The sequence below is a fragment of the Lolium rigidum genome, chromosome 7, assembly GCF_022539505.1.
Source record: "Lolium rigidum isolate FL_2022 chromosome 7, APGP_CSIRO_Lrig_0.1, whole genome shotgun sequence".
Classification (NCBI taxonomy): domain Eukaryota; kingdom Viridiplantae; phylum Streptophyta; class Magnoliopsida; order Poales; family Poaceae; genus Lolium; species Lolium rigidum.
The window spans coordinates 235,196,151-235,267,831 of NC_061514.1; the positions used below are offsets into that span (position 1 = coordinate 235,196,151).

The window sequence follows — 71,681 nt, forward strand, 5'->3', positions numbered from 1 at the left end:
GTTTGCGTTACTTGGAGTAATATGGTGCTATACATTTGGTTGTGATAATAATCCATATGCTAGTATGGTTTTTAAATTTCCATAGTTTAACCCAGTAGGGAAAAAAACTTAATTTGTGATATTGTTCATCTAGTGACAATCTAGTTGGCCATGTTTACAAGATGTTATATTTTATTCTACTTCATGTCAAAGTTCTTAAGGAAACACTATGTTTAGTATTAAACTTGGTTCGATATATTTAACTTTCCAACGTAATATTAATGAGATGTGTTGCATCATCTCTATGCTAGGGTGTGATGCTCATACAAATGTGTATCAACTATATAATATTATTTGATATCATTTGTTGCTTGTTATTATGTGCTATTTTCATGTCACCATAAGTGAGACTGAGTGCATCCACATTGAGAGCATGAATGATACAACGAGTGAGTTGAGAGTGATAATTGATAGGTCAAGTGAGGCTATTATGATTTCTAACCACTTACCATCTACCTGTAGTATGTTATCTCATGATGTTCTAGGTTCCATGGATGACGAGATGTTGATCATGGTGGATGAACATGATGCCATCACTACTAAGAAAACGGTTGTAGACCCAGAGTTACCACCACCATACCAAATAAATTGTACACCAACGCTATTTACCGTCGGTGTACCACTTATTTGGTGCATCGCGCGGTATCCTACCATCGCCGGTGTACCTGCAGTTTTGTACGCCCGTGGTAAAGTAGGTTGTTGCCCAAGTTAATGTCTGAGGTTACACTGCTGGCGTACCAAAGGTGTGCCAGTGATATGAGGGTAGCTTTTAAAAAAGAAAAAACGCACCGCCTGGAAACCCACACCTAGCCCTCCTCTCTTCTCTTTTCGCATTAGCGTGGCACAACACCTACCACACACACACACAAGACACAACGCACACACGCACACCACTTCTCTCTCCTTCTCTCACGCATAGTACTTCTCTCATGCACCGCCGCGAACCTAACCCTCCCTCCCCTTTCTTCTCTCATCGGGCGCATCTCCCACCGCCAGCCTCGTGCCCCCGTGCCGTGATCTAGAAGCGGAGCCCCCATGGCAACGAGAGGCCTCGTCGTGCAACGAGGCAACGTCACGGGTGCCGCACAGGGCATGATCCGCATCGGCCCCGTCTTCACCTCCGGGTTCCTCTACGCCATCAACTTCCTTAAGAATCATTGGCGCCACTTGTGCCAGGACATCCTCACTCGGCGACCGTGTCGTGCACGCCGCCATCGGGTGTGTGCTCCATGTCGACGCGATTAAGAATGCGTCCGTGAGGCCATCCTAGTAGGGCCCAAGGGCGCATCGATCGGGTGCTTCCTCGTCAAGGCGAGTTCTATGGAGAAAAAACAACCGGAGGAGAAGCACAACGATGAAGCGAGAAAGCACCGATGGATCTGATTGCTTGTTTACTTCTTGTTAGGGTGTTCGTGCAAAATTCATAGCTAGGTTGTAATTTTATTTCTGCTGAGGTGCTCGTAAATGTAACTAATATGAGGCAATAATGGTTGGCACGTTGTGGGGCAGTGGTGTGGGGCGGGCCTTTTTTGTTGCCTAAACAAACTACCGCCATCATACCTTACCTTGCGCCGAGTGCTAAGTCCATACACCAGTTCGGTGCTCTAGCGGTAACCACATACCACCTGCGTGATACCGCTGGCGTACCCATGCGCTCCGGTGGTAGCTAAAATAGGTACGCTAGTGGTAGACTTTTTCCTAGTAGCGCATCCTCAGTGATGATAAAGAAGTCAGCCACACATTGGGTCTACTACCACCACAAAATATACATCACAGCAGCGTGACTACAAACCTAACAATAATATGAGTTCGATGATGCCATGCTTCCACTAGTGGACATGACAATTTGTGAATGCCTGCATAAATCTGATAATCTGCATGCCATCTCAGATGCTTCTATTTTACTCACATGCGATGCTTTGCTTGAAAACAATGTTGACCAAAACGGAGCGGATAATTTCCGACCGACCGACCAGAGGCTTACGGAGGGAAAAAACAAATTTGGTCGGATAGTCGGCGGATACGGTCACGGATGGCTAGTAGTTAATGGATACGGAAAATGATATGGTTTTGCTAATATCCGTCTGTATCCAAAAATATACCGTATTTCACGATTATATCCGACCAATATCCGGCAAAATATTCAACAACTAATACATCAAAATTCAAATATTTCACCACTAATATATATAACATTGCAGCCCATCCCACAATTAGCAGCCTCTTTATATATACCATAACATTGTAATCCTACCCTGTTTCAATTCCCCCTACACCATACCTGGTCGCCTACTCCATGTAACTTCGTACCCCTAGCTTCTAGGAGCTAGTAGCATCTATTCCCTATCTATAGAAGAATTTTTACAAGGTAATTTTACTCCACTAGTTGGTGCTATTTTTATTTTCAAAGATAGATCCGGCAAAAAAATTATCCGCAACTGAACCATAGGGCCGTATTCGTAATCGATAGCCTCCAATTCCGTATTTGTATCCGCACACTATCCGCTCCGATTCTGAATTCAAAAAATATGGATACGAATATGGTTTCACTACTATTCAACGGTATCCACTCCATTTTCACCCCTATTGACCATGTGGCCTATTCTTGATGATATCAGCTTATGCATGCTTTGCAATAAATGTTTGCTCCTTCCATTGCCTAGTTTGTAATTTTACTCCACTAGTTGCATCCACAATAAATGTTTGCCCCATAGCTTTCTCATTTTTTGGAGATTCTAAGTTGTCGGGTTTTGAAAATGAACCATCATGCCCATATGAACATTCACCATGGATTTCATACTAATTTGATTGATATTAATGGTGATGTGCAAATGAAGAGGCGCATCATGATGGATGACGTCTTAATCTACCATGCACACATGTTGTCTTATTTGATTAACATGTGAGTAGGCCTAAATGTCTACTTGTCAACTTTGATTGAGCACCAGTTTAGCAAAAGAACTCTTGAGAGCATAATAATACAAGTTAGTGCAATATCGACCCCGTCCCTAATACCTTTCCCATACTTTGCATTGAACATGTTGAATAATTTATTTCATGTGGTTTGTTGGCAAGCATGTTGGTGATGTTTTTACATCTTCTGATAATCATGTTCCCATGATCTTAAGTATTCATGTGTTATGTGTTGCAATAACTATAATGGAAATTTTCCCTTTCATATGTCTTGTTTGCAAGCATAATGCTATTTTGGACATATTTTGTCATGAGCGTTCCCACTTTATTCTGTTGGTGTTGCCTATAACAAGTTGAATGCTTGCTCTTTCATTTGGTTTGTTGGCAAGCATTATGCTGATATATTCCGATGAACTTTTTGATGAATATCTTTGTGTTGTAGGCCTGTAGCAAATACGATGAAAACTTGTTGTTTATGATGGTTTGTTTCCACACATGTTGATGATATTTTTGACACTCTTCCTCTTGTATTTTTTCCTAATTATCCTCTTTTTAAATCAAAGATGTTGAACAATTTCTCTTTTTGACGCTTCGAGTGCAATAATGCACATGTCTTTATACATGAAATGGACAAAATTGTCTTCTCACATTTTAGAGTTTTTGAGTTTCCACATTTGGAAGATGACCTAACCGAGTTCTTGCACATTTACCTTGAATTTTCATTATCCTTGATGTATTTGTGATGTGCTAACGGTGTTGTGAACAAAAACATACATGTCATTGCTGATGTGCTCCTCTATCACGCACAACTTTTTTGATTGGCTGTCGTTGTGTGAAGGTACATATGCACACTCGTCAACCTCTACGAAGCATGAGTTGATGAAACAAGCTTTAGAGATATACTTACGGATGACTGGTTTAAACCCCACACTTGGACTACACAAGATCTCTCAACAAGAGCACACCGACACTTTTGATAAGGTGAGCTCCTTATACTTGCGGTCTCGTGCTATAATATTTGAGTGTTGATTCGCTTTTGTTGTGACTTTGTAGTATTCATGGGGAGTGAAGGAACATTGAAGAAATTCCAAGCCATCCCGCTGAAGAACGATCACATGGTGATCCCAAGTTCAAGCAAGTCTATATCCAAGCTCTACATAATGATGATGATTTGTCGTCGATGACGACTCTCTTTCAACCGGCGGGGGGGGGGGGCAAAAAATTAAACACATTCAAGTCCGATATCATCAAAGCATGGAAGCCAATAAGGAAGAAGAAGCTCCGGGCGAAGGTACACTCGAGTCTCTAATCATTCAAGCACCAAAGTCCGCGACCTTATCAACTCAAGACCGAAGTCTCCAACCCATCCAATACCGGAGTCTCCGAACCCCAAGGACATTCCTTTGTGGAGACCAAGACTAGAATCTCCACCCCAATCGACCGGTAACTCCGGCCGGATTGATCCGCCCGCACCAGGTCAACTCGGGCCGCCCATGTACCCCCTAGGATATTTCCATTTATGCCTAAAATGCACCTAGCTCATGGCTGGCTATATATATGCCCCACCCCCACTTGAAAACCCTGGACTACTTGATGTTGTATTAGAATTATTCTTATGCATCTCTTCCCTATGGGAATTAGAAAACCCCCCTCCTATTTTAGACACTAAATCTTAGAGTTTTATCCAAGGCTCCTCCTTGTGATTGGATCTCTTTCACGAGTAAAATCTATGGCTATTGATCTCTTGCTTCGCAACTCTATCAATTGTAAATCTCTTTGCTCTTGGAACAATATCCTTTGCTTGGCAATATTTCAACTTGTAATTCTGCCTTTTGTGTCTTTTGCTTCTGGATACTATTGAGTTGGTGATTCGTGCCAACAAGGGCAACCGGTGTGTGTAGTGTCGAGTTTGTATCTTTGTTTCCCTCTCACGTTATTCCCCGTGTTGTTCGCGTTTCCTCAAGAATCCCCCTTGAATCCATAAAGATCGAGGCCACCCAAGAGGACAAGAGGCTTGGCCTTCATCATTCACATTTAACTGTGTGATGCTTCTTGGCATACGAGTGAATCACCGTGTACGGCTGGAAATATTTGACCCTTGATGCATGACTTCAATTCCAACAAGGTTTTTAACTTCACTCCTTAACAAATCCCAGACTTTTTGTGATTCATATCCGCTCCAAAGTTGGTCTTGGTCCGTCAACACCCGGATTTTTAAGTCCAGATGCCTATTATGCCATTCATCGCAATCCCAGGAATATTGTTTTTGCGAGACATAATAGATTGATATCACGGAACATCATTCATTACAACATCATAATAGTCTTACAAATAAAGGATCACATGATCCGGTCTCATTACAACAATAGTTGATCTATTGATCAAGTACAAACACATAGCGGAAGCGAAGTAGCGTAGTAGTAGTCCATGCTGTTCCACGAGCAGCCGTTGACGTCGGGAGTAGTCCTAGTTGTCTTAAACGTCCTGCTTGTCCCTCTTCCTCATCACTGCTGCCCTCCTTCATAGTCCGGCCATTTGAATAGCCGGGGACACAGCCGTGAGTACTTTTAAAGTACTCGCAAACTAATACTAAGGTAAGTAACTTTATTTCACTAAAGAGGGTTCTAAGCTCTAGGTTTATTTGCATAAAGCCAATTTTAGTTCATAAGCATTTAGTAAAAGACTCATCCTTGGCTAACTAGCTCAAGTGGGAACATTAGTGTCATTCCCACAACTCAGTTGTGATTCAAGTCAAGTCACCCTTCACCATTCACCAACATTTTCAAGAATCTGACACCGGAAACTGTATGGCCTTTCCAACCGTCCGTAACCGTGGACACGGCTATTCGAATAGGTTTACACTCTGCAGAGGTTGCACACTTGTGCCACAACATTTGATTACATCCGTCGGGGATAACCCCGAATCATCGTAACTCAGTACACGGATCATCAACCCTAACCTTTCACTTATACATCCTAGTATAGGCACCTCTCCCCATGAGCTTGGCCTCCCAGTGAAGACAAACCGTCGACTCGGGAAGCTGCACGAGGCTTGGCCGGACAATTCACCTCGGTTCACATCATTTCACTTTTAACGGAGGCAGCCTCGGCATAACCCCTATGATGCTTGTTCGAGAGGGAACCCATACTAAGACACATAAACTTCCGAGTTAAGCCCTACCCATAATCGGGTATTGTGGGGGTACTCAAAAATTGGAAAGGTATCGCATCCAAACTAATATCGAGTTTTAGTCAAAAATCACCATCTTCTCCAAGTCATATTCACCTTCAAAAATTCATTCAAGTCACTTCACTTCACCAAGTTCCCATCTAGAGTAGTCAATTTTATTTGTTAGCAATAGCTCTAATCATGAGTGGTGCTAACTTAGCTTTGCTTGTTCTAGGCTAAGTTTGGTACTCTTGTGCTAGTCTAAACCAAGTGAATCATGAATCAAAAAGTAACTTTGTAAATAAAATTTAGTAAAGCTTGTAAGGTAAAAATTTGGGATAGGACCATTAAGCATAAAGTAAAATATGGTGATGCATTGCTCTTGTAGAGATTTGCACTTTGCAAGTTTATTAGCTTGCCTTGGTTGGTGTACTGATCAAAGTGGTCTTCCTCTCCTTGGAAGTAGACCTCCTCCTCCTCTTGGTATTCTTCGGTACTAGCGTCAAAAAACGAATACGATACATACAATCACCACACCAATCTTAAACACTATACTAAGCACACACATAAGTCACACAACTTAGGCTAACATCACACATTACTATTAAGTTGGTGGACTTGTTTTCTTATTTAAGAAAAATATTTTCCTCTTATACTAATTAGGGTGTTTCTTTTCCTTCTTTAGAGAAAATAATTTCCTCTCATTATCTTATTAAGATTTAATTTCTTCCATGAATCACATATGACCTAGGTTGACCAAAGTCAACCTCTTCATACTCATCATTTAAGGAAATGATTTAAATGAGGTGAAGCACCTCATACAATTTAATCCTAACATGGTAATGATTTAATATCATCAAACAAATTCACATGAGACCTAATAGACCAGGGTCTCTACCTCATTTTGAAATGTTTGTGACAAGATTTAAATGAGAGAAAAGCTCCCATATGATTTATAAATAGTTTTGGACAATATCATTGACTAGAAATAGCCATATAGTCCTCTAATTAAACTAGGCCATGATCACCCAAAGTAACCATGCCATATTTTTGCAGAAACAATTAGTGTAAGTAAAATGTGATTTATAGGAGTTGGAATCAACTCAAAAGCACTTTTGGTTGATTTTTAAGAATTGTTTGAAGTCACAAAAGGCCCTGCCTTGTTTATTTTGCTACTTTAATTCTACAACAAAACTCCGGGTGAGACCAGAGGGGTTGGAAAGAACTTTTGACAAGCTTTCCAACAGTACCAAATTCATCAAATTTGGCCTAGTTGTTTTGAAACTATGCAATTTTGAAGTTAGCACCAGTATTGAATTTCACTGAAAGTATTTAAATTGAATTCAAACGAGATGGGCTAGGCGGGAAAATTAACGGGCCAGAACGGTGAGAGGGAAATGGGCCAGCCCAACTATGCGGGCGATGCTCGCGGGCCGCCTGATAGTGGGCTCCACTGTCAGCGCCACTTAACTCGCCGAAGCGGTACGAGTGAAGAGGACCGCCCGATTAGAGAGGGATCGGACGGTGCTGGTGCACCGTCGTCTCCGGCGAGGAGGAGCTTCGGTGCGGCGAGGCTAGGGGGTGGGCGAGCTAACCAGGGTCCGGCGAGCGGCGGCGTCGGCGCAGGGTGACGTTGCGGACGATGGCGAGGCGGGCTGGTACCGACGGCGGCGGCGTGGCCGAAATCAACGGCGCCCTTCCCGATAGCGGCTCGCGGGCTCGCTAGGCGAGGGCAATCGGAGAGGGGGAGTGATTGAGGAGGACTAGAAGTGAGAGGGGAGCAAGTTCGTGTGAAGAATGGAGGCCGGGGCTTGCTCCTTTTATAGCGGCGCGAGGTGGCCGTGGGGTGCGGGCAGGTCGACCATGGACGCGACGCTACGGTGGCGGAAAGGGCAAGGCGACGTCGGGGGACCGTTGGCGACGTCGAGGCGGTGCCAACGCGCGTCGTGGCGCCGGAAACGGGGCACGGGAGCGTCGTCGTCGTCATCGGGTACCAGGGTGCCGTGGTGGACGGTCGCCGATGAGGGCGTCGTCTACGGGTCTCGAGTATCCAATGGGGTTTTCCTGGAGCTTGCCGAGGTCAAGAGGAGCGGGTGGGTGAAGAAAAGGGAGCGAGAGGTGGACGGAGTCGTCGGGGCGCGAGAGGTGTATTGGCGAGCCCGTGGCCTTGTCCGTGCGCGCTGCGGCGAGGCCGAGGACGGTGACCACGTCGCGGCTAGGGCTGCGGCTGCTTCTCCTTGGCTAGGGACGGTGTCCGGCGTCATCGGCGGGGTATGAGGGGTCTCCAGGACATGGTGAGGTGGATTGGAGAGGACCAGGGACAAGGATGACAAGGGGGTGACCATGGTTGGCCGGCATGGTTGTGTCCTTGTGGTTTAGGTGCAATTTAATTGTTTCTGAGGGCATGGTTTGCTAAAATGGGGTGAGGCCAGATGGTTTGGCAAGGTGGGCAAGGTGGGAGAGAGCTAGAGCTTGCATAATTAGTTTTTGCCAAAGTTTATGTGACATTCACCATGACATGGTGTGTCCTTGTGCTAGGTGAGGAGGGCTAGGTTAAGTGAGGTCACTTAGAAGTACAAGGCACTATTTATGAGCACAGAGAGAGAGGGTGAAAGGTGGTACATAGTTGGTGGGGTGGTTGTACCCTAATTTTAGTTTATGTGCTCCACATATAATACAAGCAAAGGTCTCATATGTGTGGGATTTTGACCAAACTTCTGCATAGAGATGATCTAAATAAGGTTTGGCACTTATTGGTGGTCTTGGTTTGAGGTTTGGAGTTGGTTTGTAAAATTTCTAAATTTCGAGGGAATCTAGAATTGGTTTCAAAGTTGCAACTTGGCTTGACTATTTTTGGCAATGGTCAACGATCTGGTCAAAGTGGTCAATACCAAAGTTGTTCACCTTGATGAGGTCTTGGATGAGGTAAAAAGAGTTGTTAGGGTTTGGTTTAAGAATCTCTAAATAAAAGGGCTCAAAGTGGGTATGTTGTTAAAATTGGCATAAGTGACCATTATCACATGCCACATGGGTTTTTGATTTTTCTTTGCTTGATTTGATTTCTCTTGACCCAAATGATGTTGTTGAGTGTTGAAATGGTATAGAGGACTGATCCAACCATTCACCACAAGTCTTAGGGTCAAGATCCTCAAATTCACAAATTTGCTATTTACTCTCATATGCCTCTATGGCATTTTTATTTTCTTTTTAATTGACTTTGTTTTCAACTTGGATTTGATTTGTTGAGCACTAGGTAGGGTTGATTAATGTTTTCAAAACCTCTACACAAGGTAGAAAGGTCTAAATAAAATTTTCACAAAAATAGTCATAGGCACATAGGCCCTTTTCTTATTTACTTTCTTTTTATTTTTATTTAACTTGGATGGTGAAAAGAGGGGTGAGATTTAGGGTTTAAGATCATTTCAAACTACTTCAACAAACAATCATGGCAATGGCACAAGAATTAAGCATGAGTACTATGCATAGCACCATTTGTAATAAAAGTTTTTGTTGGTTCTCATTTTTGGAAAAAGGGAAATTCATTTTCTCTTTGTTTGAAAATTTGGGATGTTACAAACCCTTCCCCCTTAAACAAATCTCGTCCCGAGATTTTAAGAAAAGTTAGTTTCCTAAGAGAGATTGAGCAATTGGATTAACAGGAAAACATACTTGGCATGGCCTGGGGTGCTTCCTGGGCTTCAGTGGCATTCATGTGGTAGAGACGGCCGTTGTTGTTGTTCTGGTTCCTTCTGGCTGCGAAGCAGCGCTGTTGCTGAGTAGGTGCAGCAGTATTGGCGGCAATCTTGGCAAGCTTCTTGGGGCACTCATTGGAGTAGTGACCCACAACTCCACATTCATAGCGAGTTCACAGTTGACTTGTCTTTGGGAGTGACGGGAACATCGTTGATTCCAGTCCTCGGGGCAGTATTGGGGTTGTTGTTGTTACCATTGTTGTTGTTGCTATTGTGGTTGTTGTTGTTGTTGTTGGGGTGGTGGTTGTGGCCTCCGGGTTTCGGGGGTCCTCCATTGTTTTTGGTGTAGTTGGGGCGATAAGTACGGGTAGTTGGCTTGTTGTTTCTTGGGGTAAATCCTCCGGAGGAGTTGTTGCGGTACTTCCGGGTATGGTGGGGTCCATTACGGTTCATCATTCTTCTCTTGCGGTTCTCGTTGGCTTGATGCGGCTTCCCTTCCATTTGGATGGCTGAGTCCACCGGGGCTTCCAAGTCGGCGAACGGGATGTTCACTAACACGGTTGCATCTCGTTGTGCGATCCGTTCAGAAATCTCTCCTTCATTTTCTCATTGGTGTCGGTCTCATCCGGGCGTACCTTGACGAGTAAGAAACCCGTCGCGGTATTCCACCACGGACATCCTTCCTTGCTTGAGTTCGCGGAACTCGTCTCTCATCTTCTTGATCAGTCCTTGGGGTACATGGTACTTGCTAAACTTCAGCTTGAAGTCTTCCCAGGTCATCATTTGCCCCGCATTCATTGCACGGGCGCTTGCCCACCAGGCTCTGGCAGGTCCTGACAGGTAGTGGGTGGAAAATAGTACTTTTTCTGCGGCTTCAACTCCCGCAACTTCCAGGTTGTTCTCCATTGTCCAGAGCCAGTCATCAGCATCTAGGGGTTCTTCAGTCTTGTTGAACATTGGAGGGTTGGTGTTCGAAAATTCTTCGACTTCGATCCGGGGTGATCGTGGTTTCCGTGGCCTTGATTGTTCCGAGCTATCTCGTTGCGGTGCAGCTATGTTGGCTTGTCTTTCAGTCTCTCTCGGCTTCGCGGTCTTCCATCATCCTCTGGATCATACGCATCATTGCGTCCTGGTTGGTGCTTGCGGGTTGGTGGGGCCATCCGAACGAAGTGCGGTAGATGATAAGGTAAGAGGAAATTTCTAAGGTTTGTTTTGTTAAAGTTTTTAAAAAGTTCATAACTTGAAATTTTTTGAGTAGTGTTGCGGGGGTAAAAACCAACAACACTTTTTCATTCATACCAAACATCACATATTACAAAGCTAACACACCGTTGGTTTGAAGAACCATTCATCGCTCTACGATACAAGGGGATCCTGATACAAACTCACACCTACTAAGTGCTTTAGGGATACTACTCTTCAAGGTGGGTTCTTCGTCTTCACGGGTAATGTGCTTGACGGGCGTTGTCCAACTCCTTGCGGGTCTTGTGCAGCAGGAAGTCTAGGCAGGCGACATAGTAGTTCATCTCCGGGTGCGGGGGCATGGTTAGTGGTCTTCCCATGGGGTCATGTCTTGGGTAGTAAACGAAGCGAGTATTCTTGATCTTGTTCTCATTCTGTCCGCACAGACGGGCAATTGCTTCTGCATGGCTTTGGCTATTCCATCCTTCCAAGTGTTTCCCGTTACGATGAAACCGAGATGGTTTCCCATATTGGGGCTCCAAGCTTTCCTCTCAGATATGTAGTAACTTCCCACCGAGGTGGTCCTCCCGATGGATGGTTGAGGGGTATTCCGAAGAACTCGGGATACGGGCGTCCTAGATACTCCACTAGTTGCTTCAAATCTTTCTCGAACATTACGTCTCCTCCATGGCCAACTTGATAGGACTCACATTGGTACTCCATCTGTGAGCAATTGGATGAGTAAGTTAGAGAAGTGGTCAAGTGTGCAAAATTTTATGTAGAAATACAAGGAAAAGTAGAACATGGATTTCTCATTTTGAAAAAGATCCCAAGGATAAGAGTGAGAGTAAGTTTTCATAAAATATTCACTTCATTGGTTTTGAAACTAAGTTTTTCAGACGTCCATTCTAACTAGGGTCTCCTAAGGTCAACAATGGCTCTGATACCAACTTGTCAACACCCGGATTTTTAAGTCCAGATGCCTATTATGCCATTCATCGCAATCCCAGGAATATTGATTTTGCGAGACATAATAGATTGATATCACAGAACATCATTCATTACAACATCATAATAGTCTTACAAATAAAGGATCACATGATCCAGTCTCATTACAACAATAGTTGATCTATTGATCAAGTACAAACACATAGCGGAAGCGAAGTAGCGTAGTAGTAGTCCATCATGTTCCACGAGCAGCCGTTGACGTCAGGAGTAGTCCTAGTTGTCGTAAACGTCCTGCTGTCCCTCTTCCTCATACTGCTGCTCTCCTTCATAGTCTGGCCATTTGAATAGCCAGGGACACAGCCGTGAGTACTTTTAAAGTACTCGCAAACTAATACTAAGGTAAGTAACTTTATTTCACTAAATAGGGTTCTAAGCTCTAGGTTTATTTGCATCAAGCCAATTTTAGTTCATAAGCATTTAGTAAAAGACTCATCCTTGGCTAACTAGCTCAAGTGGGAACATTAGTGTCATTCCCACAACTCAGTTGTGATTCAAGTCAAGTCACCCTTCACCATTTACCAACATTTTCAAGAATCTGACACCGGAAATTGTATGGCCTTTCCAACCGTCCGTAACCGTGGACACGGCTATTCGAATAGGTTTACACTCTGAGAGGTTGCACACTTGTGCCACAACATTTGATTACATCCGTCGGGGGATAACCCCGAATCATCGTAACTCGGTACGCGGATCATCAACCCTAACCTTTCACTTATACATCCTAGTATAGGCACCTCTCCCCATGAGCTTGGCCTCCCGGTGAAGACAAACCGTCGGCCTGGGAACCGCACGAGGGCTTGGCTGGACAATTCACCTCGGTTCACATCATTTCACTTTTAACGGAGGCAGCCTCGGCATAACCCCTATGATGCTTGTTCGGGAGAGAACCCATACTAAGACACATAAACTTCCAGTTAAGCCCTACCCATAATCAGGTATTGTGGGGGTACTCAAAAATTGGAAAGGTATCGCATCCAAACCAATATTAGTTTTAGTCAAAAATCACCATCTTCTCCAAGTCATATTCACCTTCAAAAATTCATTCAAATCACTTCACTTCACCAAGTTCCCATCTAGAGTAGTCAATTTTATTTGTTAGCAATAGCTCTAATCATGAGTGGTGCTAACTTAGCTTTGCTTGTTCTAGGCTAAGTTTGGTACTCTTGTGCTAGTCTAAACCAAGTGAATCATGAATCAAAAAGTAACTTTGTAAATAAAATTTAGTAAAGCTTGTAAGGTAAAAACTTGGGATAGGACCATTAAGCATAAAGTAAAATATGGTGATGCATTGCTCTTGTAGAGCTTTGCACTTTGCAAGTTTATTAGCTTGCCTTGGTTGGTGTACTGATCAAAGTGGTCTTCCTCTCCTTGGAAGTAGACCTCCTCCTCCTCTTGGTATTCTTCGGTACTAGCGTCTAAAAACGAATACGATACATACAATCACCACACCAATCTTAAACACTATACTAAGCACACACATAAGTCACACAACTTAGGCTAACATCACACATTACTATCAAGTTGGTGGACTTGTTTTCTTATTTAAGAAAAATATTTTCCTCTTATACTAATTAGAGTGTTTCTTTTCCTTCTTTAGAGAAAATAATTTCCTCTCATTATCTTATTAAGATTTAATTTCTTCCATGAATCACATATGACCTAGGTTTACCAAAGTCAACCTCTTCATACTCATCATTTAAGGAAATGATTTAAATGAGGTGAAGCACCTCATACAATTTAATCCTAACATGGTAATGATTTAATATCATCAAACAAATTCACATGAGACCTAATAGACCAGGCTCTCTACCTCATTTTGAAATGTTTGTGACAAGATTTAAATGAGAGAAAAGCTCCCATATGATTTATAAATAGTTTTGGACAATATCATTGACTAGAAATAGCCATATAGTCCTCTAATTAAACTAGGCCATGATCACCCAAAGTAACCATGCCATATTTTTGCAGAAACAATTAGTGTAAGTAAAATGTGATTTATAGGAGTTGGAATCAACTCAAAATCATTTTTGGTTGATTTTTAGAATTGTTTGAAGTCACAAAAGGCCCTGCCTTGTTTATTTTTCTACTTCAATTCTACAACAAAACTCCGGGTGAGACCAGTGGGGTTGGATATAACTTTTGACAAGCTTTCCAACAATACCAAATTCATCAAATTTGGCCCAGTGGTTTTGAAACTATGCAATTTTGAAGTTAGCACCAGTATTGAATTTCACTGAAAGTATTTAAATTGAATTCAAACGAGATGGGCTAGGCGGGAAAATTAACGGGCCAGAACGGTGAGAGGGAAATGGGCCAGCCCAACTACGCGGGCGATGCTCGCGGGCCGCCTGACAGTGGGCTCCATCGTCGGCGCCACTTAACTCGCCGAAGCGGTACGAGTGAAGAGGACCGCCCGATTAGAGAGGGATCGGACGGTGCTGGTGCACCGTCGTCTCCGGCGAGGAGGAGCTTCTGGTGCAGGGAGGCTAGGGGGTGGGCGAGCTAACCAGGGTCCGGCGAGCGGCGGTGTCGGTGCAGGGTGACGTTGCGGACGATGGCGAGGCGGCTGGTACCGACGGTGACTCCGATGGTGGCCGAAATCAACGGCGCCCTTCCCAGTACTGCCGCGGGCTCCGGCGAGCGATTAGCTAGCTACGGTGGGCAATCGGAGAGGGGGAGTGATTGAGGAGGACTAGAAGTGAGAGGGGAGCAAGTTCGTGTGAAGAATGGAGGCCGGGGCTTGCTCCTTTTATAGCGGCGCGAGGTGGCCGTGGGGTGCGGGCAGGTCGACCATGGACGCGACGCTACGGTGGCGGAAAGGGCAAGGCGACGTCAGGGGACTGTTGGCGACGTCGAGGCGGTGCCAACGCGCGTCGTGGCGCTGAAAACGGGTCACGGGAGCGTCGTCGTCGTCATCGGGTACCAGGGTACTGTGGCGGACGGTCGCCGATGAGGGCGTCGTCTACAGGGCTCGAGTGATCCAATGGGGTTGTCCTGGAGCTTGCTGAGGTCAAGAGGAGCAGGTGGGTGAAGAAAAGGGAGCGAGAGGTGGACGGAGTCGTCGGGGCGCAGAGGTGTACTGGCGAGCCCGTGGCCTTGTCTGTGCGCGCTCTGGCGAGGCCGAGGACGGTGACCACGTCGTGGCTAGGGCTCTGGCTGCTTCTCCTTGGCTAGGGACGGTGTCTGGCGTCATCAGCAGGGTATGAGGGGTCTCCAGGACATGGTGAGGTGGATTGGAGAGGACCAGGGACAAGGGTGACAAGGGGGTGACCATGGTTGGCCGGCATGGTTGTGTCCTTGTGGTTTAGGTGCAATGTAATTGTTTCTGAGGGCATGGTTTGCTAAAATGGGGTGAGGCCAGATGGTTTGGCAAGGTGGGCAAGGTGGGAGAGAGCTAGAGCTTGCATAATTAGTTTTTGCCAAAGTTTATGTGACATCCACCATGACATGGTGTGTCCTTGTGCTAGGTGAGGAGGGCTAGGTTAAGTGAGGTCACTTAGAAGTACAAGGCACTATTTATGAGCACAAGAGAGAGAGGGTGAAAGGTGGTACATAGTTGGTGGGGTGGTTGTACCCTAATTTTAGTTTATGTGCTCCACATATAATACAAGCAAAGGTCTCATATGTGTGGGATTTTGACCAAACTTCTGCATAGAGATGATCTAAATAAGGTTTGGCACTTATTGGTGGTCTTGGTTTGAGGTTTGGAGTTGGTTTGTAAAATTTCTAAATTTTGAGGGAATCTAGAATTGGTTTCAAAGTTGCAACTTGGCTTGACTATTTTTGGAAATGGTCAACGATCTGGTCAAAGTGGTCAATACCAAAGTTGTTCACCTTGATGAGGTATTGGATGAGGTGCAAAGAGTTGTTAGGGTTTGGTTTAAGAATCTCTAAATAAAAGGGCTCAAAGTGGGTATGTTGTTAAAATTAGCATAAGTGACCATTATCACATGCCACATGGGTTTTTGATTTTTCTTTGCTTGATTTGATTTCTCTTGACCCAAATGATGTTGTTGAGTGTTGAAATGGTATAGAGGAGTGATACAAACATTCACCACAAGTCTTAGGGTCAAGATCCTCAAATTCACAAATTTGCTATTTACTCTTATATGCCTCTATGGCATTTTTATTTTCTTTTTAATTGACTTTGTTTTCAACTTGGATTTGATTTGTTGAGCACTAGGTAGGGTTGATTAATGTTTTCAAAACCTCTACACAAGGTAGAAAGGTCTAAATAAAAGTTTCACAAAAATAGTCATAGGCACATAGGCCCTTTTCTTATTTACTTTCTTTTTATTTTTATTTAACTTGGATGGTGAAAAGAGGGGTGAGATTTAGGGTTTAAGATCATTTCAAATACTTCAACAAACAATCATGGCAATGGCACAAGAATTAAGCATGAGTACTATGCATAGCACCATTTGTAATAATAGTTTTTGTTGGTTCTCATTTTTGGAAAAAGGGAAATTCATTTTCTCTTTGTTTGAAAATTTGGGATGTTACATGGTCCAAGCACTATCCCCTTGCCACCGCCCACCACAGCTTTGTCCGCGAGGCTAAGATCACGGGATAATTGTATCCCGTGATCTCGGCCCACTACCTTGTTGAAAGCATTGGCTTCTTTAGCCGTGAACTCTTCTTCATCAACATCTTCATTGGGACCGTAGTCATCGGAGTCTGTTGTGTAGCATCGTTTATATATATCCTCTTATGGTTCATGGTGTTATTGTGCATGTCCTCTTGCACGCAATATGCCTCCACATCACCAACTTTATTGGCATGCATATCACCTCCAACTCATCAGCCTCGTAGTCATCATTCTCTTCTTTCTATGCTACTTGTTGGGTCAATGGAGATTTTCTTATTCATCTTGCTTCATGGGAGATGGACTCATTGTTGTGTTGTCCACATCGGGGTCAACAAGTGGCTCACTTCGAACCAGACTCCTAGCATCAAATGGGGAGGCACTCCGATTCAAATCAAAGTGCAACCGGGAATCAACCTTCTTATGGCAAATAACTCAAGAGATTTGTCTTGTGATTTGGCCACTGTCTCCTTGTATGTAACCCAACGTTGCTCCGAGTTGAATGACACAGTCTTCCAACGAATGTGCATTTCAAACGCAACATTATGCCTTCCCTCCAATTCGACTACATCGCTTGGGTCCATCCAATTCAAAACATTCCTCGCTTTTTCCAAAACCTCGGCATAGTTAGGACTACGATCAAACACCATCACATCCTCCGAGTCAACCTCAACATTGTCTTTCAAAAAAGCCTCCTTGTCATCATGATGAACATTAAAAATTCTTGCCATCTAAGAAATATTTTTAACAACCAAATATATAAGATATGGATTTGAAAAATGCAATAACAATATCTACCTAGACATGCCAGCAGTAGCTCCAAATCTTAACCACATACCTTAACCCTAACTAGAGCTAGGCTTAACTAAAACTAACAAAACCCTAACCCTAACCTACAAATCTTAATCATAATGCTTGATAGCCACCGTACACGCCACCATTTCCTAACACAACAAGAATAAACCAACCATATTTTGGTCAAATGCAATTTCTAGGGTTATAAAGATCTAGACAAATGGTGCCTTGGACAAAACCAATGAAGATGGACGAGAGTACCATGACACACTTGGGGGAGTTCAAATCCACGAAACAAATCCACCTAAAATGGGGATTTGAGAGGGGGTGAGTTGGAGCGTTCAACGACAAGCAGCTAGAACAGGGGCTCCACGCCTACGAGGTAGTCTTCTGGCGCCAGTAGGCCCGCCTCCAGGACTTCGTCGAATCTTTATGCAGAAAAAGGTATTTACTTATGAGCGTTCCTCATCTCAATCTGTACACAAGTGACAAGTGTGAGCAGAAATATTTACTTCGGAGCGTTCCTCATCTCAATCTTTACAAGTGCGACCCTACAGACTTGAGCGTTGCAGCAAAGCTATACCAATCTCCGATAAAAAGCATCAAAGTGAATTATTGACATATAATCTGAGTAGACTAAGATCAATGTGCTAGGTTACATATAGTTTTCTTGGTTCCTTAACGTAGCACAGTCATCTTACTAGTATATAAAAAATTCTAGTGTCACTTTCCCATTCTACACTTGGTGTCTCCTTTTCCTCTGATATGCAGACATACGGCCGGCCGTACGTGCCGTAACTACAACACTTTTGCTCCACGAAAATATCAAATGGAAAGAGGACACATTGTGTCAGATGCAAGAGAAATGGCAAAACAGATTGCAGCCAACAAAGCTCTCATTTCATACATTCTTTTTGTCAAGGCATATAACAAATTTAAACAAAACCAGTCACGACTAATTTATGTGAAAGTGATTTTTGTCACTCTTTTATTTTTATGTGAGAAGTGATATTTGTTATTGTCTGTGGAGTTCACACTCAAAATAGCATAGTGACGGCGAGAGATAGAGCGCGACGTGCGCAGCGTGGGAGGGGGCACCTGCGCGCATGCACCACGAACACGAAGAGAAGTGGAAGGAAGAGGAAAACAACCGCCGGCCGGCAACCTGTCCGGCCTTCGACGACCGACCGCCGACTATAGTTAGCTAGGTAGCGCCCCGGCCGGCCGGCAGCCGTACATGGCCGCCACCATGGCCGGCGTCTCTATGCCGGCCACGGTCACGCCACTGGCGCCCCAAGTAGACGCGGTGGCGCCGGTGCCACGGTGGTGGGAGGACGCGGCGATCTCATTGGGGCTGGTGGCCGTGCAGCTCGCCGGCGCGGCGTACATGGTGGTGCTGACGCCCATCCTGGCGCTCGGCCTCGACCCGCTCTTCCTCGTCACCTTCGGCAGTCTCTTCACCGGTCTCTTCACCCTCCCTTTCGCCGTCAACCTCGAGAGGTGAGGTGTCTCGCATGCATGCGCAATGCATCGAGCAAATCCAATGCTACTTCATTTGCTGATCTTCTGTTTCTTGTGTGGCAGGAACAAATGGCCGTCGGAGCTGAGCAACCGGCTGGTCCTTCAGTTCGTCTTGCTATCTCTGGGAGGGTAAGAAATTAATCCAGCAATTGTTCACATTCGTGAGCAGCATGCGATTTCCTTGCATCTTCGAACACGGTCTTATGTTCTGCATGCAGGGTGACTGTGTTCCAAGCTCTGATGCTGCACGGCATGAAGAAGACATCCCCAGCCATCGCATCCGCGATGCCGAACCTCGCTCCCGGACTCATCTTCGTCGTCGCTGGCTGCCTCAGGTATCCTTTGTTCTCCCCTGCTTATTTCTGTCTCAAGGGCAGATAGTGTGACCATTCATGCGTAATTGCAGGTTTGAGAGGGTTGATATCAAATGCCAGTACACGAGAGCCAAGATACTGGGGACCCTTCTCTGCCTTGGGGGAGCCATCACCATGAGCATCCTGCAGAGCCCCACCGCTCCACCAGGTCGAAGACCGCCGGACCTTGCAGCAGCAAAGTCACACCAGGACTGGGTGATCGGCTGCGTGTGCCTCCTGGGTGCGGTGCTCATGCTCTCAGGCACAATAATCTTGCAGGTTCCATGAACCCATCATATAACTTAATTACCTTGAAATGCCTCCATATGTTCTTACCAAGGCACAATAGTCCTCTTCAACGTGATGCAGGCGGCAACCATGATCCATTTCCCAGCACCGTTTACACTCTGCTCCGTGACGTCGCTGATAGGGGCCGTGATGACTGGGTTGTTCCAGGTCGCCACCGCAGGGAGGCTCAGTCCTGGGACACCTCAGATCAGCACCGAAATAATCCTCTCCCTTGTGTTTGTGGTACTTGCAACTGCTGCATAATTATAGAAGATTTTTATGATGTGTACTGAAATAACCAGCTACTAAGGTCCACATACATTAACAGGGCGGGCTGGTGAGCTCGGTGTGCATCATGTTCCAGACATGGGCGCTGGAGAAGAAGGGGCCTGTGGTTGTCTCACTGTTTAGCCCGACACAGACCGTTGGTACGGCAATATTCTCGGCGCTGTTCTTGGGTCGGGAGGTGCAACCAGCAAGGTAACATTCATTCTCGGACAGGACCTCACTTGAAGGAAAAAATGATCATGCATACATACCCTGACTTCCTGAGATAGAGCTCATGCATGATCAAAGTAAAGTTTCCCTGAAAAGAACTAGGTCTGCAGTCTGCACTGATCGCATTTACGTTTTGATGGAACATATATTGCCAGATTCGTCTAGTGGTTTTTGTCTTTTCGATTGCAAGATGGCAAACAACAGGCTGATTTTTTTGGGGATATTGTTGCAGCATGCTAGGGATGGTATTTCTTTTCTCCGGTCTTTACTTAGTCCTGTGGGCAAAGAAGAAAGAAGGCCAAGTTCTTCCTGCAGACAGGGTGGTGGCATATGGAACAGAAGACGATGTAGAGAAACCATTGCTGCTTCCACATTAGCATTCTTCTCTTGTGTTATAAGCTTATATCTCAGACAGACAGGGTACATGAATGTATAGTTTTCTTTCTTTGATCTTTGCTAACAACTAGTTGTATGTTGTACTGACTAGTGTGATAGGATTGAATAGTTCAGTAGTATCAGACTGTAGAGCACAGATATTGGTAAAATGGAAAGAATTAGCTACAAGAAAAATACCAGCGCACATCTTCTATCAGTACTTGGCAAGTTGCCTCGCTCCTAACTCCTGTAATTTGAAGATTGAATTTTAATAGGTTAGCAAACATGCCAGGAACGAATAAATAAATAGTTTACTGAAAAGCTAGAGTCTAGAAAATACATTTCATTGAAGTTTGTTGAATCTTTTGAGTGCTATGGATAAAAAAATACTGACATCTAAGAACTCATCCAAAAACTGCAGATGTCAGTTCTGAGGGCAAAATTGTCATGTTTATTGAATAGTACAATGTACATTGAAACTCAAATTACAGCATTTCACAAAATTTGCAATTATCCAAACAATGAATTTGCTTATACACTGCATTGCTCCAGATTGGAAGTCAGCCAGCTAAGCTCTGTACAATGAACAATAGAACGTATAATTTTCTACAAATCCCAGACAAGAATGTATACAGGGATTATACATCAGCACTCTTAGACTGCTAAAACTCCGCAGAACCAGGGACCCTGGGAAATGGAATGGCATCTCTAATGTTGTCTATTCCGGTTGCAAACTGTACAAGTCGTTCAAATCCAAGACCAAAACCAGCATGAGGAACTGAAACAGAAAAGGTAGAAGTTTGTTAAGTCTCATTACAAGAACAAAAGGCACAATACAGTAAGATATAGCTACCTGAGAAATTTCGAATGATCTAGAACAAAAAAGCAAGATAATTTATCAGTTTTCCATGGTTACGGTACTTAACCTGATCCATATCGCCGCAGATCCAAATACCACCAGTAGCTATCTTTGTTTAGATTTGCTTCATCCAACCGTGCTTCAAGGTAATCAAGACGTTCTTCCCTCTGGCTTCCTCCAATGAGTTCACCAACCTGAAAATGAACAAAAGCATAAATATGATGACAAAGCTGTTTGTTCAAATTTATAAAAGCTTTCTATCACATTTAATTCATTTGTATACTTAAATAGGATGAGACGTCTAAGGTCTTGCCTATGTGCTTACCCGAGGAACCAATAGGTCCATTGCAGCAACTGTTTTCCCATCATCGTTTTGTCGCATATAGAAAGCTTTGATATCCTAAAGATAATGATAGTTAATTTAGGACATGATAGCTTTTCCTGATGAACAAGTTAAATACAGCTGTTCAATACAAACCTTTGGATAATCTCTGATTATTACAGGACGCCCACCAAAAGCGACTTCTGTGATATATCTTTCATGCTCACTTTGCAAATCCAACCCCCATTTTACCTGTGGAAAGTATTTCAGAAGAAAGAATCAGCAAGGACTATGGTTGTTATTATATAATAATAATCAGTACCATTTCTGCCTTTCACCCTTTGAAAGAATGCACAGTTAAAGCCTACACAATACTACTAAAATAGTATCTAGATACATCAAGATTTAGACAAATCTCAGACGTCTATTTATAGACAGAGGTAGTACTAGTATTAGATTTTGCAGTATCTGGAGCTTAAATCTGTACAAGTAGAAAGAGCATAGACAAAGTTGTAGATACCAATACGAACCAATCAAATCATCCTCAATAACAAGCAACCAAAATGTGTTCAGTCAACATTAACAAGCAGACTTCATCCAAAACTGAAGGCAGAAACACAGCATAAGCCAACCACAGCCCCATGTGTTGGCAATAAACAAGGCAAGTAATGCAGCGAATTTTTCATTATGCAGAAGTATTTACTTGAACTTCCATAAACTATTAATGAAATTTAAATTACACACCTGCACTATGGGTTCAACAGTACAAGCCTCCTAGGAGGTGAAAAGGGTACAAAAAAGGACACCGAGGCTTGAAATGAAACGCATAAGGCTTTTTGCGGTTTCTTAAAAAAACTGCACTATGTGTAACAATGAGAAAGTGCTCATAAAAGTCGTGAATTACCGGGAACTCAAATTTCTTGTTGGACCCAATAAGTAGCTTGACAGCATCAGAATATGACATCTGAACAAAGCTTTTCTCAACTACACTCTGGGAGGGGGGTAAAATCAACATTTTAGGATTAGTAAAAGCATCCCATTGAGCCAAACAAAGATATACACCACTGCCATATATGCAACAACAAAAGAAAGCTACAAATAAGAGCTATACATTTAGTCTATCTATGATCCCTTTCTCAACCCATGTATTAAAAAAATCCATATCTTCTTTGCAGTTCTCGAGAATATACTTTACCTGAAAGAAAAAGTAAAATAATTAGGTAAACGGTGTTATGTGTAGACATCAACTTGAAAATAAACAGAGAGCATCCATATCACCGTATTGCACAAAGAAATAACTATTAGCAGAATTAGTATGAAGCAACATTTGATAGACAAGGGCACCTACTACATACTGGAGATATGCACTTGCACAAGCCATGTCATCGTTTAGATCAGCAAAGGCAAGTTCAGGCTCAATCATCTTCACTCAGAACATAAGACACAAAAAGGAGCAGTAAATTCAGTGCTCACAAAGTTACAATTATCAAAAGAAAATTTAAAGAATGTTTTGATACCCAAAATTCAGCCAAATGCCTTGTAGTGTTTGAATTTTCAGCTCTAAATGTGGGACCAAATGTGTAAATCTGTAGAAATCCATGATGCAATGGAATGAGAAGATTAGTTACAGCCGGTAAAAACTACAAGGTTAACTATTACAAATGAATCAGGCAATAGAAGTTACATCAGATAGAGCTGAAGCGTATGTTTCACCATTCAGTTGTCCAGACACCGTCAGAAATGCTGGTTTGCCGAAGAAATCCTAGCATAATTACATGTAAATAACCACTGTTACAAAAATGATAAAATAATGGAAGCATTAAGAATGCTTGAACACCAGTTCTGTGAAGTTAAGCAGCATGCTCAATAGCCACCAGAATGATACAGAAAAAAATTGCTTATAGGGACTAAAGAGTATTTGACATTTGAAAAATCATCAAAGATTTATGTATCAGATAATCACTGCTAGAGTTTACCTGTGACCAATCGACCCTTCCATCCTTCGAAGGAATGCTGTTGACTAGGCAGCCACCTTCAGCACTGTTTGAAAGCTGCAATACAGATGGAAACAAACTGAGCAACTTAATATATGAGAAAAAAATCAGTGGTAAAATCCAAAGCATAGAGCATCTCATCATTCTAAGGAAAATCACCTCATCAAATATGGACATAGAAATACTTGTAGACTAACAATAAAAAATGCAATTTACTCAACCCTCGTATAATTGATTTGTGCAACTATTTTACTCAAAATTGACCAAATGAAAAATACACACCGATCTAGTAGTGCACTCATTCACTGACTATATTACACTTCTAGTGTGAACGGTTTTTGTGGAAAGAACAACCAGTGTTGGCCTCCGCAAGCGTTAGCACCAGAAGCAGTGGAATATGCTTCAGAGTCAAAGTCATAGTGCTGATTTGTATTGTGTTAACTGGTCCCAGTCTTATCCTAGTTGCATAAGGAGTAAGTCCATTCCTCGCAATCTTTTTACTTAAGCAATAAGAAATGTTCAGGAATCTAAACGCTAAGCATGGGAACAATTCCCTCTGCTGCAACCATTGATATCATTTGGGCTCTCGTCCCAATTGCAAACATCATTTTCCATATACTTATTATTCAACACACAATGTGATGTTCATCTAATCAGCTATGAAGGTACGAAAACTACAAACATATACCTTCCAAACATGAGGATAATGCTACTGACCGACCCAATAGTTATTGATTGCATAAAGCCCAGTAAGAATTTTGCGCTTAACATAAAAGACCCATATTCAATTTTGTGTGAATATTACTATTACAATATGAACACAACAAATCAGCACAAGGAAACACATGATGAGCAGAACATCCCACACAGCAAGTACGTCTTAAACCGTGCCTAGCCTATCTGTAGAAGCTTGCTGAAGAGATACTAACCAAAGTAGTGACATAAAACTGCTCTCCCGCTCCTTCACAATCTGAGGCAGTAATGATAGGACTTGATACCCAAACAAATCCACTGTCTTGGAAAAATTTATGAGTTGCATATGCCAGAGCATTTCTTACTCTTGCCACCTAAATGAGCACCAAACAGGTCTGTAAGCAATCCGCACTAGAAACTTATATAATAGAGAAGAAGCATAAAACACTAGCCCGCTTCTTATATCCATAACTGCATGGTAAGAAAGACATGCTCCAAAGCAGGATTCATTTTGTTTTAATAGATAAAACTATCAACACGTGCATATAATATATTTATGAGTGGAAAGTGATGCTACATCTGCAGCGAACATTGCCAGATTGCCGCTGACAAGAGATCATACGCATTGCCTTGGCATGTTCATGTCTACACTCCATAGTCTACTGCAGTCTTACAAACATTTTACAGTCCTGCAAACTGGTAGAACAGCTCACCACATATATAGTCTCCTATTCTGAAATATTTTGCATAACAAACCTTGCTATAACTTGCGCGCTAACTTATACGCCGATATAATAGAAACAGCAGACATGTCTCTGGTCAAGTAATGGACCACAGGGGCATAAATAATTTCCAAGACTCATGGCTTATGCAACTCTAAATGAACTCAAAACATTATGAAACTGGTAATTCCTCGAGAAGAAATAAACAGACAAAAAAATCTAGCAACAAGACCATACTGCACCAAAAGTGTTTGTCCGAGGACGGAGATGTGCCACAGTTCTCAGAAATTCTCTTGATACTCGCTTCTTCTGTATGGGAAAAGATGTGGGGTCACTTTCCCCAATCTGTAAAGAGAGAAGGTAAAAAACTACATCAGAACAAAAAAAAGCACTAAAAATATGTTTATGGAGGATGGAGGGAGATGATAAATTGATAACTATTATCTTATTGCTTGATTGAAAGTTGACACGTATGATGTCCCTTATATAGGAAGGGTGTAATTGACCCCTAAGAATCCAAATGATACGGATTCAATCTATATATCTAATCTTATCTCTGCCCCATGAGCATATTGGGTGCATTACCACCTTGAGGTGTACTAGCGCACCAGGTTCCTAGTTTTACACTCAAATCCTTTAAAAAAAAACTAACATGCATATACGACGTCACAAATTTTTAGATCCAAATTCGACATGCAACTCAAGAAACAAAAAAGATAGAACTATATGTGAATAGTGCCAGAAGGATATTTTTCAGTCTATACTTGAGCTTCATATTATTCATAGTCTGATTTTCTTTTTTGTTTCTGTAGTTGTGGATCAGATTTGGACATGAGATTTTATGACGTGTAAGATGTGCATTATATCAATGTCATAAATTAATTTCAGATTTTTTCGCAGTTTTCGGACATGTTTTTTATGGCCTACTGCACTAGTACACCTCAAGAGTACTAATGAAATGTATATGCCCCCAAATAACTATCCTTCCTATTTAAATAATATTGCATATTTATTCGAATATTACTGAATCTTATATTCGTGCGCGTACCAACTAAGCTGCACCAACCCTTTTTAGCAGCGTTAGCATTCCAAAAGAGAGATCTTAACTTACTACTTACTAAACAGGTATTCCCGCTGTACCCAACGTGCATAATAGGAAGTATTGACATTTAAACAGAAATACAGAATTTAGGCAACGCTTAGGAGGCATGCGCTGCAGAAGGGAAAAGTAAAGGAAAAATATAGGCAGAATGAATTACCAAAATCATCTTTGAAACCTTTAGCTCCACTTTCTGCTTACCGCCTTGGCTGCTTGCTACAACTCCCTCCACTAACACTGATGCGCCGGTAGCGATAGAGTCTATCTGACACCCACAGTTGCAAATGTAAGATGTATTACAATTGTTTAACCATTAACTGCAACTAATGCGGTGTATAATCAGAAGCATAAATAAAATTAACAGATCACTACATCCGTGATTATGGGTAAAATCAGTATTTTACCCCCATTCAACTACAATTATACAACATATAGTTTTATACACAACAATCACAGCCCTGAGGTGCACGCTGGAGGCATGACGGTAGCTCATTATCCTTTTAGTTACTGTGTCTTTGTCCAAATGCATATTAAATAGAAGTACGACCAGTCTGATTCGTGGCACAAAACAAACATCAGAGTTGGCCCTGCCATTTTTACAATGTAACTACTGGACTAATTGATATACTTTTCCCGACCACAAGAATAATGGAAGACACATCGCATAAATAGCATTTACTCTCTATGTACTTCCAGATGATTGTAGTTTCTTGATAAAGCAATTTGTAACTTGTAGATCTAGCAAGTAGTAGACAAGTACATACCTGGTCATACCCTTCAGTTTCAGGAGTTAACACACATTGCATATTGGACAAGCAAGAGCCATCATTAACCTAAACAATAGTCTCATGATGTATTAGACCCTGAAAACATAAAAACTCCAGTCTGTAGACAAAAATAAGTTGAAGTGATTTTTCAGTCTCTAATGCAACACGTTGACTATGTATCAAAATGCTAGCAAATGAATAAAGATGATTATTTTCAAAGTATTTTACAAGTCCGACTATTATTTCCACTTAGCCGATATAATTCTACATATATTAGTCAATGTTTCAAAAGGTTGACCAAGACAGTCCCACAAAGATTTTACCTACAGAGCAAGAGGGGCACACTCTTTTTGCTAAGGAAATATCCAGCCTCCATACTAATTTATTTATGTCACAGCATATGAGATACTTGGATTAATACCTCCTAGGAGGCTTGTGAACAACTTCTATCTTTTTAATGAAATGAAACGCAAAGAGTCCTTTGCGTTTTCTCGAAAAAAAATTATGTACACAAAGACCACCCATTCTGCTAGTGTGTGAGGATGAGGGTCTCCTAGCTCACCCTAATTAATGGCAGTCAGGCTACTTCTCCAATGTGTACTGAAAAGAGAAAATGCATGAAGATGAAACACCTCACATGACTAACACACGAGGCTAGTCATAGAAATCTTTTCCAAACTCCTAGCTCACCTGTGAGACCGTTTAAGTGGCGATCAGGCTAGTTATCCAGTATGTGGTGAAAAGAGAATATGCAGTCTGGCCTTGATTTTTCAGTCTCTAATGCAACTCACGTAATAAACCCGATAAGTTGAAGGAAAAAAAAAGTCTTAGGATGTACTAGACCCTTGAAAAAAATACTCCCTATGTAGAAAAAAAATAAGTTGCATTGAATTTTCAGTATAATGTAACTCACCTAATAAAACCGATAAGTTGAAGAAGGAAAAAAGAAGTCTTAGAATGTACTAGACCCTTAAAGAAAATAATAATACTCCCTGTGTAGACAAAAATAAGTTGCATTGAACTTTCAGTCTCTAATGCAACTCGCCTAAAAAACCCTATGAGTGGGAATCAGGCTAGTTGCCCAATATGTGGTGAAAACAGAATATTCAGTCTGGTGCCTCAATTTTTAGCATGCCCACACATATATTCCTGGCATAATGCTCCTAATACTTCAACGTTCTGCTACTTTGGATATATGTGAAGACATCATTGAATGCTTTAGCAAAATACATACACGTAGCTGGTCAAGGATCCTATTAAGTCGCAAGATTATATACAGCACAACAGGCTCGCGGAATGGAATATGACGAAATCGTCATTTGGTGAAGCCCTTGTGAACCAACCTCTGTTATCTAAACTCGCAATCTATGTCCTTTTTACAGGAAACACATGCATACCATGGTCAGTTTTTAACATATCCTATAATGCAAGCTATCTGAAATGTACCACAACAAGTACTCCCAAATAATGCAAGTTATCTGAAATGTCAGATGGCAGTCCTCTTGAAAACAGAGCTACCCGAAATTGAAGACATAAACTAGATGGACTTTTCTCCCATCTCTCCAAGTCTTAGATCATCAAATCGTATGCAACAACATTTGTGATTCGCTAACTATACGCCTGGCCACTTGAGTCAGTCAATGGCAGAAACTATTGAAAATGGAGCATGATAATTGGAAACCGTAGCAACAAGAGTATCGTTCCTCCTCTCACCTCGACGAATGTGACGGTCCTCTGGGCGCGGCAGGTGCGCACCCACCCGCGCACGGTGAGCTCCTTCCCGACCCACGCGGCGCCTTCGTCCTCCCCGCCCTTCACTTTCGACACCCTTATCCTCCGCCGGAACTCCCCCACGGTCTCCCCCGTCGCCGCGCTAGCTGTGGGGGGAGGCGCGGCGGCCTGCGCGGCGGCGCAGTAGCGGCGCCATCCGGAGGAGGCGGAGAGCGGCTTCGGAAGGAGGGAGAGTCCAGTAAGCGGCCGGAGACGGCGCGGTGCCAGCCGGAGAAGGCGGCAGGCGGCAGCGGCGGCCGCCATGGTCGTCGATGACGGAGCTCGGGTGTGCGGGGTTTACTACAGCTATCGTGGCCTATCTGCTACTTGCATTTTGAGCCGTCCGTTTCATGATACGACGGAACACGCCTTCCTTGACCTTTTGCGCGTCCACGAGGTTTACGCTTTCTACCTTCGTTTGCGTATCCTGAGGTGAAACCAGCCTCTCTCTCTGTCTCGTTCTAGCTCTCTGCGGTTGCGGTAGTGGTAATCAGACGAGGATGACATGATCACGTCACATGCGATAACCTCCAATCAAACAAGACGCCAACCGAATCAAATCACATGCCAGCGGCGAGGATTATAAGAAATCAATCGCTCGTGGAGTGTCATTTCTAATCCCTAGAGAGAGAGAGAGACTCCTACTCGCTTCTCTCACCTCAACCACCAAGAACAGGATGGAGAGCTCCAACGGCAAGCCAACGCAGGGCAAGGAGGAGGGCAAGGCGGCGGCGGCGGAGGGGTCGATCGGAGGGTACGAGTCGCTGCACAGGCTCCTCCAGTCCAACCTCTCCCCCGAGCTCTTCAAGGTCAGAATCACTCGGTCCGTCGTCTGGTTATCTGAATTTGGGAATATGTTCGTCAAAATGAAAAAAGATCTTGAAGAGCCTGACGAACTTTTTGAGAAAAAAAGTATAGTTGGTTGTCCAGGCAAAGTTATCTGTCAGATAGCCACAGACTTCCAGTGGAATAATCGATTCAGTGTGAGACAAGTCCTATATGTAGCAGTTGTAATGGCTTTGATACTGATTGATGACAAATTACATGTCTGTCCCGCCTCTGTTCAAAATATGTTTTCATATATTCAACGAATTCTTGTGTAATTCGAGAGTTCGTAGTCAGACATACTTCTGGTTATTCCACAAGATCAGAGGCTATGGAGTTTAATTATGTCTCATCTCACTGGCCACTTGAGACACTCAATTGGGGCAATAGGATATCCATCACTGAATTTGTTCAAATTGTGCGGTTGCGTGGATTTGTGTGTGATTTAGTATTCAGGTACCTGTATTTTTCACCCTATGCTTTTCGGGATGTAGTGATGATATTTAGGTTCTTTTAATAGGAATATTTAGGTTCCATTTGCTTATACTGAATTTTCCTTAACTCATATTCTCTACTTTCTGACAGGAGGCAAGCCGGCTGCTTCTGGGGCTGAATTGTGCACGCCCTCTTGAGGCCATTTCACTGCCTGGGGCCACAACAGATCTTGCAGAAGCGCATGATTTTGATGTGCAGGTTATTTACAAATAAATTTCATTTATTTTAAATTGCAGTTGTAGGTTATGAAATGATCGTGTAATCTGCGGATATCCTATGCTTCAAAAACCAGCAGCAGCTTGTTTCAACTATTTGTTTGTTTTTCCTTCCTTGAAACTATTAACCTGTTTGCTACTTGTATTACAGGCATTCCGTTTTAATGCTGACAAAGAACAGATGAGGCAGCCACGAATTGTTCGAGTTGGTCTGGTTCAGAACTCAATTGCTGTTCCAACGACTTGTCATTTTGCTGAACAAAAGAAGGCTATCATGGAGAAAGTAAAACTCATCGTAGATGCAGCTGGTGCTTCTGGTGTCAATGTCTTGTGCTTACAGGTACTTCTAAGATTAGTGATCTGGTTTTCTCTTGAAACTCATACTATCTACATCTTCATTTTCAAACCTGGTGTTTGTATTAATATTATTTCTCTTGTTAGTCTAAGAGGTTAATACTCTGCTTTACATATGCTGAGCTTCAACTTCTGCCCGCTAAAATCTCAAGCCATCATTAAATGGTCATATGCCCATCATCTTGAGAAATTGAATCCCAACTATATTTGAATAAGGCAGAAGCTGTTAGTGAGTCGCTTTTGTGGCTTCTTAATCGCCCAACATTTTCCACAGCAGGGAAAAAGTCATCTGCCTTGCAATTCCTCAAATATACTTTTATCCAAACAAAGCCTTAGCTTCTTCGAAACGCTCAAGCCAGTCCAGGCTAGCTATATGTTGCTATCTTCCATATATGTTTTCTTTTATTCTCCACCAGAAGCATATCGTTTATTGTGATTCATAACCCCCAAATTTCAGGAAGCCTGGACAATGCCTTTTGCCTTCTGCACGCGTGAAAAACGGTGGTGTGAGTTTGCCGAGCCTGTTGATGGAGAGTCTACTCAATTCCTTCAAGACCTTGCACAGAAATATAACATGGTAATTGTTAGCCCGATCCTCGAAAGGGATATAAACCATGGAGAAATTATATGGAATACCGTTGTTGTAATTGGAAATAATGGCAACATAATTGGCATTCATCGGAAGGTATGCACATCAGTACCTCTCTGGTATGGTGGTTTAGTTTTTTGTTTTCCTTCTACCTGAAAGCATTTCTAGTCTCTAACTGAACACTACTCCAGAATCACATCCCAAGAGTTGGCGACTTCAATGAGAGCACATATTATATGGAAGGTAACACGGGGCATCCGGTGTTTGAAACAGCTTATGGCAAAATTGCTGTAAACATCTGCTATGGCAGGCATCATCCCCTCAATTGGCTTGCATTTGGCCTCAACGGAGCTGAAATAGTTTTCAACCCATCTGCAACTGTTGGTGAACTCAGTGAACCAATGTGGCCTGTTGAGGTCAGATAAAACTATACATGTGTTTCCAGTAAAGAATTCAAAAAAATTGGGATGCATAGTTTGTATTATTATTTTTTAATATTCCCGTTGTTATTCATGCTGAAGCTACCCTGATGCTAAGTTTGTGTCATTTCAGGCAAGGAATGCTGCAATTGCGAATAGCTACTTTGTCGGATCAATTAACCGGGTAGGCACAGAGGTATTCCCGAACGCATTCACCTCTGGTGATGGGAAACCTCAGCATGCCGACTTTGGTCATTTTTATGGATCCAGCCATTTCTCGGCGCCTGATGCTTCTTGCACCCCGTCGCTTTCTCGGTACCGAGATGGCTTGATGATATCTGACATGGACCTCAACTTATGCCGCCAGATAAAAGACAAGTGGGCCTTCCGCATGACTGCTCGATATGACATGTATGCCAACTTGCTTTCAGAGTACATGAAGCCAGATTATAAGCCCCAAGTCATCTCTGATCCATTGATTAATAAGAGGAAGGCATAATTCTGGATCGGTTGGGTCTACAGACATGCATATTCTCTTTGTTCACATATGTTGTATAAAAATAAAGTGTACACATTTTGATTAAGTTTCCTTAGTCTGCTTTACTCAAATGTTGGAAACATACATATTCATTATTTTGTGAATTTCCAAGAAAATGTTCCTTCAATAAAAATACACCACACCATGTCCCATAGATTAAAGGAATCTCAGTTGGATTTACATTTAGACATGTGCACAACTAAGGATCATTGTTCGTTCAGCCGAACAAGTGGGAGCATAATGCCGTGCAATGCACTCTTTTTACACTAGGCGGTCACAAATGTTTGTGCCAGGCTAAGAAAAAATGATTCAGTTATCGCTTATTGTCTTGTTGATCCTTTCTTCTTTTATCAGAAATCTCCTCTTGAGTTAACAACACATATTATCAGCTACTCGCTGTGTACCTAATTATAAGACGTTTTGACAATTCAATCTGATCTCCCAAAATGTCTTATATTTATGAACAGAGTTAGTACTTGTTACTGGATACATGTTGCTCCTTCCATGTCACCAATCTTTTCAGGAAATCCATCACCATCAACGGAAAAAATACCAGAATTGCATATTTGAAACAGGCTAGACTGACATACTTCTCAATAAGATTGGACGCTTGGAGGAAAAGACCTGGGTGTTATGATGCAACCAGGTCCCCATGTTCCTGAGGTACGCAATCTGCAGAAAAGATATCGAACCATTCAGATTGAGATGATTTAAAGCAACAGGACACTGATTTTGTGACCATAATGCATGGCAAATTGGCAATGCCCATTACACATGAACTAAACAGTATCCAAAGGTTATCTGACTGGCGTAGCCCGCGTAGCACTGGGACTGCTCTAATGAAATACACGTTTCGTCGTCTCTACGCCGCCTGCGCCTGACCGGAAAGTACTCGTACGCGTATCTGTATCCGTATAATCTCCGCCTCCCTCGAAATCCTCTGTTATCTCACGAAACGATTGGAATACGTTTGATAGCGTAGTCTCCACGCCGCCTGACCGGCCGTGAAGTACTCGTACACGTATTATTTCCGGTCCGTCTACATACCCAAGTACCTCTCTTCTTTTTCCCCACGAAATTCTAGGGTTTCTCGCGATCTGCCCAAACGATCCGCGAAACTCAGCAATGGCGCTCGCGGCAGACTCCGCCGTCCTGGACCGCGACGAGAAGGGCAACCCTCGGGCGCTCCGCCTGTTCGCCTGGCTCGTGGAGGCCGAGTCTCTCTACTGCGCCGCCTCCGCCTCCCGGCCCGCCGAGACCGACCTCGTCAGGAGCTTCCGCGGCGGCGCGACCCCGGAAGTCCGGATCGTCGATTTCCTGGAGCTCATCCAGCGCTACCTCCACTGCGAGGGAAGCATCTACGTCCTCGCGGCGGCGCACCTGACCCGCTTCATGCGGAGCCGCGCCGCCCGCGAGGCGGGGATCCGGATCGAGCCGACCACGGCGCACCGCCTCGTGTCCGTGGCGCTCCTCGTCGCCGGCAAGTTCGCGAGCGCTCCGTACCTGCCCAATAGCCAGAAGGTGCTCCCGGTGTGCTCGCGGCAGTCGATCCGGCCGGCCGAGTTCGCCGCGCTCGAGCGGTCCTTCCTTCGCGCTATCGACTACCGCCTATTCGTCACTGACGAAGAGTTCCTCAAGTTCTGCGGCCGCCTCGAGGACGCGCCGCGGCGCACCAAGAAGAGGAAGGCGGCGCCGGTGGAGGAGCCCCGCCGCGTCCGCGCTTCGCCCGGCGTGACAGCGTCTTGATCGATCAGGTGGTTTCGTTACTCTTTCGATTATCCGCGTTCGATTTCTTGTCCTACTCGAATCTCTAGTTCGTTCGATCTTTTGGAATGTTCTGTTTCTGTCTTCGGTTTACTGCTTATTTACAGGTCGAAGATGGAGGGAGGCGCTACTACACTCTACACTAGCTGATGGTGTCTAGTCAATCGATGATCCAGTTGCATGAGGAGATGAATGATGTCGAGTCCATGTGCTGATTGAGTCACCGGCCTAGCTGTGTCTAAGTCAGTCGAGTTATCGTTGAGTCGTTGAGTCACCTAGTTGTGTCTGAGTCGGAGTCAATGTTGAGTCATCGAACCGAGTCACTCGACCCAATGTTGAGTCGTTGGGTCAGTCGAGTCAATGTTGAGTCGTTGAGTCAGCTCATGTGTGAGTCATTCGAGTCCAAACACTTATTTTGTCCCACTTGTTGGGAAAATAATAGTCCAAAACTTTCTGTGTACTCACGAAGAATTCAGAGTTGGATAAATAACCTATACCTTCATGAGCTGTGTAATGCTTGTGCAAGATTTAATAAAGTTAGATAAAGACTCTAACTTTCCCTGTGTGTATGACCACTCTTGTCTACTTGGCACTAGAGCTACAAAATTATCTAGATAATCTCAAATTATAGCACCAGCGGCTCCAGCGAAATCATCAACGTTGAATGCAGCATCTAAGTTTAGTTTCTAAAACTTTGCTCTTGGTTTCTCCCACATCTTCCTTCCCCTATTTGAAGGCCGGTAAGCTTGCAAGATCTGCAGCTAAGGCACGAATAGACATAACATAACTAGGGAGACTAGGTGTAATTGGAGTTGACATGTACGAAGGCCCTGGCATTGGCTCTTACAAGTGTTCCAAATTTTGGTATAATCATTGAAAACTATATATTTCTTACTAAGGATTCAACATCAGATAATCCTTCTTCTGCCACATGATTCTTGTGCAACATTTCTTACTATGTGTATTGTATGATCGCACATCACAGTTTGTCAGGTGTAACTTGAGAACCCCTCCTCAAACAAATGAGAACCTGCAATCTCCATGGACTATATAATCTTCTCAAGGGAAGGGAACAACTATCTCAAGGTTAAGAGAACCAGCAGCTGTTTTACAAAGCCTTGTTTGTATTAAAAAAAAACTTCAATTTATCGTGATGACTCTCTCTCTCCCTCCCTCCCTCCCTCTCATCAAATGGTATCGCCTGTCGATAGGAATTGTTTCCACTTGATAACCTGACTTGTATAATTTAATTAAAGCATATCTAAGAAAACAAGAGTTTGATGTGGGTGAGGCACGGCTGGAGGAACCTGCAGGTCAACTTTCCAGGGTAAAAGCTAAAGGTCTCAATGAGAAGTAACAAACGTGTAAGCAAATGTCATTCATTACCTATGTAGCACTACTAAGTGATGGTGTAAGGTCGAAAGTGAAACAATGACGATGAAAAGGTTCAGAATGAGCATGTCAGCAACTCTCAATGGCAGAACTGTCATAACGAAGACAATACAAAAATTCAGCATGCTGATAGCACTAACGAAAGCCCAACTGCATTCAGCAGTCACAACCACACCAGCCATTGCACACAGTATCAATTTCTGCCCAGTGAATCTGAATTAACAGTTAAGCTAGCTGATAGCGAGTGAGTTGCATCCTGATCAACTTAATTACAAATTTTGGCTGGAACGACACGCTGCCGAGGTAGGAGTAGGAACATCAAGCACTAGTAGTCGATACTCGATAAATTCACCGCAAATATTGAACACAGTGCCATCCAGATCAGGGTGAAGTTCACTGTTTTTTGATACGCTTCTGGTCTTTTCATACGCGCTCCTATATGAGTCGGCGAGTGCAGGTCGATCAAAAAACAGTGAACTTCACCCTGGATGGCACTCTTGGGGCCAGCTTCGTCAACGCCAGGGCTCTCGCATGCTCGCGCCTTTCCCCGTCGCCGTGCTTCCGCCACCGAAGCAGGCGGACCCGCAGCCTCACCAGCCCAGGTGACGTCCGCAGCAGAACCATGGCGAGTTCCGTCAGCTCCGGTTCCCCACCGAACCCTCTGATGGAAATCCTACGCAGACTCCTCGCCAGGCAACCCTCAGGCCACATGATGTCTGGCTCCATCTTCGCCAGCGGCAGATCTGCAGATTGCTTCTCACCCAAAACCTGCACCCAGTGAAACGTCCATGAAAAACACATGAAGTCATGAACGTAGTTGGCTGCAAGTGAATATACCTCGAGCTTTAGAGTTTTGATCAAAGGACAGGCTTTTAGTAGATAAGAGACTGAAACAATGTTGCCGCTCCAAGAATTCAGAAGCAAAAGCTTGATGGTTTCCAGACCCGCGAACCTACGGTCATGCCGCAGCTGTTCAGGAGACACCTGAGAAAAAAAATCTCAATTCCTTGAGAACCAGGTTGATGAACTGGCATGACATCCTTCTGACAGAGAGATAAGGAGCTTGACGTACCGCAACAGGTGATGGGAACTGCAGGAACAGAGTCTTGAGTCCAGGGAGAGCGCCCAGGCAGTCCAGGGGGCACTGGTTCTTTCGCACGAAGAGAAGCTTCAGCATGTGAAGGAGCGGTACATGCACATAGTCCACTGCAATCCGCCTACCGGAGTAGCGAAGCTGGAGTAGTGCCGGTGCATGAATTCTCATGCTCTGTAGGTTTTTGCAGCGCTCCACAGCCAGGTGCTGGAGCCGTGCGTGCACGACGTGCAGCTGGACGATCCGGTGGCAGCAGATGATCACTACCTTTGTCAGGGCCCCACAGAGGTCAATCAGGATCCGTACTTCCATGTCGGTCACCGAGACGAACTCCAGCTTGATACACGCCATCAATGTGAAAGGGCTTGCTGGACCCATCTCAGGTGCCACCTTCAGGCCGCAGTTTTTGAGACACAGCTTCCTCATCTGGGAGCCCACAGATGCAATGCTCTGCAACGGGAAGTCGTACGGTTCCACATGGCTTCCTCCCATGGCTTCTCTGCTACTCTTGCGGGCAGTGCGGAGCACGAACAGACTCACCCGGGTCGTGCTCTCGGCAAGCACCGTCCACCAACGGTCCACTTCGTTGGCATGGGCACAGGTCAAATAGGGAAACCACAGACTGAACATATCAACTCCGGCGGTGCCACGAGTTAGCAGCATCGTGTCCACCTTCCGTATGAACTCGGCTGTGCGTGCCTCGTAGAGTTGACGGTTGGTTTCTTCTTCTTGGATGTCATCCACGCCGACGGTGCGGGCGTTGATTACAAGCTTGGGGACGCTCTTCCAAAGGTGCCTCCATCTGGCAGCTAGGCAGCTTGTGGTAGCGGCATCACGGATCGGTAGCCGGGAGAGGATGCAAACAAGGATCTCATCTGGTAACACGCTGATCCAATCGGCGTGATCACCCTGCACACAGAAGGAATGGGCGGCTGGTTAATCAGCTATTTGTCACTGATTGATGGAGTATTCTTGTTATCTGATAGTCAGACCTGAGCAGCGGAGTGGTATGTTTCCTCGCAATGTGTGACCATGTTCTTACTCAGCAGCGACAGACGGAGGGCCTAGCCGACCTGCGGTAGTGGAGAAGTTTTCATGATCAGTGAACTGCATAGGGTGGGTGGGTTGCGAGTTGTGTGCATAAAGAGATCATGTATTTCAGCTCCTGTGCTTTGCATTTTACAAGAAGTACAATGAATCATACGGCAAGACATATAACAGAGCAAGAATTTAACTTACTAAAACAAATGCTTCAAAAGGGAAATTGATTACATGAAACATATTGCATTTCATAATACTAGAATTATCTGTCATCAAAGAGCAGACACAACTTATATATTTACATGTTGCTTGCAGTATTCATCTCTTCTCCACCATTACTAAGGACTTGTTACTAGATGTCTAGATCACCAACTCAGAAAATGATAGGATACTGGTTTGAATAGTTTAGGTAGCAAACTACTTGTCCTATTACCATAAACAGACTGAAAAAACTTTAAATGCTTTAGGTGACACTCATATTGCTACTACTGACATTAAATTTCTTGAGAGATACTGCACTAACAGCAGTATCAATATTTTTACTAAATGTCACCACTGTGATTTCAATCCATAATCTTAATGCATACAGAGGAGATGCAATCAGATAAGTTTTCCCGATAAATATAAGCAAAATTATCCTGAAACAGATGGCATCTGAGATCAAGAACTGACGTTCACACAGTTTTAACAGATTTCATAAACCCAAATAAAGCCCAAGATATACGATCTTATTAAGGAAACACACACAAAAAATCAAGCTACAGATATACACCAATGGAAGACATTAATCACCGTGAAGTGTAAAGGTATTTGCTTAATAAAGCAATACACAAACCAAGTAAACATTAAGATGCAAGTATTTTACCCTTCTCCAGGAAAAAAAGATTGGATTTTACAAGCATCAAGCTAAAAGGAATCGTGTTATAGGCAGAATAGCCTGTCTCCAGCAAGAAAAAAACAAAATTCTTTCACTCTAAATATTATGAAAAGACTAGGACGACCTATTCCCTAAAAAATCAACCCAGCTATAGCTTGGCAGCCTTGAAGGCAACAAAATTCTCCAAGGAAAGCAAAATGCAACCATTAGCCATTTACCATATGAGAATACCACATATATTACCAGACAGGTAAAATGAGCGTAGTTACATATGGTGATACAGATAGCAAATAAAAAATACCAGGCAGAGATATTCAGTTAACCCAAATAACAGTGTTGCTTTCCATCCTTGGTAAAGCAAATTTTCTGGGAAGAGTAACTTGAGAACAGCTAAGCCCGCAGCAGTTTAATTTGATAGAAGTGTGAGACCCTTGCGAATAGTACCCCAAATGATCACCCAACAAGACGTGCCACGTTTCGTGGTGATAAGAAACCCACGGAGCAATCACAAGTTCACAACAACCCGCCCGCAAAATTCCACAAACATCCCAACCAGAACCTTGGCTAAACCCCCAAAGCCCTAAGAAAATCCCCACCACTGGCTGTCACTCAGAAACAATAGCCCCCGGCCGGCGGCCATAGGCGAGCAGGAGCACCGAATTTAGGGGAAAGCCCGCATTGCGGCGGCCGGAAGCCCTAGATAGAGGAACTGAATCATGAGGCTTGAGGCATGGAGCGGGCCAGGGGATGCGATCGGAGATGAGGACTTACGCGGGGGATGATCGGAGAGGCGCGGCGTTACTCGGTGGCGCCTCCTTCCTCCCTTGGTCTCTATCCCTTTCCCGTACTACCTTGGATGGAGCAACCGTCTCTCTGCTGGCTTCGCTTTGTACAAGCAGAGGTTTTCTGCTGGGGATGCTGGGGCCAGTGAGCAGAGGAGTCGTGAGGCTGACACGTGGGGTCTTGCTGGACGTGGGCAGGGTCGGCGCCTCCTGCGTGGCCGGCCAGGCATTTCTTGCTACCTCATCATCCCTGCCCTAGTGCCGTCCTTTTCAAGCCGCGGCTCGCTAGAAAAGGTACTGCCCACATGCGTGTCTGTTTCAACTTTCAAGCCGCGTGATGGATATCTATATGCTCAACAACTTTCTACAGAGGCCCTCGGTCAAATGTATACGTGTGAGACGCACATGTCAACGAGATGATAGAGCAACCGCCCCACCGGCAGGCGGCAGCCCTCAAATAGGCGCCGGCATCTCCACACCAGCGCCCCCAAAACGGCGGCTCCGATAGATATTTTGATTTAAAATCATAAATGTATGCATAGAAAATTAAATAAGAAATATTTTATTCCACAAACTAATACATAATTGGAAACGTGGTTTACATGAAGATATAATTTGGAACATGGTTTTCCACAAACTAATACATAGTTTGAACCATGGTTAACACAAATTTTAAAAATTGCAAAAAAATAAACTTAACAAGGTCGGTCAGCGCAGATTTCGTGTGTTCGTTGTTAAGAAAGAACACTCGAGGGCACACCCAGTCACCCAAACTGGAAAATCTAGCTGGTAATGGTGTCCCTGCTGGTTCTTTCGACGAAGAACATCCGAAAACATGTGTGCCGATATTCGCTGAAGGGAGTGTTCCGGGTGGGCTTGGAGCTGAAGGCCTGCCAGAGCCTGTTCGGCCCACTTTCTCATATACTATAATGTCCAGCCACGTTCTACCTCAATCGCTCTGTTCTAGCCACGCCAGCCATAACTCCTCTTCCCTACTTCCGTGGCAACGATGATGGCGCAGAGTGGATGATCGGGGTTGTGCAGCGATGATTACAGCGGACGGCCAAGCGAAGGTAACTCCTCCAGCGAATCCCCTGCACATTGGTTCCAATCAGTAAAAGATGGTTCAGTTTTTAGGGTTAAAATTCCCTCCATATAGTCTGTAAATTTTGGGTTTTGGGGTTTAGTCGCAAGGGGGAAATCTGCAAAATTTCCGACATGAATAATTCAATTTTGGTTGCTAGATGTTGAACTAGGAACTGAACATGTGCATCTTCTTTAGTATGGATCCTGCGGAAATTCTTACCGTGCGGTTCCATTTTGGTGGGGAGTTCGTCCACATTGGGAAGGTGTTGGATTACGTTGGGGACGATGAGGCGATTTCTGAGATCGAGCGAGACAACACTACAGGAGGTGACGGGGTTTCTGAAAGATCACATGGAAGTCAAGGAATCGATGAAGCTACATTTTTTACATCCTGGTAAAGAGCTTGTCAATGGCTTGGTGTTTTTGTATGATGATCCAGGGTGTATGAATATGTCTGAGCACACACCAGATGGAGGTGTTGCAGATATATATGTTGAATATCATGGTCAGGAGGATGTTGTGAGTGTATCTAGTGGTAGTGATTTCGAAGATGAAGTTGTTGGCTTAGCTCGCAGTGACAGTGATGTATCTAGTGATGTATCTGATGTGCCTGAAGTTATGACTGCATATGATGATGAGAGTGTGCACACTTTGCTTTCACGGCTTCTGTTGGTTAGCTAGACAATGTGAGTGGAACATCATTTGGACAGAATTATATGAGAAGGGATATTGACACAAGCTCACAAGTTATGACTGTAAGTTCACGAGTTATAAATTCATCAATGCAATCTCAAGTGGAAACACCTTTTTGTTAAGATATAGTGTTGAGTGATGCTGACACTAATAGAACTGAAGAAATAGTTGAAGAATATTCAGATTCTTCAGAAGATAGCGACTATGTGCCACACAGTGATGATAGTGGAGAGGAGTCGGAGGTTGTGGATCTGAGAAAGAAAGCAAAACAGTTCAAGTCAAAGATGAGAGCTTCTCAGAGATGGGTGGATGGTGAAATTGCTACCGGGTGCAGTTCCTATTGACCTTGTAGCTAATGTTGAGGAAGTACTCGAAGAAATCAACAAAGAAGCTGAATTTGAAACCTCTGGTGAGGATTATTCTTATGATGAGGAAGAAGAAGGCCACATTGTGAGAAAGAAGACTAAATATCCAAGATTTGATCCGGACACTGAAATACCACTTTTCTGTTTGTCAATGGTGTTCAGAAGCAAACAACAGTTGTGTAAGGCGGTAAAAAGGCCTTATCACCAAAAGGAGTCTTTCTTTCAAGAAGTCAGAGGTGGACAGGGTGAGGGCGAATGATACGTCTCAAACGTATCTATAATTTCTTATGTTCCATGCTACTTTTATGATGATACTCACATGTTTTATACACATTATATGTCATTATTATGCATTTTCCGGCACTAACCTATTGACGAGATGCCGAAGAGCCGATTGTTGTTTTCTCGCTGTTTTTGGTTTCAGAAATCCTAGTAAGGAAATATTCTCGGAATTGGACGAAATCAACGCCCAGGGTCCTATTTTTCCACGAAGCTTCCAGAAGACCGAAAAGATCAAGAACTGGGGCCACGGGGCGACGACACGCCAGGGCGGCGCAGCCTGGGCCCTGGCCGCGCGGCCCTGTTGTGTGGGTCCCCCGTGACGCCCCTTGACCTGCCCTTCCGCCTACTTAAAGCCTTCATCGCGAAACCCCCAGTACCGAGAGCCACGATACGGAAAACCTTCCAGAGACGCCGCCGCCAATCCCATCTCGGGGGATTCAGGAGATCGCCTCGGCACCCTGCCGGAGAGGGAATCATCTCCCGGAGGTCTCTTCATCGCCATGATCGCCTCCGGATCGATGTGTGAGTAGTCCACCCCCGGACTATGGGTCCATAGCAAGTAGCTAGATGGTTGTCTTCTCCTCATTGTGCTATCATGTTAGATCTTGTGAGCTGCCTATCATGATCAAGATCATCTATTTGTAATCCTTCATGTTGTGTTTGTTGGGATCCGATGAATATTTAATACTATGTCAAGTTGATTATCAATCTATCATATATGTTATTTATGTTCTTGCATGCTCTCCGTTTCTAGTAGAGGCTCTGGCCAAGTTGATACTTGTGACTCCAAGAGGGGTATTTATGCTCGATAGTGGGTTCATGCCTCCATTAAATCAGGACGGTGACGAGAAAGTTCTAAGGTTGTGGATGTGCTTGTTGCCACTAGGGATAAAACATCGATGCTTTGTCTAAGGATATTTGTGTTGATTACATTACGCACCATACTTAATGCAATTGTCTGTTGTTTACAACTTAATACTGGAAGGGGTTCGGATGATAACCTGAAAGTGGACTTTTTAGGCATAGATGCATGCTCTGGATAGCGGTCTATGTACTTTGTCGTAATGCCCTGATTAAATCTCATAGTACTCATCATGATATATGTATGTGCATTGTTATGCCTTCTTTATTTATCAATTGCCCAACTGTAATTTGTTCACCCAACATCTGCTTATCTTATGGGAGAGACACCGCTAGTGATCTGTGGATCCCGGTCCTATTCTTTACATCTGAAATACAATCTACTGCAATTGTTCTTTGCTGTTCTTCGCAAACAATCATCATCTTCCACACAATACATTTAATCCTTCGTTTACAGCAAGCCGGTGAGATTGACAACCTCACTGTCACGTTGGGGCAAAGTTCTGTGATTGTGTTGTGCAGGTTCCACGTTGGCGCCGGAATCCCTGGTGTTGCGCCGCACTACACTCCGCCACCAACAACCTTCAACATGCTTCTTGACTCCTACTGGTTCGATTAAACCTTGGTTTCTTACTGAGGTAAACTTGCTGTTGTGCGCATCACACCTTCCTCTTGGGGTTCCCAACGGACGTGTCAACTACACGCATCAAGCAAATTTCTGGCGCCGTTGCCGGGGAGATCAAGACACGCTGCAAGGGGAGTCTTCCACATCCAATCTCTTTACTTTGTTTTTGTCTTGCTTTATTTTATTTATTGCTTTGTTTGCTTCTTATATCAAAAACACAAAAAAATTAGTTGCTAGTTTTACTTTATTTACTGTCTTGTTCTCTATACTGAAAACACACAAAAATTAGTTACTTGCATTTACTTTATTTAGTTTGCTTTATTTACTACTGCTAAATGGGTACTGTTGAGAATACTAAGTTGTGTGACTTCACTAGCACAAATAATAATGATTTCTTATGCACACCTATTGCTCCACCTGCTACTACAGCAGAATTCTTTGAAATTAAACCCGCTTTATCGAATCTTGTTATGAGAGAGCAATTTTCCGGTGTTAGTTCCGATGATGCTGCTGCCCATCTTAATAATTTTGTTGAACTATGTGAAATGCAAAAGTATAAGGATGTAGATGGTGACATTATAAAATTAAAATTGTTTCCTTTCTCTTTAAGAGGAAGAGCTAAAGATTGGTTTCTATCTCTGCCTAGAAATAGTATTGATTCATGGACTAAATGTAAGGATGCTTTTATTGGTAGATATTATCCTCCCGCTAAAATTATATCTTTGAGAAGTAGCATAATGAATTTTAAGCAATTAGATAATGAACATGTTGCTCAAGCATGGGAGAGAATGAAATCTTTGGTAAAGAATTTCCCAACCCATGGACTAACTACTTGGATGATCATCCAAACCTTTTATGCAGGATTGAATTTTTCTTCGCGGAACTTATTGGATTCAGCTGCTGGAGGTACCTTTATGTTCATCACTTTGGGGGCGGCAACAAAGCTTCTTGATGATATGATGACAAATTACTCTGAATGGCACATGGAAAGAGCTCCACAAGGTAAGAAGGTAAATTCTATTGAAGAAACCTCCTCCTTGAGTGATAAGATTGATGCTATTATGTCTATGCTTGTGAATGGTAGATCTAATGTTGATCCTAATAATGTTCCTTTAGCTTCATTGGTTGCCCAAGAAGAACATGTTGATGTGAACTTCATTAAAAATAATAATTTCAACAACAATGCTTATAGGAACAATTCTAGTAACAACTATAGGCCATATCCTTCTGCTAATGGTAATAGTTATGGTAATTATTATGGGAATTCTTACAACAATAATAGGAGTGTACCCCCTGGTCTTGAAGCTATGCTTAAAGAATTTATTAGTACACAAACTGCTTTTAACAAATCTGTTGAGGAAAAGGTTGATAAAATTGATATTCTTGCTTCTAAGGTTGATAGTCTTGCCTCTGATGTTGATCTTTTAAAATTGAAAGTTATGCCTAATAAGGATATTGATAATAAGATTGTTACTACAGCAAATGCCATCCAAATTCGAATTAATGAGAATATTAGATTGATGGATGAATTGCATGCTAGGTGGGAAAGAGAAGAAAACGAAAAACTAGCTAGAGAGAATAATGTAGCTAAAGTTTGGACTATTACCACCACTAGTACTGTTAATGATTCACATGTTGCTACACCTCCTACTATCAATGGTAAAATAATTGGTGTTGGCAATGTTACTACTCCTAGTGTAAAGCGTGCAAAATTGCCTGAAACTGATAAAACTGCTGAAATTTTTCAAAATATTGGGGATAATGATCCCATTGCTGTAGATCATAATGGTTTAGACTTTGATGATTGTCACATCTCTGAAGTTATAAATTTCTTACAAAATCTTGCTAAAAGTTCCAATGCTAGTGCTATAAATTTGGCCTTTACAAAACATATTACAAATGCTCTCATAAAAGCTAGAGAAGAGAAACTAAAACTTGAAACCTCTATTCCTAGGAAGTTGGAAGATGGTTGGGAGCCTATCATTAAGATGAGGGTCAATGATTTTGATTGTAATGCTTTATGTGATCTTGGTGCAAGTGTTTCGTTATGCCTAAGAAAATTTATGATATGCTTGACTTGCCACCATTGAAAAATTGTTATTTGGATGTTAATCTCGCTGATAATGCTATAAAGAAACCTTTGGGGAGGATTGATAATGTTCGTATTATGGTTAACAATAAACTTGTCCCCGTTGATTTTGTTATCTTGGATATTGAATGCAATGCATCTTGTCCCATTATATTGGGAAGACCTTTTCTTCGAACTGTTGGTGCCACCATTGATATGAAGGAAGGTAATATTAAATATCAATTTCCTCTCAAGAAAGGTATGGAACACTTCCCTAGAAAGAGAATGAAGTTACCTTATGATTCTATTATTAGAACAAATTATGATGTTGATGCTTCGTCTCTTGATGTTACTTGATACGCACTTTCTGCGCCTAGCTGAAAGGCGTTAAAGAAAAGCGCTTATGGGAGACAACCCATTATTTTACTTCTGCACTTTATTTTTTATTTGAGTCTTAGAAGTTGTTATTATTGTAGCAACCTCTCCTTATCTTTATTTTAATGCATTGTTGTGCCAAGTAAAGTCTTTGATAGTAAAGCCAATACTAGATTTGGATTGCTGCGCAGGAACAGATTTCTTGCTGTCACGAATTTGAGCAGTAGTCTCTGTAGGAAAATTAAAAAAATCTGCAAATTTACGTGCGTGATCCACAGATATGTACGCAACTTTCATTCAATTTGGGCATTTTCATCTGAGCAAGTCTGGTGCCACTTTAAAATTCGTCTTTACGAACTGTTCTGTTTTGACAGATTCTTCCTTTTATTTCGCATTGCCTGTTTTGCTATGTTTGATGGATTTCTTTGTTCCATTAACTTTTAGTAGCTTTGTCAATGTCCAGAAGTGTTAAGAATGATTATGTCACCTCTGAATATATGAATTATGCACTGACCCTCTAATGAGTTTGTTTCGAGTTTGGTGTGGAGGAAGTTTTCAAGGGTCAAGAGAGGAGGATGATACAATATGATCAAGAAGAGTGAAAGGTCGAAGCTTGGGGATGCCCCCGTGGTTCATCCATGCATATTTTAAGAAGACTCAAGCGTCTAAGCTTGGGGATGCCCAAGGCATCCCTTCTTCATCGACAACTTATCAGGTTCCTCTAGTGAAACTATATTTTTATTCCGTCACATCTTATGTGCTTTACTTGGAGCGTCTGTTTGTTTTTTGTTTTTGTTTTTGTTTTTGTTTGAATAAATCGGATCCTAGCATTCTTTGTTTGGGAGAGAGACACGCTCCGTTGTTTCGTATGAACACATGTGTTCTTAGCTTTATCTTTAATGTTCATTGCGAAAGTTGGACTATTTCATTCATTGTTATATGGTTGGAAACGGAAAATGCCGCATGTGGTAAATGGTTTAATGACTTGAATAAAGTGATACTTGGCAATTGTTGTGCTCATATATATCTTGTTTAAGCTCTTGCATCATGTACCTTGTACTCATTAATGAATAACTACATAGAACTTGTTAAAATTTGGTTTGCATGATTGATCTCTAGAGTCTAGATATTTTTTGTGAGGTGTTTGAACAACAAGGAGACAATGTAAAGTCTTATAATAGTTACAATATGTTCATATGTGAGCTTTGCTGCACCTTTTATACTTGAGTTTGCTTCAAACAACCTTGCTAGCCTAGCCTTGTATTGAGAGGAATTCTTCTCGTGCATCCAAATCCTTGAGCCAATAACCATGCCATTTGTGTCCACCATACCTACCTACTACATGGTATTTCTCCGCCATTCCAAAGTAAATTACTTGAGTGCTACCTTTAAAATTTCCATTCTTTACCTTTGCAATATATAGCTCATGGGACAAATAGCCTTAAAAACTATTGTGGTGAAGAATATGTACTTATGTGTCTTATTTCTTAATAAGTTGCTTGTTGAGCAGTAACCATGTTTTCTAGGGACACCATCAACTCTTTTACCTTTGTTGAATATCATGTGAGTTGCTATGCATGTTCGTCTTGTCTGAAGTAAGAGCGATTTTCATGATCATATGGTTTGAGTATGCATACTGTTAGAGAAGAACATTGGGCCGCTAACTAAAGCCATGATTCATGGTGGAAGTTTCAGTGTGGACAATTAATCCTCAATCTCTTATGAGAATTTTAATCGTTGTTGAATGCTTATGCATTAAAGAGGAGTCCATTATCGGTTGTCTATGTTGTCCCGGTATGGATGTCTAAGTTGAGAATAATCAAAAGCGAGAAATCCAATGCGAGCTTTCTCCTTAAACCTTTGTACAGGCGGCATAGAGGTACCCCTTTGTGACACTTGGTTGAAACATATGCTATGCAATGATAATCCGTGTTAATCCAAGCTAATTAGGACAAGGTGCGAGCACTATTAGTATACTATGCATGAGGCTTGCAACTTATAAGATATCTTATACATAACACATATGCTTTATTACTACCGTTGACAAAATTGTTTCCTGTTTTCAAAATGAAAAGCTCTAGCACAAATATAGTAATCAATGCTTCCCTCTGCGAAGGGCCTATCTTCTATTTTATTGTTGAGTCAGTTTGCCTATTCTTTCTATCCCAGAAGCAAATACTTGTGTCAACTGTGTGCATTGATTCTTACATGTTTACTTATTGCACTTGTTATATTACTTTGTGTTGACAATTATCCATGAGATATATATGTTGAAGTTGAAAGCAACCGCTGAAACTTATATCTTCCTTTGTGTTGCTTCAATGCCTTTACTCTGAACTTATTGCTTTATGAGTAACTCTTATGCAAGTCTTATTGATGCTTGTCTTGAAAGTATTATTCATGAAAGGTCTTTGTTATATGATTCATTTGTTTACTCATTATCTTCATCATTGCTTCGAATCGCTGCATTCATCTCATATGCTTTACAATAGTATGATCAAGATTATGATAGCATGTCACTTCAGAAATTATCTTTGTTATCGTTTACCTACTCGAGGGCGAGTAGGAACTAAGCTTGCGGATGCTTGATACGTCTCAAACGTATCTATAATTTCTTATGCTCCATGCTACTTTTATGATGATACTCACATGTTTTATACACATTATATGTTATTATTATGCATTTTCCGGCACTAACCTATTGACGAGATGCCGAAGAGCCGATTCTTTGTTTTCTGCTGTTTTTGGTTTCAGAAATCCTAGTAAGGAAATATTCTCGGAATTGGACGAAATCAACGCCCAGGGTCCTATTTTTCCACGAAGCTTCCAGAAGACCGAAAAGATCAAGAACTGGGGCCACGGGGCGACGACACGCCAGGGCGGCGCGGCCTGGGCCCTGGCCGCGCTGCCCTGTTGTGTGGGTCCCCCGTGATGCCCCTTGACCTGCCCTTCCGCTTACTTAAAGCTTTCGTTGCGAAACCCCCAGTACCGAGAGCCACGATACGGAAAACCTTCCAGAGACGCCGCCGCCGCCAATCCCATCTCGGGGGATTCAGGAGATCGCCTCCGGCACCCTGCGGAGGGGGAATCATCTCCCGGAGGTCTCTTCATCACCATGATCTCCTCCGGATCGATGTGTGAGTAGTCCACCCCTGGACTATGGGTCCATAGCAGTAGCTAGATGGTTGTCTTCTCCTCATTGTGCTATCATGTTAGATCTTGCGAGCTGCCTATCATGATCAAGATCATCTATGTGTAATCCTTCATGTTGTGTTTGTTGGGATCCGATGAATATTGAATACTATGTCAAGTTGATTATCAATCTATCATATATGTTATTTATGTTCTTGCATGCTCTCCGTTGCTAGTAGAGGCTCTGGCCAAGTTGATACTTGTGACTCCAAGAGGGGGTATTTATGCTCGATAGTGGGTTCATGCCTCCATTAAATCTGGGACAGTGACAGAAAGTTCTAAGGTTGTGAATGTGCTGTTGCCTCTAGGGATAAAACATCGATGCTTTGTCTAAGGATATTTGTGTTGATTACATTACGCACCATACTTAATGAAATTGTCTGTTGTTTACAACTTAATACTGGAAGGGGTTCGGATGATAACTCGAAAGTGGACTTTTTAGGCATAGATGCATGCTTTGGATAGCGGTCTATGTACTTTGTCGTAATGCCCCGATTAAATCTCATAATCCTCATCATGATATATGTATGTGCATTGTTATGCCTTCTTTATTTGTCAATTGCCCAACCGTAATTTGTTCACCCAACATCTCGCTTATCTTATGGGAGAGACACCGCTAGTGATCCGTGGACCCCGGTCCTATTCTTTACATCCGAAATACAATCTACTGCAATTGTTCTTTCTTCGTTCTTCGCAAACAATCATCATCTTCCACACAATACGTTTAATCCTTCGTTTACGACAAGCCGGTGAGATTGACAACCTCACTCGTCACGTTGGGGCAAAGTTACTGTGATTGTGTTGTGCGGGTTCCACGTTGGCGCCGGAATCCCTGGTGTTGCGCCGCACTACACTCCGCCACCAACAACCTTCAACGTGCTTCTTGACTCCTACTGGTTCGATTAAACATTGGTTTCTTACTGAGGGAAACTTGCTGCTGTGCGCATCACACCTTCCTCTTGGGGTTCCCAACGGACGTGTCAACTACACGCATCAGCGAAGTGTGACTGGCCTAATTGTCATTGGCTACTGTATGCAGCTAAAGCTACTAGATGTTCAAGATTTCAGATTATCACATTCAATGATGAACATCACTGTGCGCAGAACACAGACAATCATCTAGTAACTGCCAAGGTTATAGCAAAGAAATATGAGTATTTCATACTTGCAAACCCAACATGGAAAATTGAGAGCATGAAATCCACTGTACTTTGATGGCGTGTATTTCACACGTTCGTTGGGCAACCCCAAGAGGAAGGTATGATGCGCACAGCAGCAAGTTTTCCCTCAGAAAGAAACCAAGGTTTATCGAACCAGGAGGAGCCAAGAAGCACGTTGAAGGTTGATGGCGGCGGGATGTAGTGCGGCGCAACACCGGAGATTCCGGCGCCAACGTGGAACCTGCACAACACAACCAAAGTACTTTGCCCCAACGAAACAGTGAGGTTGTCAATCTCACCAGCTTGTCTGTAACAAAGGATTAACCTTATTGTGTGGAAGATGATTGTTTGCAGAGAAAACAGTAAAAACAAGTATTGCGATAGATTGTATTTCGATAAAGAGAATTGGACCGGGGTCCACGATTCACTAGAGGTGTCTCTCCCATAAGACGAACAGCATGTTGGGTGAACAAATTACGGTTGGGCAATTGACAAATAAAGAGAGCATGACAATGCACATACATATCATGATGAGTATAGTGAGATTTAATTGGGCATTACGACAAAGTACATAGACCGCCATCCAACTGCATCTATGCCTAAAAGTCCACCTTCGAGTTATCATCCGAACCCCTCCGATATTAAGTTGCAAAGCAACGGACAATTGCATTAAGTATGGTGCGTAATGTAATCAACAACTACATCCTTAGACATAGCATCAATGTTTTATCCCTAGTGGCAACAAGACAACACAACCTTAGAACTTTACATCACTCTGTCCCGGTGTCAATGCGGGCATGAACCCACTATCGAGCATAAGTACTCCCTCTTGGAGTTAAAAGCATCTACTTGGCCAGAGCATCTACTAATAACGGAGAGCATGCAAGATCATAAACAACACATAAGCATAACTTTGATAATCAACATAACAAGTATTCTCTATTCATCGGATCCCAACAAACGCAACATATAGAATTACATATAGATGATCTTGATCATGATAGGCAGCTCACAAGATCCGACAATGATAGCACAATGGGGAGAAGACAACCATCTAGCTACTGCTATGGACCCATAGTCCAGTGGGTAGACTACTCACTCATCACTCCGGAGGCGACCATGGCGGTGTAGAGTCCTCCCGGAGATGATTCCCCTCTCCGGCAGAGTGCCGGAGGCGATCTCCGGATCCCCGAGATGGGATCGGCGGCGACGGCGTCTCGGTAATGTTTTCCGTATCGTGGCTCTCGCATCGGGGGTTTCGTCACGGAGGCTTTAAGTAGGCGTAAGGGCAAGTCGAAGGCGGCACGGGGGCCCCACACCACGGGCCGCGCGGCCAAGGGGGGCCGCGCCGCCCTAGGGTTTGGCTCCCCGTGGCCCCTCTTCGTCTCGTCTTCGGTCTTCCGGAAGCTTCGTGAGAAAATAGGCCTCCGGGCTTTTATTTCGTCCAATTCCGAGAATATTTCTTTACTAGGATTTCTGAAACCAAAAACAACGAGAAAACAGCAATCGGCACTTCGGCATCTTGTTAATAGGTTAGTTCCGAAAATGCACGAATATGACATAAAGTGTGCATAAAACATGTAGATAACATCAATAATGTGGCATGGAACACAAGAAATTATCGATACGTTGGAGACGTATCAGCATCCCCAAGCTTAGTTACTGCTCGTCCCGAGCGAGGTAAAACGATAACAAAGATAATTTACGGAGTGACATGCCATCATAAACTTGATCATACTATTTGTAAAGCATATGTAGTGAATGCAGCGATCAAAACAATGTGTATGACATGAGTAAACAAGTGAATCATAAAGCAAAGACTTTTCATGAATAGCACTTCAAGACAAGCATCAATAAGTCTTGCATAAGAGCTAACTCATAAAGCAATAATTCAAAGTAAAGGTATTGAAGCAACACAAAAGAAGATTAAGTTTCAGCGGTTGCTTTCAACTTGTAACATGTATATCTCATGGATATTGTCAACATAGAGTAATATAATAAGTGCAATAAGCAAGTATGTAGGAATCAATGCACAGTTCACACAAGTGTTTGCTTCTTAAGGTGGAGAGAAATAGGTGAACCGACTCAACATTGAAAGTAAAAGAATGGTCCTCATAGAGGAAAAGCATCGATTGCTATATTTGTGCTAGAGCTTTGATTTTGAAAACATGAAACAATTTTGTCAACGGTAGTAATAAAGCATATGCATCATGTAAATTATATCTTATAAGTTGCAAGCCTCATGCATAGTGTACTAATAGTGCCCGCACCTTGTCCTAATTAGCTTGGACTACCTGGATTATCACCGCAATACATATGCTTTAACCAAGTTTCACAAAGGGGTACCTCTATGCCGCCCGTACAAAGGTCTAAGGAGAAAGCTCGCATTTGGATTTCTCGCTTTTGATTATTCTCAACTTAGACATCCATACCGGGACAACATAGACAACAGATAATGGACTCCTCTTTTAATGCTTTAAGCATTTGACAACAATTAATTCTTTTCTCATGAGAGATTTGAGGATATTTGTCCAAAACTGAAACTTCCACCATGAATCATGGCTTTAGTTAGCGGCCCAATGTTCTTCTCTCACAATATGCATGCTCAAACCATTCAACTCAGTGTAGATCGCCCTTACTTGAGACAAGACGAACATGCATAGCAACTCACATGAAATTCAACAATGAGTTGATGGCGTTCCCCAGTAAACATGGTTATCGCACAACAAGCAACTTAATAAGAGATAAAGTGCATAATTACATATTCAATACCACAATAGTTTTTAAGCTATTTGTCCCATGAGCTATATATTGCAAAGGTGAATGATGGAATTTTAAAGGTAGCACTCAAGCAATTTACTTTGGAATGGCGGGAAAATACCATGCGAGTATAGGTAGGTATGGTGGACACAAATGGCATAGTGGTTGGCTCAAGTATTTTGGATGCATGAGAAGTATTCCCTCTCGATACAAGGTTTAGGCTAGCAAGGCTTATTTGAAACAAACACAAGGATGAACCGGTGCATGCAAAACTCACATAAAAGACATATTGTAAACATTATAAGACTCTACACCGTCTTCCTTGTTGTTCAAACTCAATACTAGAAATTATCTAGACCTTAGAGAAACCAAATATGCAAACCAAATTTTAGCATGCTCTATGTATTTCTTCATTAATGGGTGCAAAGTATATGATGCAAGAGCTTAAACATGAGCACAACAATTTCCAAGTATCACATTACCCAAGACATTTATAGCAATTACTACATGTATCATTTTCCAATTCCAACCATATAACAATTTAACGAAGGAGAAACTTCGCCATGAATACTATGAGTAGAAACCAAGGACATATTTGTCCATATGCTACAGCGGAGCGTGTATCTCTCCCATAAAGTGAATGCTACGATCCATTTTATTCAAACAAAACAAAAACAAAAGCAAACAAACAGACGCTCCAAGAAAAAGCACATAAGATGTGGCCGAATAAAAATGTAGTTTCAGGGGAGGAACCTGATAATTTGTTGATGAAGAAGGGGATGCCTTGGGCATCCCCAAGCTTAGACGCTTGAGTCTTCTTAATATATGCAGGGGTGAACCACCGGGTGCATCCCCAAGCTTAGAGCTTTCACTCTCCTCGATCATGTTGCATCATACTCCTCTCTTGATCTTTGAAAACTTCCTCCACACCAAACTCGAAACAACTCATTAGAGGGTTAGTGCACAATATAAATTGACATATTCAGAGGTGACACAATCATTCTTAACACTTCTGGACATTGCATAATGCTACTGGACATTAGTGGATCAAAGAAATTCATCCAACATAGCGAAAGAGGCAATGCGAAATAAAAGGCAGAATCTGTCAAAACAGAACAGTTCGTATTGACGAATTTTAAAAATGGCACCAGACTTGCTCAAATGAAAATGCTCAAATTGAATGAAAGTTGCGTACATATCTGAGGATCATGCACGTAAATTGGCATAATTTTCTGAGCTTCCTGCAGGGCAGTGGGCTCAGATTCGTGACAGCAAAGAAATCTGGAACTGCGCAGTAATCCAAATCTAGTACTTACTTTTCTATCAACGGCTTAACTTGGCACAACAAAACTCAAAACTAAGATAAGGAGAGGTTGCTACAGTAGTAAAAAACTTCCAAGACACAAAATAAAAACAAAGTGCTGTAGGTAAAAACATGGGTTGTCTCCCATAAGCGCTTTTCTTTAACGCCTTTCAGCTAGGCGCGGAAAGTGTGTATCAAGTAACATCGAGAGATGAAGCATCAACATCATAATTTGTTCTAATGATAGAATCATAAGGTACCTTCATTCTCTTTCTAGGGAAGTGTTCCATACCTTTCTTGAGAGGAAATTGATATTTTATATTTCCTTCCCCCATATCAATAATAGCACCAACAGTTCGAAGAAAAGGTCTTCCCAATATAATTGGACAAGATGCATTGCATTCAATATCCAAGACAACAAAATCAACGGGAACAAGATTATTGTTAACGGTAATGCGGACATTATCAACTTTACCCAAAGGTTTCTTTGTAGAATGATCAGCAAGATTAACATCCAAATAACAATTTTTCAGCGGTGGCAAGTCAAGCATATTATAAATTTTCTTAGGCATAACAGAAATACTTGCACCAAGATCACATAAAGCATTACAATCAAAATCTTTAACCTTCATCTTAATGATGGGCTCCCAACCATCTTCTAGCTTTTTAGGAATAGAGGCTTCGCGCTCTAGTTTCTCTTCTCTAGCTTTTATGAGAGCATTTGTAATATGATGCGTGAAAGCCAAATTTATAGCACTAGCATTAGGACTTTTAGCAAGTTTTTGCAAGAACTTTATAACTTCAGAGATGTGGCAATCATCAAAATTCAAACCATTATAATGTAAAGCAATGGGATCATCATCCCCAATGTTGGAAAAAATTTCAGCAGCTTTATCGCAGTGCAGTTTCAAGCAGTTTTAGCGGTTTCGAGCAGTTTTTCGCGCTTTGCATTAGAAGTGGAAACATTGCTAACACCAATTCTTTTATTAGTATGAGTAGGAGGTGCAGCAACATGTGTAGCATTAGCATTACTAGTGGTGGTAATAGTCCAAACTTTAGCTATATTCTTCTCTTTAGCTAGTTTTTCATTTTCTTCTCTATCCCACCTAGCACGCAGATTCAGCCATTAATCTTATATTCTCATTAATTCTAACTTGGATAGCATTTGCTGTAGTAACAATTTTATTATGATGATTCTCATTAGGCATAACTTTCGATTTCAAAAGATCAACATCAGAAGCAAGACTATCAACTCTAGAAACAAGAATATCAATTTTATTGAGTTTTTCCTCAACAGATTTGTTAAAGGCAGTTTGTGTACTAATAAATTCTTTAAGCATGGCTTCAAGTCCAGGGGGTGAATTCCTATTATTGTTGTAAGAATTCCCATAAGAATTAGCATAACCGTTACCATTATTATAAGGATATGGCCTATAGTTATTACTAGAATTGTTCCGGTAAGCATTGTTGTTGAAATTATTATTTTTAATGAAGTTTACATCAACATGTTCTTCTTGTGCAACCAATGAAGCTAATGAAACATTATTAGGATCAACATTAGTCCTATCATTCGCAAGCATAGACATAATAGCATCAACCTTATCATTCAAGGAAGAGGATTCCTCAACAGAATTTACCTTCTTACCTTGTGGAGCTCTTTCCGTGTGCCATTCAGAGTAGTTGATCATCATATTATCAAGAAGCTTTGTTGCTTCACCAAGAGTGATGGACATAAAGGTACCTCCAACAGCTGAATCCAATAAATTCCGTGAAGAAAAATTTAGTCCTGCATAGAAGGTTTGGATGATCATCCAAGTAGTCAGTCCATGGGTTGGGCAATTTTTAACCGGAGATTTCATTCTTTCCCAAGCTTGAGCAACATGTTCAGTATCTAATTGTTTGAAATTCATTATGCTACTCCTCAAAGATATAATTTTAGCAGGGGGATAATATCTACCAATAAAAGCATCCTTGCATTTAGTCCATGAATCAATACTATTCTTAGGCAGAGATAGCAACCAATCTTTAGCTCTTCCTCTTAATGAGAAAGGGAACAATTTTAGTTTAATAATATCACCATCTACATCTTTATACTTTTGCATTTCACATAGTTCAACAAAATTATTGAGATGGGCAGCGAGCATCATCGAACTAACACCGGAAAATTGATGGTTCATGACAAGATTCGAGTAAAGCGAGGTTTAATTTCAAAGAATTCTCGCTGTAGTAGCAGGTGGAGCAATAGGTGTGCATAAGAAATCATTATTATTTGTGGTGGTGAAGTCACACAACTTAGTATTTTCAGGGTTGGCCATTTTAGCAATAGTAAATAAAGCAAACTAGATAAAGTAAATGCAAGTAAACTAATTTTTTTGTGTTTTTGATATAGAGTGCAAGACAGTAAATAAAGTAAAACTAGCAACTAATTTTTTTGTATTTTGATTTAGTGCAGCAAACAAAGTAGTAAATAAAATAAAGCAAGACAAAAACAAAGTAAAGAGATTGAGAAGTGGAGACTCCCCTTGCAGCGTGTCTTGATCTCCCCGACAACGGCGCCGGAAAAAGAGCTTGATGGCGTGTATTTCACACGTTCATTGGGCAACCCCAAGAGGAAGGTATGATGCGCACAGCAGCAAGTTTTCCCTCGAGAAAGAAACCAAGGTTTATCGAACCAGGAGGAGCCAAGAAGCACGTTGAAGGTTGATGGCGGCGGGATGTAGTGCGGCGCAACACCGGAGATTCCGGCGCCAACGTGGAACCTGCACAACACAACCAAAGTACTTTGCCCCAACGAAACAGTGAGGTTGTCAATCTCACCGGCTTGCTGTAACAAAGGATTAACCGTATTGTGTGGAAGATGATTGTTTGCAGAGAAAACGGTAAAAACAAGTATTGCGGTAGATTGTATTTCGAGTAAAGAGAATTGGACCGGGGTCCACGAGTTCACTAGAGGTGTCTCTCCCATAAGACGAACGAGCATGTTGGGTGAACAAATTACGGTTGGGCAATTGACAAATAAAGAGAGCATGACAATGCACATACATATCATGATGAGTATAGTGAGATTTAATTGGGCATTACGACAAAGTACATAGACCGCCATCCAACCGCATCTATGCCTAAAAGTCCACCTTCGAGTTATCATCCGAACCCCCTCCGGTATTAAGTTGCAAAGCAACGGACAATTGCATTAAGTATGGTGCGTAATGTAATCAACAACTACATCCTTAGACATAGCATCAATGTTTTATCCCTAGTGGCAACAGCACAACACAACCTTAGAACTTTCCGTCATCTGTCCCGGTGTCAATGCAGGCATGAACCCACTATCGAGCATAAGTACTCCCTCTTGGAGTTAAAAGCATCTACTTGGCCGCAGCATCTACTAATAACGGAGAGCATGCAAGATCATAAACAACACATAAGCATAACTTTGATAATCAACATAACAAGTATTCTCTATTCATCGGATCCCAACAAACGCAACATATAGAATTACATATAGATGATCTTGATCATGATAGGCAGCTCACAAGATCCGACAATGATAGCACAATGGGGAGAAGACAACCATCTAGCTACTGCTATGGACCCATAGTCCGGGGGTAGACTACTCACTCATCACTCCGGAGGCGACCATGGCGGTGTAGAGTCCTCCGGGAGATGATTCCCCTCTCCGGCAGGGTGCCGGAGGCGATCTCCGGGATCCCCGAGATGGGATCGGCGGCGACGGCGTCTCGATAATGTTTTCCGTATCGTGGCTCTCGATGCGGGGGTTTCGTCACGGAGGCTTTAAGTAGGCGGAAGGGCAAGTCGAGAGGCGGCACGGGGGCCCCACACCACAGGGCCGCGCGGCCAGGGGGGCCGCGCCGCCCTAGGGTTTGGCTCCCCCGTGGCCCCTCTTCGTCTCGTCTTCGGTCTTCTGGAAGCTTCGTGAGAAAATAGGCCTCTGGGCTTTTATTTCGTCCAATTCGAGAATATTTCTTTACTAGGATTTCGAAACCAAAAACAGCGAGAAAACGACAAGCGGCACTTCGGCATCTTGTTAATAGGTTAGTTCCAGAAAATGCACGAATATGACATAAAGTGTGCATAAAACATGTAGATAACATCAATAATGTGGCATGGAACACAAGAAATTATCGATACGTTGGAGACGTATCATACTTGAAGGTTTATTTGCTGATGTGTCAACTTCTAAGTGCAAAGCAGCAAAAAAAAATTGTCATGGACAAGTTGTTGTGTGGAATGAAAGAAGAATACAACAAAGTATTTGATTATCAACTAGAATTGCTAAGGAGTAATCCTGGAACAACAATAGTTGTTTGCCTTGATCCAACTATAATGGAACAAAATATATTTCAGAGTTTTTATGTATGTTTCAATGCAATGAAGTTGGGTTTCAAAACTGGTTGCATAAAAGTCATAGAACTTGACGGTTGCTTTTTCAAAGGAGCATGTCAGGGTGAGCTGCTTTGTGCCATTGCAAGGGATGCAAATAATCAAATGTACCCTCTTGCTTGGGCTGTAGTTGAGAAAGAAACAACAAATACTTGGGAATGGTTCTTGGGCTCTTGATAAAAGACTTGGATATAAATGACAGTGGAGCAGGGTGGGTTTTTATTTCCGACAAGTCGAGCAAGAATCTATTTAAATGATGACCTTGTTATTACCACTTGCTTGTAGTCGAGCGAGCACTACTTAAATGGTGATCTTGTCTTATTTATTTTCTCTTTATTTATTGTAGGGATTAATCAAAAGCATGCAAACATACTTACCTAAAGCGGAACATAGAATGTGTGCTAGACATATCTATGCAAATTGGAGAAAGAAACATAGACATCATGAATTTCAGAAAATGTTCTGGGCAATTGCAAAGTCATGCAATAGAGAAGATTTCATGTACCACAAAGCGAAGCTAGCACAAAAAACTCCAGAAGGTGCTAAAGATATCATGAAAACTGATCCAAAGCACTGGGCAAGGGCATTTTTTTGCACTAGGTGTGAAGTGTGAATCAGTGGATAACAACCTCTGTGAGTCATTCAACCATGCCATCCTTGATGCAAGGTTCTATCCAATTGTTACCATGCTTGAGAAGATAAGGGTGAAGGTCCTTGTCAGAATTCAAGAACAGAGGGAGAAAGGTGCAAAGATGACTGGCACTATTTGCCGTGCCATATTCAAAAAGCTCAAAGTCAGCATCAAAATGACTCAGTGGTTAGAAGTCATGTGGAATGGCAAAGACGGTTTTGAAGTAAGACATTTGAAAGGGAGACAGAGAAGGTATACTGTCAATCTGCAGAATAGAACATGCTCGTGTGGGTATTTTCAGTTGGCAGGGCTACCATGCTCTCATGCAATATCTGCTATATACAAATGTGGAAAAACAATTGATTAATTCATAGATAAATGTTATTCCATTGAATTTTTCAACAAAATTTATGAGAATTGCCTTGAACCCGTTGAAGGAGAGGACAAGTGGCCAGTTTCACCAAAGCCTAGGCCACAAGCACCAGGATATGTAAGGATGCCTGGCAGGCCTAAGAAGGATAATAGGAGAAGGGAAGAAGGAGAAGCACCAAAAGGAAGAAAATGAGCAGGGCTGGTGTAGTTATAACATGCTCTTTTTGTGGTGTAGTTGGGCATAATAAATCTGGCTGTAAGCAAAATCCAGAGAAGGGGAAGAAGAAAAATGCACATCTTGCTAAGTCCGGCAAGAAAATGAATCAAGGAGAGGTAAAAAAAAATTCTCATCTTGTTCATATGTGTGTACTTGTTCAAAGTTATTTACTTCATTTTGTGCTTTCTTTTACAGCAAGCTCAGACAGATGCAGGAAAAGCCGCAAGTTCTACTCCATCTGCAAGCGATCCAACTTCTACTTCCACACCAGCAGCTCCTAAAAAGCAATTCAAGCCTCCAAGAGCTGCAACACCAAAAGCCCCAGTTGTAGCAAGAGCACCAACAACACCATCTGCAGCAGCAAGAGCACCAACTGCTCCAACTAGAACAAGTCCTAGAAGGGCAGCACAAGCAACAGGTAGTTCAAGCAACCAACAGGGTGTTGTTGTCCATACAAGAGGAAAAAAGAGGCTTCTCACTGGAAAAATGAAGGGGTACTTGACTGCATCTGGGAATTACTAATGATAATGTAATGCTTTGTTCGGAAGCCTATTATTTTGCTTGCTGTGATGATCATGTAATGCTCCAGGCCACTAAACCTGTTGTTTAGCTCTTATTTGCACTGAACCATATACTGTTTTTCCTCCCATTTTATTTATCTGGTACTAATACAGTCTGTAAAAGTGTGTGATATTCGGTGCAATTTTGTGCACTGAACAAGCTCTTTGTTATTGCATTGCACAGAATGCTCAATTTTATTCCATTTAAAACAAATTCAGACAAGTGTTGCCATTACATTCATACCAAATACTCCTTACAGTACAAATATGCCAATCCCATACACAACACGCTGGGATGTAGTTAAAATTATCCTAGCTAGCTTGGCAACTAAGAGCCAATTCTGATTTTCAGACGCTCTGTTCACTTTCAGTTAAAGAACTCCAGCTTCCTGTCCCGGCGACCGGCGACCGTAACCGATACAGCACCGGCGGCCGCGACCTTCCTGCGCGTCCGTGAGCGCCGTGCGAGGAAGATGCGCCGGATGAATAGGGCATCGCCGCCGACGTCCCTGTGCATCCGCGACGTCCCTACTTACCGGCGACCGCCACCGATACGGCACCGGCGACCGCGACCTCCCTGCGAATCCGCGAGCGCCGCCCGGAAGATGCGCTGGATGAAGAGGACATCGTCGCCGCCGGCGAAGCCCGCCGCAGCCGACCCTCACTTTCCCTGCTCAATCTCCTCCCTGACGAAACCAATTTTGTTCCCCTCCTATTCTGTGCGTGGTGTGGTGTTCTGTTGTACTCCCTCCGTCCCGCGGAAAATGTCGCAACCCTCTTTTTGCAAAAAAGCCATCGTAATTTCTCCGACCAAACCTGCAATCCACCGCATCGTCTCCTTTCCCCGAGTAAATGACGCAGAACTACCACATTACAGACGATGATGTCCGAAAACTACCAGCATTGGGCTAGGCGACACTTAACTACCCGCTGTGAGGTCAGGTCGAGACGCGCGGCACTGATTGGTCGAGTTTAGCGCTTAAGCCATGTCCACGTCGGCAAAGTTGGACGGAGAAGGAGGGACGGCGTTAGGGCGTCAGCTTGGGCAAATAAATAGCCGTTTAGGCCGATTTTCTTTGCCCCAGCTCACTCTTTCCCCATCTCACTGTCCTCCTCCTCTGTTCACGCCGCCGCCAGCGCCTGGAGCTCGCCGCCGCTGGTGATGGTCTCGTGGGGTGATGGTGAAGAGTCATCAGACTACCAGAGCTCGGATAGCGACGATGATGTGAGTTCTCTCTCTGCATCCCATCTCTTGTGGTCTGGGGAATGTGGGAAATCTGGGGATCTTTCACTGATTGAAATGAAAATGCAATGTTTAGGTACTGAATACCATCTATGACTCGGAGTATTGCGGGTCGGATGATGGATTACCTGCTGCTCGCCTGCAAATGTCGCAAAGTAGCTGGCAGATTTGTGGCTTTCGAGGGATGGCACACTGGCAGGAGGTTTCTTGGATGTGATATGGAGGTGTGTGTCTCTGTGCAGTAATCTAAATTGTGTAGGAGTAGATAATATGTACCTGAGAAAAAAATTATATCCATTTATTTATGTAGGAAGGGCGTCGATGTGATTATGTGAAGTGGATAGATGGTGAATGGCCCATGAACTTGAAGAAAGCATTGGGAAGACTTTGGGAAATGCATGGTGCTCAGAAGCATGGTAGAACTACTGATGCTCTGGATCATTTTGAACAAAAGTTCAAGCTGCATGATGAGATTAGCAAGCTGCACAAGGATCTGAAGATGGCACAAGATGAACTGAAGACAGTGATAGGTGAGAATCAGATGACACTTGCTTTGAAGGCTAAAGCAGAACAAGCTCTGATAGATGCAAGGGCAGAACTAGAGCAGAAGAAGCTCATTGATGCACACCATTCCAACATGCACAAAGTTCTGAGAATTAGGGCAGAGAAGGATAGGGACCAGATGAAGAAGGAGAGGGACCTGATGAAGAAGGAGAGGGATCTGATGAAGAAGGAGAGGGATGAGGTGAAGGCTGACAAGAGAAAGCTGGAGTTCATCATTGGAGATTTCCTGAAGCAGAAGGAAGAGCACAGATCCAAGATGAAGAAGATCACTGAAATTGCCTCAGAGTAATTGGGTGTTTGTATGTTAATTAAAGGTGTTGTGCACCTGGAAGAACTGTAATGGTGACCTGGCATGTACTTTATCTATTTGGTAGTCTTGGATTGTAATGAATTTTAAGTTATTGTAATTCTGGTGAACAATGTTGTTGCAATATTAGCTTGAACTGATGTTCTGGAAGTTGTTGCAATATTAGCTTCAACTGATGTAATGGTTGCCTGGTGTGAACTATGTTGGTGAACTATGTTGTTGCAATAAGATGATGGTAAGGTAGTTGCAATATATGGGGTTGTTTTGGACAAGGTCTCGACTCGATGTCGAGACCTTGCCATGTTAAAACAAAAAGTTGTTTTGGATAAGGTCTTGAGGCGATGTCGAGACCTTACCATCCTAAAACATAGATGTGGTTTCGACATCGTCTCGACTCGATGTCGAGACCTTACCATCTTAAAACATAGAGGTGGTTTCGACATCGTCTCGACTCGATGTCGAGACCTTACCATCTTAAAACATAGAGCCAAATAAAATGTTTGACACATAAGAATCATCGAAAGACACATTCATTACTCAAATTAGGACAGATAGCATGTCATAGATGTTTGACACAAAAGAATCATGCAAAGTGACATGATTACATAGCAGTTCACTGGAAACTACTTTGCCCCAACCAAAATCTTTACTATTAAATGGGAGTTGGTCGTTTGACACTCAACGCACTTGATGGTCGTCATTAAAACAATCCGGACCGTCTAATCTATTCTTCCTATCTCCACTCAATATCGAACCATTGATTTTCCCGTGAGCCACTATTTCCTTATTATTGGCAACCCAATGAAGGCACCAGAAATAGAGTACTTGCCAAAATTTCCATCGTTAACATATGAAAGTATTGCCAATCATCGGACTCTATATAGCACTAATAAGCAGGACCATCACGGCATATCTTTATTGCCAAAAATATTATCCATTTTACAATCAAATCAAATCAAATTAAATCAAATCAAATTTCAGTCTATGCAAATATCAGTTGCCGAATCTCATCCGACTGCTCGTCCTCCTACCCTGCTGTTTCATATACCCTGGACTAGTACAAATGCCCGTGCGTTGCCACGGGTCTTCAAATTTTATTTCTCAATGCACATATATATAATTTACAGCTCACTATGGAAATTCAATACAAAATAGGGATATTATAATCTACTACTACATGATAATACCGAACGCAATAACAAGATAACATTGTTGTGCATATGTGTGAAGTTAGATCTTGTTACTCATCCGCTTAAGTTCCACACCAACCACTCATTTTGGATGTATTATTGTCAGACACTTGTAATCTAGACCATCATAATCTAGAATAATAATCACCAAAAGTGTCAGAGATTTTGTATCGATGTAGTATAAACCTTGAACTAATAAAATAATCAACACCTATTTTGATCGGAGGGAGGACATCATTTTTCCAAATACTCATCAACTAAATTATTCATTTTTCCAAATACTCATCAACTAAATTATTTGAAGTGCATTTTTAGACTATTCACACAAAAATAAACTTAGCTGAGCAGTTAATATAAATCCAAAAGGAACACCGCAAACAAGGTAATACATAATAAGGACGTTTGGATAATCTGGAAATTATATTAATAAATGTCATACCAAAAACAATAGTGGCAAGCAACTCCCTGGGACAACACAAATAACTATGTAGAAGCCATGCCAAGCATTTAAGCTGAAATGATCAAGGATCATAGTTGATACATGTAAGACAAATTTTAGTGCCATGCCCAATTTATCGCCTTAACATGTTGCCACATAATATTGCTTACATCTCACAATTCATATTTAAGAACTGAAGAACCAAGAGGCCATAAAGAGACGCCGCAGACTTACGTCTCCCTGCAAATCAATCAGAACACAAAATGGCACAACCTGCAAGGATAAAAACTCTATTGCCAACCAAGATGTACAACAGTGAAGTTTACAACTGCCAGACCAACCCCAACAGCTCTAGCATTTACATTGGTATTGAATCAGAACATCAGACTAAATCTCATCACAGTGGAGGTAGGCAGCCAAAGCATGCTGCTGCTTGGGTTTCTTCAGAATTTGTTCATCTCGGGAAAGAGGGAACTGTCTGTTCTCTATCTGCTTTCCCTCCAGAAAGCTAGCACGGCACAAACAGTGGTAAATTCCTCTACCAAATGCAAATGTCAGTAAATCAGCCTACGGTGTTAACTAAGACATTGTATCCAAAACACACCTCTAGCTTAATCTAGCACTGCTATGTTTTGATTTGCAAACACATCCAGGATACTGGTAATCCTACTGGTGTGTTTGGATGCAGTCAGTCAAGACGTGCATGCCATTCTCACTCATTTGCTGCACTTCTGATGGCGATAAGAGACGCAGTTGATGAATTCTCTACAAACAGAGAGGCAAACAAAATACATTGAGTGAGTGACTTACTATATATGACCACTCAAAGGGAAGAAGATATGATATATGATGCGCTGGATATTGACAAAAAATCAGTGTAGAGCTGAAGATACTTACTCCCATGGATCATCGCCGACGAGAAGGACATCGTTTTCGTAGTCAACATAGCTTCCAATCTGAACTTGCGGGATGCTCAAGCTTCCCCTGGAGTCCAAACATGGATGTGATGGCCGATCTAAGATCACGGTAATCTCTGTACCGTGTCACATCTATAGATCTTTCAACGGATCCAAACTTCTGAATCTGTTCGCATGGATTAGAAGATAGCAATAGCATAAGCAAAAGTGCCAAGTATTATGTTCGCTACCAAAGAACTTTCAGCGGATGTTGCATTTTTTGTAGGTACTTACTGAAGCATACCTTTGTGTATGTCCGCATCGGTGGTTTCATAGGCTTTGCACTTCGCTCAATGCTTTTAAAAGTTACCAATTTTCTGCGAACCTAATTATGCAGCAAGTTACACAATAAGAAAAATGCCGATGTAAAGGAAATCTATCAATTGAACATCAAGGAAGCATATCACCTTATTCATTCTCATTTATTGTAGAATGGCATTCCCACAACTCACCCATAAAAAACATCTCACATCCTCGGCCAAAGTATTATCTTTCCTGGTGTCATTAGTAAGTTCCTTAGAACATCCAGAAGAGCTTTCCTGATAAGAGTCTGATGCGTGTATTTACGTGTATTTAATCGACATACTGAACTCTGGCAACTCCTTGTTTCAACTCAAAAAGCTGGAGGTCATCCATGGTTCTAGCAACAAATGCAAACACCATGATTTCTGGGCATCCTCTTTTATACCATTTACATGTCAAAAATTGCATTAAAAAATCTCAACAGGTCGTCCCATGCTTCATTACATTACGTAATCATGCTCTTACAAATAGAAGCCTTGATTTTGCCTGACTGCCACAGAGGTTGTTCATCCGAAACAAAGTGTTCATAACGAATAAATAGACTTCCGAAGAAAATGTTATTTAGCATTTGTGGATATTTGTTGGTAAGAATCAGACTCTTCAGAAATACTCAAGTCCAACATGGTAAATGGTGAAGTCAATTGGTGCTAGTTAAGTAGATAATTTTGATTGCAAAGGAGCACATACCATTGTCATGGCTGGCTGTTGTTGTTGCAGATGATACAAAGATAATCCCGTAATCCCAAGAATACATTTGGGGACGCCACCAGCTCCAAGCTTAGCCAACTCCAAACCACCACTACCACTACCAACAACAGCAACGATAGTTAACCGCAATCGGTGCTGTTGTAGTTAGCTAGCTGAGACTGAGTTTGAGTTAGGTTGCACTTGTAAAAAGGTAATGTCAAATGGATCCATAGAACATTGACCAATCCTTTGTCAGAATACTTTGGAAACAAGAAATGCGGTGCGAGAGAGGTAATTCTTATAGTTACTTTTAGCATCTTCCGACATCATTCTTCAGAAAATGTCCCAACACATAGCAGACTCTAGGCATGTGATTTTTCTAATGAAAATTAATTTGTAAGCTCATCAGTAATCATTTATAAGAAATAATAGCGTGTCCACCTGTACGAGAGCATGGTATTAGTCTGAATTCCATGGCAGGACTAATATCGTGATGAAAAAGAATAAAAGAATTACACATTGCCCGATTTCTTACTTTCTTGAACCTTGATAGGACAAATATTCTCAACATTAGAATCGCCATTGATTAGAAATTAGGAAATAAAATATCAAAACGAGCAAAGAAATAACATTTAAAAATATATAACAATATTTCCTTTCATCTTCACTATGAATAATTAATGACTGTAGATTGAACGGCTTCTTGCTTTTCTGAAACTTAATATGATAATTTTATCAGCATTAGAATTTCTATTGATTAGAAATTAGGAAACTGCATATCAAAATAATCAAACAAATAATTTTTTAAAAATATATAAACGTTGTGCTCAAAGCAGCTCGGAAGATCATACCACATATTAGAAGGAGATATTGTTCTAAGGACTCATCTTGAAGACATAATACTCACCTACGAGTTTGTATCAAACGCAATCAAAGTAAAAAAATCAGGACTTTGGATATATGATTTGTTATGCATTTTTCAATCATTTGAACAATTCATGGATGGAATTTAAATGAAAGGAGGACAAATGGATCAGACCTCCTGAGCGGCACACCGACGGCCAATCAACCTACGCGACGGTGGCTACCTGGTTGGAGAGGGAAGGACAGTGTAGGCGGCAAACCTCGGCAGCGGCTGTGTCAGTGGGAGACAGTTAAGAGGCAATGGATTCCAGAGATCATCCCTAAAAAATGAAACCAATTAATCTTCAGATGACATGGCAACACATATCTGTGTACTACAACCAGATGACATGACAACACATATCCGCATAATTTCATTCTAGTGCATGTCCTATAACAAAAACTGGATTAGTACAACTTAATAAACAACTAAATGAACAACAATATGCAACATGGTATCACCTATGTTTCCTCGCAGACTTATCTTGGTGTGAGTCCCCGAGCTGGCACACTGGATATAAGGGCTGGAAGCAGACCAACTTAGCCTCTCCAAATATGTATTGATGCCACTCCTAGTGCTGACAACATTTTACATACACATCATTTCAGTTACTGTTTCTAGTACCTAATTGAAATGCATAACCGGCAATGTGCATTGTACTCACCAAAATCTGCAAGCTGACATTATGTGTTACTCCTATTCCGGTGTTCATCTGAAAGAAGACATGAACATGTACTGTACCATGAGAACTATTAAAGCAACGGGCCACAACACTAAACACAGAAATCATTGGTTTCATGCTATTAAGATTTTAATCCGGAGAGCAGAGCACCAATTCAAGAAAGTAGCAGACTATGGATAAATTTTCCTAAGAATTAAAACAAAACTATCAGGATAACACAGATTACATGAAAAATGGTACACTAACGAGTACTCACCGACAAGATCAGGAAGTGTGTTGTTGCGTGTCCTCTGATACATGGTCAGTCAACAACTCAAGGACCACAACTTGCGAGCAGATGAAGCCGCATGTCAACCAATAGCTCTGAGCTAGGTAGCTGCTGGTGCCGTGGACACCGCTACCGATCTAGATGTTAGCCTTGTTGGAGCCAAGAGTGTTTAGACCTCAGCGACAGTTTGATGCCTCACACCTTGGCAACTTCTTGATAGCAAATTCCAGCAGGGAGAGGTAGCAACCCTCTATCTCTGATTGAAGGCATAAAATATAATCGTCAAGTTCATCATCATTCTTCAGGAGACGAATAAGAAAAAAGCCATGGAAATTTTGGACTGGCTTCCCCAAGTGTCTGCATCCAGTCTTCCCCAAAGACCGGCTTCTCTCTTCCAAAAATATTCTAATAAACATGATGGGCATTGTCTATCTCTACTCTTTTATATCGTATTGCACGGGGGCTTTGTAGTACTGTTCTACTTGACCATGAAATCTAGAGAATTGAGATAAACATATGTTGCTTGATATTTTCTCAATTTACGCTAGCCTGTTGCTGCTGTACCAGGTACCAGTACTTACTATGCTTGATATTTTCTCGATTAGCAGTGCCTGTTGTTGTTGTACCAGTCTGCAAGTCTGCTAGTAGTATGAGACTACCTGATTCCATACTTCCCAGTCCAGAACGCCAACCAGCCGCAGCACAACGGCAGATTCACAAGTCCTAAATCCCAATCTCCAATCCAAAACAAAGAAGCTCAGATCGGCCCACGCCGCACGGCTGCGGCATGTATGTAGCGACAACAACATAATAAGCAACAACGGTTGCTAGTATAGCTGGAGCCCATGGAGGCATACCTAGGCAGCGCGGCCCTCTGCCGACGATCTGGCCCTGCAGCCCGTCGATCTAAGCCCCGCAGCCGACGATCTGGCCCCCAAGCTGGGCAGCGACGCGGGCGAGGCTGAGGGTTGCCTTCGTCTCTGGCCATGCCGCCGGGATCAAGGGGGATCCCCACATACATGCGCGGTGGAGAAGAAGGCCGCATCAACTGATTCCAGGTATGCTTGGCGGCGCGGTAAGGGAGAGGAGGCGGTCTTCGACGCCGTGAGGTCGTACGCGAGAGGGGGCTGGCGGCGGGCAGACCAGGCGGAGGCGTGGTGATCTTGGGTTACGACGGCCAGGGGAGATCGGTGAGGATGGAGGGCGGCGCTCGGTAACAGATCGGGTGAGGATGTCTACGACCGGTTTTTTGACGGTTTTTTCTGGACGAAAGAATAAAAACCGGTGGGAGGAGCGATGTGCGACGAAAAAAAGTCGACGACGAAGCCTTTGTCGTAGTGTGATGGTGGGCAGAATAGGGAACGTCTTCTTCCTTTTTAAGTAGTGTAGATAGATAGATTGCAGTGCCGATCTTGATTCCATGTGTCACGCCGCCGCCAATCGCACGATCAATTTCTCTTTCGCTCCCCCGCTATGTCTTCACAGGAAAACCCATCAAGGAGGCTGAGCCCGGTACCAACAACATGTAGCCATTATACCGACAGACTTTCATAATTTAGGCTAACATAATTGGCAATCATGCACCAAAATATATGCAGTTAGAGCATCTCTAACAGGCGCTGTAAAAGCCCCGCGCGGAAAAATAAACACCGGTTTGCCGCGCGCGGGCGCTGCCGCGCAGCTCCAGCGGAGGTGGGAAAAGAGCGCGCGCTAATTTTTTTACCGCCCGCGCGCTTTCGCGCCATCCCGCGCGGGAAACTTGCCGCGTGCGCTATAAACTTGCCACGCGCGAACGCGGCCAACTGCCATCCCTCCCACGCGTCCGTCTCTCTCCCGCGCCTCTCTCTCTCTCTTGCGCCGCTCCGCCTCCGACCGCTCCGCCTCCGCGCGACTCCACCGTCGACCGCTGCCGCCGTCGACCGACTTGCGCGAAGATGCCTCCGCGCCGCCGCCCCCCCTCCGGCTACCACGGCGTTCGGGCGCGGCCGAGCGGCCGCTTCGATGCGGAAATCCGTTCCGGCGAGGAGCGGATCCGCCTCGGCATGTTTGATACGGCGCACGAGGCGGCGCGGGCGTACGACACCGTCGCCTGGCGGCTGGGCCGCTCCCGCCGCACGATGAACTTCCACGACGTGTTCACGCGGGAGCAGGCGGAGATGCTCGCGCCGCCGCCGCCGATGATCACGCGCGAGCAGCAGCACCTCCTCATCGCTGAGCGCGACGAGGCGCTGCGCCTCGAATGGGCTCGGCGCTTCTCCGAAGACGTCGCCGCCACGGAGGCCTTCTACACGCAGAAGGAGGAGAAGAAGGCGGCGGAGAAGGCAAAGAAGAAAGCCAGCCGCGACAAGCGCCGCGCCGAGTACGCGGCGAGGAAGGCGGCGAGGGCCGAGAAGGCGGCGAGGAAGGAGGAGGCAAAGAAGAACGGCGCAGAGCCGTCCACCATCGTCCTCTCCTCCTCCTCCTTCGAGTGGACGACGACGCCGGTGTCGGAGACGACTCCGAGAAGCCACTCGTCCGACTTCGACTAGGAGTCGGATGAGTAGTTCCGATTTGTTTGATTAATTTTGAAAAAACGGTCGAATTTAGCAGTGTTTGCCGCGCGCGCTGCAAAATAGAGCCTCTGCCGGAGGTGCTTTTTTCCCACACCAACGCGCGCTGCAAAATGAAGCATCCGGCGGGGGAAAATGCGCTATCACGCGCGCCAGCGATATACAGCGCGCCAAATTGGAGTTTTACCGCGCCGGATTTTTGCGCGCCCGTTGGAGATGCTCTTAGTTAATTTTTAACCTTGTGAAACAATTCAGGTACCCCTTGTGACAGCCATTGAGAATTAAGAACTAAGATATAATAATGATCTTTATTTTATTGTGCAGGGATCAAATAGACTTTAGCTTCAGCCTATATGATACAATGAGCTATTGAAGACACCAAAATTTTCAAAATTTGATGTGTTCTTTCATGTAAAATGAATAAGAACAACGGAGGAGGCAGAATCCATACGATGACCATAAGAAAACTGACTTTCTTTTTTAATTCTGAGTACTACTCCCTCCATTTCTAGATATACAAGCCATATAGTTTTTGAGAAAAACCCTGAATATTAGGTGTACTCGTTGCACCACTTGTACGGAGAATTTTTTAGGGATTTGATTACGTTTTCTTATCTTATGCAAAGTCTTCTATTAGCTCACGTTAATTATCTAGGGTTAATCCCACAAAAATATAGTATAATTTTTTCTCTATATGCGTTCTTTAATTTTCGTGCCAGATACTATATGACTTATATCTAGGAACAGAGAGAGTATATTTTGAAAGGAAAATTAGCAATTGCATCTAATCAACTATGATTGGAAATAGTACATGTATATAAAGAACACATGTGTATAAGTAGAACGATGTCTTTAAAGAACAAATGTGTACAACATTTTGCAGGAGGCAGCGATGACCACTACAAGTGGGAATACCATTGTAGCTATTTTTTTGTGGGAGAGCTATATTCTTTTTTATATACATGAATTTTTAAATACATCATGTCTACATGTGCTGAATTATTTTTAAACCGTAGCAACGCACGGGCACTCAACTAGTGACATCAACATAGCAGTTTTGACATAGTTCACTGCCTAACACTCAAAATCATAGCATTGTCATCTAAAATGCTTCATCAGTTGGACCTGGTGCACCATAGTTCCTTGATGTAGCCAGGGGAGGAACTGATGCATCTCTACCAGCTGATGCATTAGCACCAGCAGTGAAGTAGCCCATCATTCCTGGAGCATGACTTGGACCTGTCCTTTCTGATGCACTTGGAGCAGCTCTTGCTGGTGCACTTGGAGCAGCTCTTGCTGGTGCACTTGGTCCTGGTGATGCTGTTGCACTTGGTGATGCTGTTGCACTTGGTCCTGGTGCACTTGAAGCTGTTGCACTTGAAGCTTCTTCTGGCATTCTCCTAGATGACTGCAAAATCAATGGATATAATTAGAAAAGCAGTACATAACTTCATTCATGGATTGGAAAGGCAGAATTGCAAATGACCTTGTGGTTATTTTTCCTAATTACGAGATCAGCCCTTAGAGGCTGTGAGCAGCTTGTCCACTTGTGTCCTTGCAGCTTGCAGTTCCCACACCTAACAGTTGCCATCCTAGATGAAACTTTAGGT

The 71,681-nt window shown here is 42.8% G+C and overlaps 4 protein-coding genes and 1 long non-coding RNA gene across 5 annotated transcripts; 2 read left to right on the forward strand and 3 right to left on the reverse strand.

Annotated features, from left to right (window-relative positions):
- The first annotated feature begins 18,620 nt into the window (after positions 1-18,620).
- On the forward strand, positions 18,621-20,420 carry LOC124672553 (WAT1-related protein At5g47470). The gene is made up of 7 exons (XM_047208766.1): positions 18,621-18,883; positions 18,968-19,033; positions 19,123-19,239; positions 19,311-19,536; positions 19,627-19,788; positions 19,874-20,025; positions 20,276-20,420. Exons 1-7 carry the CDS (start codon positions 18,621-18,623, stop codon positions 20,418-20,420), a joined length of 1,131 nt encoding a protein of 376 aa, XP_047064722.1.
- A 429-nt stretch (positions 20,421-20,849) lies between these two features.
- On the reverse strand, positions 20,850-28,946 carry LOC124677046 (asparagine--tRNA ligase, chloroplastic/mitochondrial-like). Its single transcript, XM_047213044.1, has 15 exons — positions 28,588-28,946; positions 26,872-26,940; positions 26,268-26,372; positions 25,246-25,353; positions 24,523-24,660; positions 23,576-23,650; positions 23,284-23,361; positions 23,117-23,185; positions 22,948-23,022; positions 22,711-22,794; positions 22,504-22,590; positions 21,756-21,851; positions 21,603-21,677; positions 21,345-21,471; positions 20,850-21,196 (listed from the first exon to the last, which is right to left on the reverse strand). Exons 1-15 carry the CDS (start codon positions 28,906-28,908, stop codon positions 21,081-21,083), a joined length of 1,623 nt encoding a protein of 540 aa, XP_047069000.1. The 5' UTR covers positions 28,909-28,946; the 3' UTR covers positions 20,850-21,080.
- A 181-nt stretch (positions 28,947-29,127) lies between these two features.
- Positions 29,128-32,214, forward strand: LOC124677047 (beta-ureidopropionase). Its single transcript, XM_047213045.1, has 6 exons — positions 29,128-29,453; positions 30,055-30,162; positions 30,331-30,519; positions 30,991-31,218; positions 31,314-31,538; positions 31,675-32,214. Exons 1-6 carry the CDS (start codon positions 29,322-29,324, stop codon positions 32,038-32,040), a joined length of 1,248 nt encoding a protein of 415 aa, XP_047069001.1. The 5' UTR covers positions 29,128-29,321; the 3' UTR covers positions 32,041-32,214.
- Positions 32,215-35,386: 3,172 nt separating this feature from the next.
- LOC124672554 (FBD-associated F-box protein At5g56370-like) lies at positions 35,387-37,362 on the reverse strand. Its single transcript, XM_047208767.1, has 4 exons — positions 37,321-37,362; positions 36,308-37,237; positions 36,073-36,219; positions 35,387-36,003 (listed from the first exon to the last, which is right to left on the reverse strand). Exons 1-4 carry the CDS (start codon positions 37,360-37,362, stop codon positions 35,698-35,700), a joined length of 1,425 nt encoding a protein of 474 aa, XP_047064723.1. The 3' UTR covers positions 35,387-35,697.
- A 29,249-nt stretch (positions 37,363-66,611) lies between these two features.
- LOC124669856 lies at positions 66,612-67,577 on the reverse strand. Its single transcript, XR_006992341.1, has 4 exons — positions 67,511-67,577; positions 67,237-67,284; positions 67,034-67,149; positions 66,612-66,852 (listed from the first exon to the last, which is right to left on the reverse strand). It is a non-coding gene; the product is annotated as an uncharacterized LOC124669856 (long non-coding RNA).
- Between the last annotated feature and the right edge of the window lie 4,104 nt (positions 67,578-71,681).

Bases quoted from the DNA above. Each gene is read 5' to 3' on its own strand.
- LOC124677047 (XM_047213045.1), top strand. From the start codon at position 29,322: ATGGAGAGCTCCAACGGCAAGCCAACGCAGGGCAAGGAGGAGGGCAAG. The intron at 30,163-30,330 runs GTTATTTACAAA...CTTGTATTACAG, and splicing joins CGCATGATTTTGATGTGCAG to GCATTCCGTTTTAATGCTGA. The intron at 30,520-30,990 runs GTACTTCTAAGA...CCCAAATTTCAG, and splicing joins TCAATGTCTTGTGCTTACAG to GAAGCCTGGACAATGCCTTT.
- LOC124677046 (XM_047213044.1), bottom strand. From the start codon at position 28,908: ATGGCGGCCGCCGCTGCCGCCTGCCGCCTTCTCCGGCTGGCACCGCGC. The intron at 23,186-23,283 runs GTAACTTCTATT...GGATTTCTACAG, and splicing joins ACGCTTCAGCTCTATCTGAT to ATTTACACATTTGGTCCCAC. The intron at 21,472-21,602 runs GTAAGCACATAG...GTTCATTTTCAG, and splicing joins TGGACCTATTGGTTCCTCGG to GTTGGTGAACTCATTGGAGG.
- LOC124672554 (XM_047208767.1), bottom strand. From the start codon at position 37,362: ATGGTCACACATTGCGAGGAAACATACCACTCCGCTGCTCAG. The intron at 37,238-37,320 runs GTCTGACTATCA...TTCTGTGTGCAG, and splicing joins CATACCACTCCGCTGCTCAG to GGTGATCACGCCGATTGGAT. The intron at 36,220-36,307 runs GTACGTCAAGCT...TTTTTTTCTCAG, and splicing joins AGTTCCCATCACCTGTTGCG to GTGTCTCCTGAACAGCTGCG.
- LOC124672553 (XM_047208766.1), top strand. From the start codon at position 18,621: ATGGCCGCCACCATGGCCGGCGTCTCTATGCCGGCCACGGTCACGCCA. The intron at 19,537-19,626 runs GTTCCATGAACC...AACGTGATGCAG, and splicing joins CAGGCACAATAATCTTGCAG to GCGGCAACCATGATCCATTT. The intron at 20,026-20,275 runs GTAACATTCATT...ATATTGTTGCAG, and splicing joins CGGGAGGTGCAACCAGCAAG to CATGCTAGGGATGGTATTTC.